Source organism: Poecilia formosa, unplaced genomic scaffold (assembly GCF_000485575.1).
Source record: "Poecilia formosa unplaced genomic scaffold, Poecilia_formosa-5.1.2 Scaffold68, whole genome shotgun sequence".
NCBI classification, from domain to species: Eukaryota; Metazoa; Chordata; class Actinopteri; order Cyprinodontiformes; family Poeciliidae; genus Poecilia; species Poecilia formosa.
The window spans coordinates 2080007-2142381 of NW_006800007.1; the positions used below are offsets into that span (position 1 = coordinate 2080007).

At 38.4% G+C, this 62375-nt stretch overlaps 1 long non-coding RNA gene across 3 annotated transcripts; it reads right to left on the reverse strand.

Annotated features, from left to right (window-relative positions):
- Positions 1-32366: 32366 nt before the first annotated feature.
- On the reverse strand, positions 32367-60676 carry LOC107836585 (uncharacterized). Of its 3 annotated transcripts, XR_001662507.1 has the most exons (5): positions 60589-60676; positions 56319-56421; positions 45446-45464; positions 42347-42609; positions 32367-33266 (listed from the first exon to the last, which is right to left on the reverse strand). It is a non-coding gene; the product is annotated as an uncharacterized LOC107836585 (long non-coding RNA). The 3 variants fall into 3 exon arrangements; XR_001662506.1 differs by lacking the exon at positions 45446-45464; XR_001662508.1 differs by lacking the exons at positions 42347-42609; positions 45446-45464.
- Between the last annotated feature and the right edge of the window lie 1699 nt (positions 60677-62375).

Sequence of the window (62375 nt, forward strand, 5' to 3'; positions counted from 1 at the left end):
TTATTCGATTTTTATTTTGAAACGGAGAAAAAGTATGGGGGAAGAGAAAAAGGGTGGGTCAGTCAGTCATCCAAGGAAACGCACAGATGGGAGCAAGTTGCCATGGATTCAGGGTAGCTACGGCTGGTGGTGCCGATGGGAGGCTGGCAGCTGGTTGCCTAACAGCAGCAGATGGAGCAACGTAGGTTTCCAAGAACACAGACACCGTCCCTCGCCTACGTGGGTCATCATTCCTGACATCATTATTCCATCAAAACACATTTACAGTAACTACTACTTCACTGGTAGCGATGACTTTGCTGTAACCCTTTCATGCGGCAGCATTTCCACTACCATGACAAAAAGCAGTGATGTAATCTGTCTGACAGTAGAGACTGAACTGTTAGATTAACAAGAGGCAAAGAAATTATTTCAGAATAAGCAATTTTATTTATTTTCTTTCTTATGCCAATGTGGATACATTTAAAATAAATATTTTGTTCGATAAAATCATCTCCTGTTTCTACAGAGCTGTAGGTTGGCAGTTTTATTTTTTGTCTTACTCAAATTAAAGTTGACTGAAAAATCGTATCCATCCTTCGTTCTCAAATAAAGCAGAGAAGTTTTCCTGTGTGCATCTTTTTACTTGGTGTTATATTAAAGTTGAAAAAAGGAGGAAGCAGAGGAGGCAGCTGAAAACAGCAAAACCCACGACTGTGAACTTTAATAACTACGAAGAACCGTGCTTTCGCAGAGATGTCCAGGAGGAGATATTAAGACACACAAAAGCATTCCCATCGTCCCCAATCTACCATAAAGTTTGCCAGGTGGCATTAAATGAGAAAAAGGTGTAAACTCCACAGATACTGTATTACGTGGGTTGGAAACAAGCAAAGAAAAAAAAACATAAAAGAATATCACACATTGGGTTATTTGGATGATTTGCTGTGGAAGGCACAATTAGAGTCCAGCATAATGAAACTGTTTCTAATTAAAATATGTCTCTTTGCAAAAATGAGGAACACCAGCTGGTGACAGAACTGATTTAATCTCACGGATGTAAAAACATGGAGGTACACTGCAGGTGAGTAAAGCTTGAACTGCATCTGATTCCAGACATGTAGTCCGTTTAATTTTTTTTTTTTTTAAATTATGAGCTTTATTGAATTTTCTCTGACTTGCAGGTTAAAAATGTAAAGTATTTGGCTATTCAAAACTGGACTGAATTATTATACATTCATTATATCTTTAAAAAAATATTTGTAATTTATTGAACTTCCAATTTATTTGTGAGAACAAACAAAACAAAAAAAGGACTGTGATGAAAACAATAGGTACTTCATTTAATCTGTTGGTTTCTTGACACTGACCTGCTTCTTAGACATTATTTACAAGTTAATAATAGTTAAGATTATGTTTATATCTTATTAATTGTATTAATACATTTTATACAGTGCAATTCCTAACCTAAGGCTGTGTTTTCAATTAATTGAAGATCTATATAATAAAGTTTTTTCAGAATGTGTTTTGTCAGATGAGTGCCCAGGGCGTCATTTATGCAAGAGCCACCCCAGTTGCAAACTAAGAAACTGGTGCAAAACATTCTCTAGAAATCAGATGCCCTAACACAACTCCTTCATAAAAGGATGAAGATGATGTAAAGAATGAAATAGACAATATTTGTAGCATTAATTACAAAAAACAAAAAGTTTTCTTCCTGCGTTCTCCTCCCTGCCTCGGTCGACCTCCCACAGATGAGTGAACAGCTTGACTGGATGGGGACCCCAATTTATTCACTAGCTACCCTGCTAGCACACCAACACTTTGTCCCTTATTGCACTTTTCTGAATGAACCTCTAACAGAAAATTCAGCTCGCGAGAATGCGTCTTCTGAAGCACCACATGGTGGCTCATTTAATTGTTGCATCCGCTTCCCTGTTCCACTCAGTCACACCTCTCATCCATCTTGCTCTTCCATTGCTAACCAGGAGGAATCGGAGCAACTCTGGAATTACATCCCATTAGGATAATTCGTTTCCCATGGCAGGCAAAATGAGAATGTATCAGTGTTATTAATAATGTGGTAGCTGGGTCCAAAAACGGCTCTTCGATGACAGAGATGGAGGAGGTCAGTCAGATTAAGCTGAGAATCTCTCCACAGGGCTTAAGCTGCCAATGGCAATGCTGAACTGCACTTTAACACGGGGAAGATAATGAGTTGGTCTATGCAAAACTTGCACATTTTTTTACAGAGCATGTGTAATGCTGTGTAGTATTGTGTGAACTCGATGTATTGATTCACTTCCAGGGATGCAGCAGGCAATTCATCATTTCAAAAGAACGCTATGCACTTCCCAAACAACGATAAATCATTCTCTGTAATTGCCTTCAGCACAATGTGTTAAACAGTTGAACAGCAGCTCACATAATATATCTGTAAATATTGAGTCATGCTGGTTTTCATGACAGAGGGGGAAATACTGTCAGTTTTCTGATTTTGCTTGGTGATTACATCTCGCCATTTCATCATCCTCTTGTGGGCAGATTTATTAAAGAACATAATCTCTGACTGGATAATGGGACTTTTGTGCCAATATTCTGCTGCTACCTGGATTTAATGAAAAGTGACCCTTCAACTGGTCAGGGAAAGCCATTTTTCATGACTGCCTATTAGCAATGTTTTTTCCAGGTGAGAGGTTTTCTTTTCTTTCTCTCTTTTCAGACGTGTTGGGGTAGCTGCCTTTGTAATGGCCAGAATAAGGTTTAATAATGAACAGCTGAAAGTTCTCTAATGTTTATAAAAAGTTGACTTCATCCATGAGAATATATTGTAGTGGCCAAAGGATCCTGCCTAATGCTTTTATATTGTGTAAACCCGCTTATCCACGTAGGCCCAGAAAGGCCAGAGCCCATCTTCATCAGTCAATGGGCAAGAGGCAAAGCAATTTGGACAGAAATTACATTCATGTACCAGTTGACAGACTGGTCCAAGTTCATCCTGCACAGATACTGCAAGTCCATCTGCACTGACACAACACCAAGTCCAAGTTTCACTTTGAACTAACCATTTGTTTAATTAATTATTTTAACTAAAAATATACTCACTGTCACAAAATGGTTTGACTCATTTACTCCATGCAGTTAAAAATGTGAAGACTTGAAACATAATTTTTAAAATGAGACTGTACAGATCATTGTATTTTATGTCAAATATTTATAGAACAAGCACAAAATAATGGAAAATAAAATAGCAGGAAAGTGTTTGATAAACTTTAATCACTTCTGTATAAACAGAGTAAGGAATATTGACAGTTGCACTAAAAGCATTGAGAAACTCAAATGTATGAATGTTTAATCACAGAGTCAACCACTTTGTGGTTTGTGCACTTTTATTTCTGAAAGGCCTGAAAAACATCGACATAAATGGCTGGCATGAAATTTACTACTGACACATATGTAAAACAACACTTTTATGACTTGCGTGTATAACTGGGTAAGAAAAGGATATGCAAACTGCAAAAATGTCATTTTATTAGTTTCCTGAGTGCATGTTATATCATAGCTACAATGAAAATTTGCAAGGTCCTAACATAGGGGAAAACCGGCATTCATTTTGAAATTAATCTTTTAAAAAAAACTTTTAGTTCAAAATGTGTTCTCTGATTTTAATAAAAAATTTTCTTAGGGTCGTTAAGTTTAGAGGATTCAGCTCCTGCATGGTATCTAGCTTTTACAACTTGGGATGACAACTCCCAACTGAATGACAACATTTCTGCAAGAGAAAATAGAGTCATCAGCTTTGGTTCATAGGTCATCAGCCATAATTGGGAAAACAGGCAGTAAAATAATGGGTTTACAACAGAGCTCGCTATCTGACCTGTTCAGCAGTTGGGTCATAAGAAAGGTCATTTCCATCTTGCCTCTCTGTGCCCTTCCCTTCAGTCTGAGTTTCAGCTCTTGCCCTCTGCCTGCAGGCCTGGGTTCCCTCTTATTAGGAGTAATAGATTTAGAAACTCCTCTAACCTCTAGCTCCTCTCTTTCATTAATACAAAAAAACAAGATAAAGTAACTGGTTGGAATGGTTTTATTTATGTATAGTGTAACCTAGCGTTTCTCAACATGGTCGGTACCTGGCGTGTGTTTAGAGGATGAGGAGGAGGGGCCAATACTAGACTAAACTTTGAAATACTTACAAAAAACGGTGGTCTGCTACTTTAATAACATGCATGGCTCTGAAACTGTACTGATTGTTCTTCTTCTCTTTAGTTTCTGTCAGCTTCTTGTGGCAGAGCTCCATGCTGCCTATGACTATATCGATTATAAAAATGTTTTGACCACATGGCATTTACTATGTAAAATCTGGAAAATGAATGGTCTCTTTCGTTGTATTAACCGTAGAATAATTAATTTCTCTTAATGGGTTAATTTCTCTGAGAGAAACATCATCATTGTTATTGCAGTAGTTACTCATTTATAATAGCGATATTTTGTTGGTGGACTTCCTCTGACAGCATCCAGATGAACGTTAAAACCCTTTTCAGTACAAGCTGCTTTGTTGACACGATTACAATGCAGATTTGTCAAAGCATATGAACACAAAGCTATAATAAAACAAGAGATTTTTTACACTCAGACACCTAAGAACCAATACCATAAACCGGTGTAACATCAGCTTCATGTCAGAATCATGATATTTAAGAGTCTTTAACCCTTTGATCTATCATGGCCAAAAGGCTAAAGGTAACAGTTCATTATCCCCAGATTATGTTGTTAAGATTGGTGACAGGTTTAGTACAAATCAAAAATAGGAAAATGAGTGTCTAAACCATTGACAGTGATATTAGTCTAACAATTCCTGACTTTTGTCATCTTGAAGCGTTTGTGTACTTACAGTAGCCATGCAGGTTTTGGAAACTTGTCAGAATGTGTGTATGTGTATTTGTATTTCTGGCCATCAGGGCCGTCTTCCACCTCTAATGGTTTAATGGGCACCCTGTGGTGCCTCTCAAGCCCCCCGGAGTGAGACACACTTTGAGAGTGAGGGTGCACAAAGGCGCAGCCATGTCCCTGGAGAGGAGTGTCTTTGTGGCAAGGGGCCACCACTCCACTGACTGTTGCTGGCCTCATGGTGATTACCCTTTCCAGGGGGTCTTCATTGTGAGCAATGAAACCCAGAACTTCACTTTTACATCTCCCCTGCTGCGCCACGACAGGGGGCTGAAACATACCTCTGTCTATCATACCATTTTGGCACAACAGCCTGTTATTCCTGACAAACTGCCCCATATTTTCATAACACAACAAAGCCTCCAAACCCGATCCATTTGTATGTGTATCTAACATGTATCGTGTCCTTTCGGAAAACAAAAACTTACATTTGAAAGAGCCCTGAATGAGAAAGTGTAACGGTTACATCCGGCAAACATCTGCGAATCTATCAAAGGCTCTCAATTTTTATGACCCACTTATAAGCAAATGCATGTTTTACATGTCGAGCACTTTTTAAAAATATGCTGGCACACAGTTACACCATCCAGATCCACTCCCACACGTTCTGCCCACCGACTTCTGTCTTCAACACCAAACAATGTGTACAACGTTAATTATGTGCAGTGTTCTTTAACAACGCACTCAAAGGGACGTGAACGTTCAAGAAGAAAAACACCTGATCAAAAGTTTGTCTTCAAGGTCGAGGGCAACGCAGACAAGCTGCTTGTTAGGTCACACTGTTGGTTCCAGTCACTCGCAGATAGTTTGACGCCTACCTTTGAATCTTGCTGTCATGGAGACTGTAGCTGCTTCCTCACATATCTTTTCAAGCGTGCTCAACTTTATCTTGAAGATATCAGCTAAGTTCCACAGGGACTATAAATAGATGCTTCTTGGTTTGTGCTACACTTCTGCTTCATATTAGATGAAAACAAACCCACGCTCCATCATTATACGCATGTCTTAATCCTCAGGAATAAAGTAAATATATGATGACTTGAACTTAGTGATTCAATATGATAATCCTGTAAAGAAAAGGAATAGAAATGTATTCTATTTTGTATGAGATTAATAATATAAGGTGCTCTTTGGTCAGTGTCTTGTATCTGCATTAAAATAATGACACTTGCTATATTCTTAGTTTTTACTTTTTAAAGGAATAACAACATGCAATGATCAACCTCAACTTAAAAAATTTGGGCCAGAATTAACACAAATTTCAGCAGAAATGATCTGCATGAAGACGTTATTCAACAAACAGCATCAGAGAAATGTGGGAATAGAAAGATGCTAAAGTGACGTTCTGTCCAGAAGGGTGTGGTTCTTAGTACGATCGCCCCGCAGAGAGGACGGTCGTGCTTTTGGATCCTGGTTGGGACCCTTCTGTGCTGACCTCTGTACTCCAGGCTCCCCCCTAAATTTGTAAGTCATCTATTTTAGCTCAACTGAAGCTATTAAGTCACACATGGACATGACTGTGCAGACAAATGCTTGTTGGTTTTGCATCTATCTGTGTTAACCCAATGACAGACTGTCAACCTGTCCAGAGCGGTTCTTGTCTCCCAACCCTTAACTGCAGGGTGAATTTAAAGATTTATTGAAGAGAATAATGGATGCTGTAGGAGAAGAGGAATGGAGTATTTTTAATGGAATCATCTGGGGAGACTTGCTGCTGGAAGCTTGAGAGATTTAGCCTGAGAGTGGGGGGCTGGCCTCAGGAAACTGGGGCACCGAGCTGATTAAGGACCCCCAGACACCACATAGAGTAAAGAAGAAGAAATATGTCCACAGGATGAGGGAGAAGATGAGAGAAGATAAGGAGAAATAGGACTGAAACAGGTAGAGATGAGGGAGTAGGAGGCGAATGATCGGGGCAGAGAGGGACTTTTAAGAAGATGACAGAGTTGAACTGAGCAGAGTGTGAACTGATTGATGCATTGCTCTACTCCCACACCTAAATAAAACTTATTTTGCCAGATACAGAAAAAGACGAGGTGATCTATAATGTCAGTTTCTCAAAGCAGTGTTCACACACAGCATTTTTAAGAGAACAATAACATTTAATTAATAAATAAGCACCAAGTCTTTTGGTGCTTATTTATCTTTTTATATTTATTCCAGCGATTCTTGAGAATAGGGACAAAATGGGTTTTAATTTTCCAATATATATATATTTTTTAATTATTTCTCAACCTCATGTATGCAAATATGACAAATAATGTTTAGGAAATGTAAAAATGCTAAGGTCCAGGCTCCCAGTTGCAAAATTTTTTTTTAAATTACATTTTTAATCGACCTGACCCAGAACCTTGTCCTCACCATCTGACAAAAATAAATATAAAATGATTTTTAAAATACCTTATTAGTGATATTTTTACTCATTTTACAGACAAATGCTTCTCAAGAAACAAAATAAATATTATTTAAAACAAAATACAAGAAAAAGTCCATCTGATGGAGTTGTCAGTGCATGACGGAGTTGACACAGAACTGAAGGTGGTGACAAACTGGTGCGTAAAATGAAAAACCTGATACATGTGAAGTAATGCAATTTATGTAAAATACAGAAAAAATGAATTAATTGCACATTTAAGTGAGATTTGACAACAATTTCACTGAAAGAGTCAAAAAAACTCTGATGGAGTTGACATCTGATGGTGTTGACAAAAAGCCAAACTACCTCAATGTATATGATGTTATTCTGAAGGAGGCCATATTGTAGCTCATCAGGTCCATGAAATCTTTACATTATACCAAAATTAAGCTTTTCTTTCACAAAATGTCATCAAAGTTTTGAAAATTGTCAGTTATGTAGTTGACATATCATGGTTGTGACGAGCAACTTAGGAATAAAACAGAAGAAAAAACTAAAGAATAACTTAAGCTAACCAGAGCTAACTAGCCCTCTTAGCAAAGGAAGAGGAAAAGACGACGTCATGGGGTCCTCAGAAGTTCTGGTGCCCCCCAATAATGCCTGATTTTTTTACATTCTTTTCATTTCTGACGGTGTTGACAAAAACTAGGGACAAATTTCAACGGAGTTGGAAAATATCTAAAAATTATTTTTAATTGAATTTATTGATACTTTTATAATTATTTATATGACTACTTATACTTAATTGTCATAATATATAATTTTAGTATTTCTTTATTTGTTTTAAACTATTATAATGTGTTGAGTTCTACTCTGGGAAAGGGATTTTACAGGCATCATCCACCGACTACAATGTTTAAAATAAAAAAAAAATATTCAGCAAACACAAGAAAAATATACATTGTTGTGCTCACATGACCCAAGTTAGTTTAATCAGATATTTGAAAAAAAATTATATTTTGTGTATATTTTATTCAAAGTTGGTGCTTTATCCATAGGACCTGTTTTGTCCCTATTCTCAAGAATCACTGATTCCACATTAGTCCATGAATCTCTAATTGTGTGTTAAGGCGCCAACAAACGTTGTCTGCTGTAGATTTGTCGTTTGGAAGGTATGACGTGGATTTGGATTTGGGCATGGATTTGTTCCTGCTTGTCGGGAAGGATGCACTTTCTATGGTTTTTCACCATAATCAATATGCTTTTAGGACAGTGTCTGGGAACAACGGTACTTTAATGGCCTGCTTAATGTGCAGTGTTTCTGAGAAAACTGAAATGACAATGGCCACTCATCGCTTTTATCATTCATCCTTGTTCCGGCCGTTTGGGTTCTGCCCTTGCAACTCTGCAGAAAATGTATTCTATTACATTATAAATAATCAAGCCATAATAAGATATTTTCTTAGCTCTCAAAATATTGTGTAACATTTAGGATCCTTGGTAATATGATTAGTACTTACATTGTTAAAACCATCTGATGTAAAATCTAAACAGATTTGAAAAGCGGGTTTGTAGATCAAACACAAATTCAAAAATACTTTATTAATTTTATTCATTCAGCATATAATAAGAGAAGAAGAAAGAACAACAAAACATGGTTCTTTGAACACAAATTAACACTGCTGTTAAATAATGATTAAACAGTAGTGCTGCTGTTTTGAACACTTACGTTGTGGATATAAAAATAAAACTTTTGGCTACTGCTGATATAAAAAATAAGGGGTTTCCTCCTTTTCAAGTCAGCATGAACAGAAATGGGAAACTGCATGTAAACAAGCTTGAATGTAGAAGATTCAAAAGAATCAAAATGTAAATCACTCATGGTCGTTCTGATCTTGTAATTATGATTTTTAAAACATCAAGCTGTCAGTCAACCAATGGAATCAGAAAATCTATCATAATCCACCAGTTTTCTCTTCATTTTAAATCCATTCTTATTCTGAAATCTCACCAATAAATTTCACATTTATACCTAAAAGACTTTACGGTTAAACATTTTAAAAAGCAAGCTGAAGGCATATCATGAAATGTATGCTGTCAACTTTTAACCTTTGCAGCTTTACAGATCACATTGATCATGTCTCAAAAGGAGAGCTTTTAGGCTGCCCAAAAAACAGAAAAGTCATACTTCCCCTGAAAATTAGGTTTTAACAGATTCATCAAAGTCTTTGCTTACATAATTTTAGTCTTTAATTTCCCAGTTCTATTATCCTTAATGTTGTGTTTATTATGCAAAGTCATAATATCCATTAATGGCAGACACTTTATATGAGTTTGGACATAAAACTATTTTATGGAATATATTAAATGTTAACTGGTAATTCATGTCAAGATACTGTATCCAAATTTTATGACTAGGTTTCTTTGTATTAGTCTTAGTTTCAAGTTTCATTTAATCAGTGCATGTGAGGCATCAACAGCCACATGTTCTGTGAGTCTTCAAAAATCTGCACTATATCAATGTTCCATCGAAAACAAAAAAGCAAATTGAAAATGCCACTGACAGTGTCTCACTTGGTAAACTATTTACTGTTGTAATAAAGGCAAGTTTGATTGTCTTCATTGCTGCACGATTTTTAAGATATATGAAAAACTCTCTTCATATTAAAATATTCCTGAAAAATAAAAAAAACACATCTCTGCTCTGATCTGGTTGCAGATTACAGTCACATTCCTCTTAAGAGGATTGCTGTTGCTGCTTATGTTTATTGGTGCTGCCGAAAAAGCTTCAACAGGAAGCAGTTAGCTGTGACAGAGACAAAGTAGTTCATTTCCCAACAACCCTTTCCTTTTCAATTAAAATGTTCAGCACTCAGCTGGGATTCTGCTCCAAGGCAGGAAATGTTTAGGAAAACATTTTAAAGCATCTCCCCAGGTAATGTCTAACTATGGGCTTGTTTAGTGGCAACATTTTGACAGGGGATTTTTCTGAGTGCGTCCACATTATTACTGACTTTCCTTATATCCCCCAATCGAGCTCTTTGCTATATTTGAAGTTTGCCACCTAAGACCTTGTCAGCTTAGTGTCCCATATGCCTTTTTATAATGAAGAGCAAAACCTTTTATTTATTTCTGGATATTTTTGTGGTCATTAAGTCAATTTACTGTACAGCTCAAAATCATGGATTTCCAATATTCTTCTAATAATAAGAGTCATACAGAAATAATAATATAACTTTCTATTTACTATGGGTTTTGTGCTTGGTGAATAACTTGGATGCAGTAAAAGGTATTTGAAAGATCCTCCTGTCAGTGTGTTACAAAAGTATTCATGCACCTTTATTTTTGTTTCCAATTGTTCACATTACTACCACAACCTGCAATGTATTTTATTGGGATTGTATATGATAGATCAACACAAAGTATTTCATAATTCTGAAGGGTATCACAATATAAAGTTTTTTAGATTTGTTTTACAAATAAAAATCTGAAACAAAAAAGAAATCTCTATTCCCCACCCTCTGACACCCGTAAATAAAATCCAGTTTAACCGTTTGCTCTTGTGTTTTAAATAGAAAAGTAGGAGTCCACCTGATTATCACTTAATACAATTTTAAATACAAATGTTCTGCCAAGGCCCCAAATGTTTGTTGGAAAACTTTATTGAAGAAAATACAACCAGTACCATAGTCCTGCAAGGACCAGATGTTCTTGTTCATTTATTTCATGCTCTCAGCTCCTACTCTGTCCTTTATCCTCATTCTTCTCTTTTTTCTGTCTTTATCTTTCCTCCTTGTTGTCTCTTAACCTATGCTGTCCAATGTAATACCATCCATGAAGTTTCTTCTGTTGGACCACCTCTTCATTCCCCTGGCCTCTGAGTGAAGCTCAATCTTCCGATCCATCATACTCCCTTTCGCTCTTCTCTTTAAATAAATCAGTGAACTCAGATTGTTGTGGTGTGGTCACTGCTAGTGAAGTGGATGCATAAGCATATTTATGTACTGTGCACTTACACAAAATGTTTGTGTGTGCGTAGGCATATGTGAAAGAATGAATTTTATTCAGTGTGAGCTCCATTATGCTCCCGTATTGGCAGGCAGAGCACAAATCTGATGCGTTATGTAATTTTGGATGGGATCCCACTGTAGAGCCAAGCAGTATTTCTGAGACAGCAAGGTATGTTTCTGCCTTCAAGAGAACCGCAATGAACTATTCATGGCACTTGCATTACAGCTGGAGCAATTCGACGAGCGTTTCCAACTCTTTTTTTTAACAGCTGTGCAAATTTGGCATCATGGCACAAATCAGAAGGGATTAAAATCACTTTTTCAGTGTGTGTGTGTGCTGCTGTGTGACCACAGAAAGCTGTGTGCTCACAAGTTACAGAAAGACATTTTGACAACACAGGAAATAAAGAAAATTAATAAGAAATTCAGGATTTTGAACCTCACGTCAAACTGAAACCACTTTTATCAACCAGTGAGTTTCTAACTTATTTTGACAATTTGCAACAAATTACAAAGAAAATAAAAATATATAGATATAACAATTCCTACTGCTGGACTACTGCATGCTTGAAGATCAGAAATTAAATAACGTTATTTGGCCTGGGACTCATTCCTAAGACAATAATTCATGTGATCAGGAGCTTGAACCTTTGACTCTGTGACAAATTCACACACAGAGAAAGAGGAAATTAAAATGGTAGGGCTAATCTATCGTTAATGGGCTATCACAGGTTTCCTGTAGCTTTAACAGCACTCTTTGTCCCTGAAGCCAGATAAGGAAGCAGACAAGAGGGGAACAATAAGGTAAAAAACAAAAAAAATAACACTGTTAGTGTGCACTAATCGTGACCTTAGAATCTGTTTTGCCGTCCCAAGCTGAAAAATGTGCAACTAAAGTAATATGTTGAAATGTCTAAGATGTTTAGGACATTGTACCACTGTGGTGTAAAAAAGAAATGTGTGCAGTATTAGGAGCTGAAGCTACTTAACTGTAGTGATTATGGCCAAGACTGTTTTCTGTTTGCAGTTTCAACGGCATTTACTGGCAGCCTGTAAAAGTCATAAAAATGCATTTATCTTTATTTCAGCGGCATAATTTCAAAGTGAAATTTGTTGACATGCCAAAAGGATAATTCAGCCTTTTGATTCAGGTGTTTTGGAGCAGGAATAAAACAAAAAGTTACAGGACCAGGGCACATTAGCACTAAAATTGCAAGTCCTGATATAGAATGTAATCACTAATTATTCCTTTTTGCACAATTTCTTTATATTGCTCGTTGCACTGGGTGTGCTTCTTATCTATTCACACCAGCCCACAAGTTTCCAATACGATTTAATATTAAAGACTGATGACCGTGGAAGAATGTTGATTTTGATATATTTTAAGCAATGCATTAGTCACATGGGTACCAATAATTCAGCACTTGGTGAATGTAAGAGTTCTCAGTCCAACACTTATAAGAACAGGAGTTTCTTAAAGGCACAGAACCCAATTTAGAGGTGTCACATTGCCAAGACAAATTTCTTTTAAGTTATGCTTGATGTACATCAATTTTACTACAACTGAAGGTAACAGTTACTTGATTCTGCTATAAAATGGCACAATGTGCTACAAATATAATACTTCCCCTTTAAATAGAATCTTAGATCTTTTGTGAAGCAAACACTTTATATACTGATTAACTGATGAGTTTAAAGTTTATTTTTGTCAAGCAATTCACATGAGTGCATTGCATGCTATTTTGAACACATACTGGATGATAGAAGTCACTTTGTGCATTTTTAAAAAAATTAGTTTCACCAGAACATTTGTTAAAAGTTAGGCAAGTGTCCGTTTCTTACACAGATTAACACATAATTACAGCTGAAGCAAGAAACTCACACTGTGTTCCAGTAACACTCATGACAGTACGCCAGGTCCATGGGCTCATCTCTTCACAGAGCATTCTGTGCAGTGAAACAGAATGACGCCACAGAACAGAACTCTCCATGTTATTATTGCACACTGATTCCAATTATTTCATTACAGCTATTTTTATTTGTGATTTTACCATTATTAAAAAATCAGGTGCATGCAGCTCAGAGGTTTTCATTTCTTTGACATACAAAATAATTGTCTGAAGCATATACAGCAGATTTTCTTTTCAGATATTACTTTTCTGCAACCATTCTGCTTTTGCATTCTTAAAGGAGTTGAAACTTTGTTCCAAGAACTAACATTTTCTTTTCTGCAAACATCATGAAACGAGCTGCATAAAATAAAAAATGCAGACTCTGTAGGAGGTAATTAAAATTTGATTACGCTAAAAAGTAGGATTTTGTTTCACTTTTTATTTGTTTTGAATTTGAACAATTAATTGTTCTTTGCATTTCAAATAACAAAATTATAATAAAGTAAAAATAATAATAAAAAAAACATTTAAACTGCTTTTCTTACTGTTGAATCTCAGTTTATGATGTCAGACATCTTACTGAGCTCAGCATGAGCAGCAATTTTATTATTAATAAAAGTGGAAGGAGGTCTAAAGATTTCATGGTAAAAACTGTAAAGCTTTCACTGCTGAGCACTAAAAATAGCCTTGTGTCCTGTAAATATATTCATACTACTTGAACTTTCCCACATTTGTCATGATATAGCTACAAACCTCAGTGGATTTTGTCACGATTTATAGCAGGAGAGACCAAAACAAGGTGCATTAGAGTGAAGCAGAACAATCATATGGTTTATTTCACAAAGAAAATGATTGAAAGGAGTGTTGCTATGGAAAAAAAAAACAAAAAAAAAACAACCAGCTACCTTTATGTCTGCTAGTTAGAAAACACTTGAGTGCGACTTAATTTAAGTGTGAATCCAGCTGTTCGGTAAAGGCTTCAGTTGAGAGACAGGCTGTTATTAGAATGACAACCTGTCCAGGGAGATCACCGCCTCTCACCTATGACTGCTGGAGATGGACACCAGGTCCCCAGTGAGATTCAGATGGGCGAGTGCAGAAGAAACAACTCATGAAGACCAAGAAACGCAGCCAGGAATGATGTTATAGAGACATTAAGGTAGGTTTGGTGCATAAAACAGTAGAGAATCAGACTAATATTAACATGTGCTCTCCATTGAAAATGACTGAAGTGGCAAAAAAAAATATATATATATATTTAGAGGAGCAAAGTTGATGGTGAAATAGACCAAAATACTTCTAGGTTGTTTGCTACCTTGACTTGGTCTGTCATATAAAATCCCAAAATATAATACAATCAGTTAAATAAAAATCTGCAGAAGTACAAAGAATATGTTGTTTATTAGGACATCATTTATTTTGCAGCTTTGCAGAAAAAGCTTTCTCCCCCTGGTAAATTAGTGCAGGCATACTTATAATGTTGTTCTCATAAACACAATATAATTTGATCATTTAAGACCAGCTAGCTTCACATTAGTTAATATGAAGGTAACTAAGTTCTCAATGGTAACCTGCAGCGCTACTATAGCCAACTTTTGTATTACTATACGTAACTTCCACCTCACAGGTCACATATTTGGTTTCATGCAGGCAACACCATGTGTCGTATGATGAAATGATGAAGGAGGGGAGCAGAAACGAGGGGCAAAGAGGTCAGCTGCAGTTAGTGCAGCAGAGTACTGTGCATTATGTGTCAGAAACCGTGCGAAGCTGCAGCAGACCTGCCTGGGTTACGTAATGGATGAGCCTGGTCTGTGAAGCCTCTGCTGTTATCATTAATTCATGCCACCCAGGACAACAGGCACAGCAGCTAAGAAGCCACAGTGGGAGACACTGAGAAGGAGGCTGACCCTGTGGGAGGATCAGGCAGCACATGATGGAGGGAAAGAGAGCAGACTGGAAGTCTGAAACTTGGGTGAGGTCAGTTTTTTTTCCAACTTGTACACTTTCTCAAAAAGTGAACTTTTCTAAAAGTTTTAATAGCTGACTATATGATTTAAACGATTTCAACCATTAAACAGGTGCCATTCTCTTTATGCCTACAAAAAGAAATGATGTGGATGAGCTTAACCACTTTTGTTCTTTTGTCAGTGTGTCAAACCCCACCAACGTGTTCAATGTTCTGTGGAAAACTTAATTTTCTGCCTCTGTTCCAAGATTTTAATGGGTAAAAAGGTTTGAGAATTTAAGAACATTGTTTCATTTTGAATAATGAACTGTTTTGTAAATCTTGTTTTTCCTTGTCCTATTCAAAAAAGAACAATTTGTTATAAAGTATACCTCAGCTCTTATCACAAACAGTTAAGGTTTGCTTCATCTGTCAGCTTTCATCAAAAAGTCCTTCAGCCAAAGCAGGAACTGTAGTTACAGATTTACAGGTGGGAATTTATGATGCAGGAGTTCACACTGGAGCCTTTTGAGTTCTTCGGGGAACACCAAAGAACTCAGATATACCATCTCTTGTCTCTCTTTCCATCTCCACCAAATTGCTGTAAAAGGTCTTTTGTTACAACAGTCTATGCATCAGGTGGAGCGTGAAGTTCTAGTCTCTTCTTCCTCCAGATTGATACTTCCTTTCTTTCTGCTGCATTGCTCCCTCCTTGTGATTTACTCCCCCAGTCATGCTATGCTTGGCTTTAACCCTGTCCTAACCTTTGACAGCACTTAACCCCTAAACCTCCCTTCTCCCAAGAGGACACACCATGATTACGAGACACAGATATGCCCATAAACCAGACTCCTGGGGGAGCTGATGTGTCATAAACTCTGGTTCAAGTACAAAGGCACGAGAGAGGTATCTTCTTTCGGTTAGAACAGAAATATGTACAGGGAATTTTTCTCCCTTGTATGCACTCACCAGACACTGATATGTTCAGTTGTTTATTGATGCAAATATTGAAAAATCCAATCAAGTTAGAGTTACTGATGTCATTCAGTCATAAAAATGAGGTGCTGATGTTCAAACTGAGTCTCAGAATAGGTTACAAATTATGACACCAGATGAGAGTGTCTAAATATGTTAGAAACTGATAACTTTATGAGATCTCTTTTGTTAGGGAAAGATCAGAGAAAGTGAAAACAGTTCAAAGCCACCTTTTAATCACAGAGGTCAGAGGAGAATGAGTGGACTAGTCTGAGTTGATAGAAAGTCAAATAACTACACCCTGGGTATGTAAACATACAACAGGTAGAATCATGAAGCAGATGGACCGCAGCGCAGTAAGACAACACCAGTTGCTACTCATACAAACAGAAACCTAGCGAATAGTTCTCATAAGCTTACCAAAATTTAACAATAACAGATTGAAAAATAGTTGACACTGTGAATACAAGGCATAGAAGGAGTAAGTCTGGCATCACAGCAACATTCAGATGGTAGAACCAGAATTTGGCGCAAACAACGTAAAAACAAACACAGCTCAGTTAAGGCTGGTGCTGTAATGATTAGAGGATTATTTTCTAGGTAGGTGTACAATGCTGGCATGCCAATGTAGCTAAAAATCTCTGGGGAAAGTTCCAACACGTTGTGAATGCATACCACGAAGAATGAAAACAACTCTAAAGGCAAAAGGCAGCGCAACCTACCTAATGAAGTAACTTTACCTCAAAAAAGTCACTTCATTTTACTTCAAAAACAGTAATTCTTGAAATCAGATATAAGCAAAAAATATGTCAAATTTTTTCAGCTTGGGACATTGTATTTGCAGCTACTCTTAAATGTTAATACAGGTACATTCCCCTCCGCATGCAAAGCTGCTACATCCTAAACGCAATAAGGAGTGAAATAATAGATCCTTCCTCCCAGGAAATGTTAGACTAACCATAACGGCTCCCAACAAACTCAACAAGTCTTTATATGCTGGCTGTTATTAGCACAATTTTGCTCATCTTGAATAAAACTGCAACTGTTATTTGCACAATTGTTGTGTTTAGTTTTTATACATTGTATGTTGTCTTATGATACACACATTTTAAAGAGAAATGATTCTGCTAAGTTTCACATTCCTTTGATCAAAGTATGCTACTTCTGACAACTGAACAGTATGTTTAAGTTGTCATTAATGTAAAGTACCTTTTTCTTAATTTTGATTGTTTCATTTGATGTATTTTAATACTTTTTCATCTTTGTGTGGCTCAATGTTGCTGCTACACCTGGATTCCCCACTGTGGGACAATAAGGAACATTTCTATTCCGTAACTAAAAGTCTTATTTTTACACAAACTGGAGGATCACATTTCATGTTTTTCTTGTAATTCAAAGTGTATTCAGATTTTCTCCTCAAACACTCAATTCAAACTTATCAATGAAATAACGATTACTATAAGATTTACAATTTTCTGTACATTACTGATTTGGGGCTATGAAGACACTCCAAATAACACAAAAACTGCAGATTTCAACTTTAAGTTCTCATGGACCGTTTTTGTCATATTTTTTCACATAGCATTTATTGCTCTTCTAAAAAGCCTTTACAAGTCAACCAGATTTTCTTTTGTCTCTGATCAATTGCACAGTCAGTATTATCCAATAATCTCAGAGAGCTGGGATGGAGAGCCTGCTCCTTTTTGTCTTCTCACATATTCTTTGTTATATAATCAGAGCATGGCTTATCTGTGGAGAGATCTGGAGGCTGACAACTTCAGACTTCAAGTTGCCAAAATCATGTTTTATATAAACCTTAGAACTTCTGAGCACTTCTGAAATCAATCTTCACATTTTAAATGAGATTGATTATCTTGATATATTAAGAATATTCCTCGTATGTGTGGGCGTGTGCCACGTTAGGATCAAACTCCGGTTTTTGACAGCTCATTAATAAGAGCTGAACAGCGTGGATGTTTCCTAGATCAGGGAGAAAAGAAGTGGGTAGAGGCAATATGTCAAGACATGAACCACAGGGGGACGTTTCGCCCTTCCATAGCTGAAAAGTGTGAATCATCCTGTGAATGATTTTGTAGGAAGTGTGTGCAAAACTGCAGGTTTACAGAGACAACAAATGTGCTGCAGAATGTTGTGTCACATAGAATCACTAGTAACACAGGAACATAATTACCATAAGGTGAAGAGAAATGATCCTCCTAGTGTCCCAGGTTGCTTACTTAGAAGAGGTTGAAATAGGAATGGCTGGTGGTTCAGTTCCCAGTATTAGCAGTTCACTTAATGAAGAGGATTTGACGAAAGCTGCAAACTCTAATCTCCCTCGCATGTTTACAGTGTATAACATAAAGCAATGGTGCCTGAACCTGTAAACTTCCAAACCAGGAGAAATAATGTTAGGGATGTTTATATAAAAGATGGATGGACTAAACTCAGGAGTTTCTGTGAGGTTTTCTATCTCCCACAGTGTGCAAACTACATAAATCCAGAGTAAGACCTTTTTGTTCCAAATTGATTCAATTGATTAAAGTGCAATCGTAAGTAATCTGTAGACATCCCACTTCTACTGTTGAAGTTTTCATGCAAACCAGTTAGATAAAATGCTAATACCAGCATCTATTTTCTCTGTTTCTATAAATTATTGATAACTCAGTTTGTAGCCTTCTTTGTGGCCGAACCTACAATGCTGAGAACCGGTCACATGACAGCCAGACATGAAGTCTCCCTTTAACTGTGCTGTTGTCGAAAAAAGTAAAAGCCCTTCAACTGCTGGTGAAAAATTTTACTTTTTTAGATTGAAAATAAAAATACATGTAAGCACTTTTGACACAGCTTTGAATGCTATCAAAATGTAATCAAATGGCTCCCTGGTAATATAGAGCGATAGAACAGGTCCAATTAAAAGTACATTTCAGTAAATTGGAACATGTGTTCCGATGAGGCTCATTTGTCAAATTATAAGTACCTTAAAATAATAACCTTCAGGCATTGCACCCACATTTCTGTGTTAAAAGTGTTTTTCTTGCTCTGATGTAATATTTTCATCTTATGTGCTACATTTTCATTAACTTTTAGTGGAAAATCATCATATTTAACAGAAATGAAGGCTTGAAAACACTAGTCTCTGTGTAATTTCTCTAAATAATTTGTTGCTGAGTTAGTGAAATAATTACTTTTTTCAATTCATTGACATGGAACTGTACAGTATGTCTGAGGAGATAATGTAATAGAGAAAGGAACAAACATGTGTGATGGCTAAAGTAAAGTGTTGCACAAATGGGGCAAATTTATTTGACTGTTTTAAAAAGAAACACACAGAAACTTTAAAATACTTTAAATTTAAGTGGATTAGTAACATACGACTGTGTGTTGAAATTAAGTAGATTTTTTTTTGTCTGTTTTAACCCAGCAATCACTCATTCAACCACATTACTTTAGCTCTTCATCGAAGTCCTGAGGATTTTTAATCCTTACTTTTTAAGGGTACCATCCAGCCACAGTCTGTATGAGCACTTTAACAGTCAGACTCTTAGCTAGCCCTCACAAGTGGAAATGTTCCCCATGGAGTTATAGCCTATCATGCAGATCCATTTCACACTGAGCAGTCATTACCCAGCCAGTGTGATAAGATACAAGAGCAAGTAAAGGCTCTTTAGGACTAAATGGCCTCAGGGATCCAAGTTTCAACTCTCAATAATATTAGACTCTGTTCAGCTCAAGTGCTGAGATACTGAGGGAAACGACAACTGAAACACACTGCTCCTTTTTTGGTAGTGTGTCTACAACAAAGGCCTTGAAACTCTTTAAACAATATCTTGAAGCGTGTCTTCATGGGCGTTGATCAGATGCTGTTGGAGTGAAATGACAGGGGGACAGAAGTGTGCATGGTGACTCTCCCAGGAGACTTCTGTCAAAGCATGCTTGGTCTTATTATATGAGCTTAGAAAAAACCTCTTTGAAAAGTGTTTGTACAGCAAAAAACAAGGTTTGGATATAAATACATCAACTGGAAAAGGTTGGAATTAATTACATACGTTCTGTTTTTCTCTATTGTATTTGATGTACAATGCTGCCATCTGCTGACAAAAGTAACAGATTCATGTTGCGACATCGACCCACCCACCCATCCATCCATCTGTGCATCTTTTCTGTTCAGACTTAATCCTATTCAGGATGGTACTGCCATCTACAAACATATTCTTTACTTAAAACCAAAGTGAATACATTTTTGATTACTAAACCTTTCTTAAAGTTGCATAATATCAACACTCTGTAACCACACCTTACTGAGTTTTACCTCCAGAACTGCTTTATTGTTTCAAAGCATAAATTCAACAATTTGCTGGGACATCCATGGTGAGATGTTCTAGTGGATTCAGGCTATTGGAAAACAGTGAACTTATGATTATGTTCAAGACACCAGGAACTATTTCAGCTTTGTGACATGAAGCATCATCTGGCTGGAGGCAGCCAGTCAGATGGTGGATCCACTTTGGTTATAAGAGGATTTTACATGGTCAGCAACAATATCCAGATAGGCTGTTTAAACAATGCTTAGTTAATACTAAGAGCCGAAGGTGTGCCAAAAATATTATCAACTACACTTTTACACAATTATCATTAGCTGTTCTTGCACAGTAAGATGGATCTATATTTTGAATTTGAAAAAATTGAGACAATACTATGTAGAAATGAAAGTGACACTCTTCAGACTTTAAAACTTTTCAAATCTACCGTCCCATTTTGGTGAGCCTGTAGTTTTGTTTCAACTTTTGATGTGTTGTACATTCAGGGAAGATATTCTGAATAATCTTTTGCTTTAGCAAAGGGTTTCTTGAGTTACTGTCCTTTTACAATATATGTTATATCCTCCTTGTTGAATGACTACAACTTACTTTGAACAGGAATTAGTGAGGTTACTTTGTTATGCCTTCAAAAAGACTAAATGATTTCACCATGTATAAAGAAACAAGAGCACATAACTCTGATGCCAGTCTCTTTCCACTGACAGTCTTTTCTTTCAATCAGTTATTTTACTTGTTTTCAAGTTTCCAGCATTTGTCCAACCTGCTGCAACCATACTCTCCATCTTGTTCCCTTAAGTCAGCTGACCAAATGCTGCGAAATAGCAAAGGAAATTGGACACTGATTGTCCAGTTTATTCAGATTTGACTTGTGCTACATTAGTGCTTTGAGGAATGTTATTTTTATCTCTGTTCCCTGTTTTATCTGTTGAGAAGCACTTTAGTTCCCCATTTGATGTTTTTCAAACGCTGCATCATTAAATAAATATGGCCGGGTAATCTCAAACATCTCAAACAAATCTCCTCAACAAGGCATTTTTATCCACTAAGATGCTGCTTGCTGAATCTTTTCTTATATTCAGACCCTCCTCTGTAAGCCAAAGGGGTGATTGTCAATTTGGTTCTGGCAAAACATTGAAATTCCTTTTCTTCCTCATTGCGGTGTTCACATTGAACCGTAGCAGGTCACCCTCACCAAATCTAACTTTCTAAATACAGAGAGTCATTGCCATGTGATTGGTTCAGTCTCTATTTATGTTAATAAGCCATGAAACAAATGCAATAAAGTCAGTGAGTGTATCCACCCTTCTATGATAACAGTGATAACATGTATATTGCAGTGTTGTATAAAAGAGTAACATATTCATAGTCTAATTTCACCTGCAGAAACATCTTCACAGGGAGATGTGGGGGTTAGTGAACACGCTTGTCGTGCATCATTTAGATAAAAAAACAAACAGGAAGACACATTTTCTTTCCAACCTGTCTTCCTGGGTCAGGTAAACACTTTCAAGCTGTGATTAGGTTTGCATGCCAAGTGAAGTCTGATGTGTTTAAGCACAGCACCTCACTGGTTGTCTTTGAACGCTGCAAGCTAAAAATACAGTTTGTAAATTTGGTGCCACCCCATGACGCCTCGTCTCCTTTCCTCTCCTCCACCCCTCTAACCTCCTAGTGTGCTTCACTAACCTTATTTTCCTGCACTCCCCAGTGAGAACTAAATTCCCCATTAGATGCCAGCTTGGCTCAGGGATGAGTACAAAACCCGAACTCTCTTTGATGTAGCAAACGCGATGCAGCTAAGGGTGTGCGACACACCCAAGCAGCCGCATGACAGTAAGGTCTTTGCTTCTTCCATATAGGAGCTCAAGGCCGCAGACACATGCTGGGGGCGAGACAGGCTGTCTAATCCGGTCGTTCCCCAAAGGTCATCTTCACAGGGTCAACAAGAGGAGAGGTTAGTAGATTCAGATGAAACACAGCTCTTAGACATTTGACAGTTTGTAAGCAGACTGGATTTTGTGTCAAGATTAGTCCTGTCTTAGACAGAATGCTGTTCTGGATGGACTTCAGTGAAGTGTGGGGGTGCGAGTTAGAGGGGAGGGGGCACAGTGGTGTACAAGAAAGATCAGCTTTACTGTCCCGCCTCTTATCGGCTCTTACGAGCCCACATTAAATTAAATGAGCACAGGACCGGCTCCCGGGATGTGTGAAAACCCTGAGAGATTACACAGAGGCAATTAATAGGAGTAGCTGAGATTACTAAAAGCTTGTATGTGTGTGTGTCTGCCTCTGTGTTTGTATGAGTGACCCCCAACCTCACGGGGGGTCCAAAAGGTCAACAGCCGGACATACACCCCCCACGGGCCAGGCCCCCTGCTGGGCAATGTCTCGCCAAAGTCTCTTTTTGAGAGGTTTTTGGCTGTTCAGTATCTTTGCTTCTTCAACCAAACTAGCACAAATAAGATCCTCTGAACAGCATTACCAGAGTTTTTCACTCAGTTCATACATGCTTTCATAACATGCCATAGTGACTATAGCATTGCGCTGCTTTCTGGTATTCTTAAGAGCAAAGGTCCACTAGACTTCATACAAAACTCAGTGACAAATAAGGATGAGATCAGAGTCCCAATCCCAACACCTTTAGGCAAACTTATTTTTCTGCTTTGCTTTTTACTTGAGGGTCTGCAAACCATCCAGACCCCTTAAGGATTCTGAAAAGGCTGTTTTAATATGTGCATTGCCCCACATTGCACACATTTCAATGTATTTCATTTGGATATGATGTAATAGCTCAATACAAGGTGATGTGAAGTTAAAGGAAAATTCACTATTTAAACAAATAAAAATCTGAAAAGTGTGGCACCCCGATGTGTTTAGGAATACACTGTAAAATCACCCTTTACTAGCAATTACACCTGCATGTCCTTTGGGCTGTGTCTGTCAGTTTCACATATCTAGAGACACATTTCTTTTTTTTTTTTTCCTTTTTTGTATTTGCAAAAGTCGCTCATGCTCAGTAAGATTAGAAGGAGAATATCTGTGATTTTAAAGTCTTACCACAGATTCCCATTTGGATTTAGATCCAGACTTGAACTAAGCTATTCTAGCATATGAATGTGCTTTGATCTAAATCGCTATACTGCAGCTCCTGCTGCTATTTTTTGGGGTTCCTTCATGAAGGTGGACCTCAGGCCCAGTCTAATTTCTTCTAAGGTTCATTCTGTTATTCCCGACCCTGTTGGCTGTGTTCCTCCGCCACATAATGCTGTTTGTTCTCGGAGAGCTTCACACCATATATGTTCTTATAATGTCAATTAAATCAAATTACACAACATTAGACTCCATCTACTTAATATGCAACTTCTGAAGGCAATTGGTTGGGCTGGATTTTATTTAGGGGTATCAGAGTAAAGGATGCTGCGACTTCTTAATTCTCCCTGCTGGAGTAGTTACCCAAATATTTGTAAATGCAACAATTAGATACATAGAAAGTAACACCATCATAATTTATAAATGGCATTAAGGGAGTCATATTATAAAACCTGAGCTGGGGTCATATTTAAACTTCAATAGTTTGCAAATAAATCAACGAGTTTTCGGTGTTCTTCCAAAAGTTCCTTGTGAATAATGTACAAAACTTTACCCACATCTCGCCAACCCTCCAAAGTGTATAATATTTGTAATGCTAAGCAGTCAGTGTGTCTCAAAATAAAAATATGCTGAGTGAATAACTCAATTTTGGGTTGGCTTTGCAGACAAATGTGTATTAGAGTTTAAATCCTCTGGGGTTTTCTTTTCACAAATAAAATATTTCATTTTCTTATTTGTACATTTCATATAATACCACCGTGAATTATTTGTCTGCTAATAATTTATAACTTATCTGCATTTCTTAACACATGTTGTGAGCAAACTTTCATCACAACAAAAGAGAGGGTTATTTATAATTGAAACATGAGAAAACTATTGACAGCTTCAGACTGGCTGCAATGATTCTGACAGGAAACCGTCTTACATCACTCATTTACTGTCCCAGGGAGGAAATTCTTCATAAAGCCTCACCAGATGAGTAAATACAGAAGTTACAAAGTAATTCAAATGAAAACAAGCACACACTTAGAGAGGCAACTGCAATGACACAGGAAGCCCCATAATGACGACTATTTAATTCTGTCTGAATCCAGATGCAGTGGAAGTGTTCACAGATCTCGGGGAAGGAAGACAGGCAGTGAATAGTGAGATGGCTACACTTTCATGTCATCCTTTCCACACTGCGATCCGACATTTCATCAGCTGTGCCCTCGAAACACTCCTTTCACCTTAGATCTTCTCTGTGTGTGCACCCATGTCAGAAGTGTTGCACCAACGCTCCCTCTTGTGGACAAAACCGATCTTGCAAAAAGTGGAGTTTGACCTGCTCGGAAAATTGTAGGACATTCAATATCGCTCTAAAGGAAGTTTATATTTCCAAAGAAAGATTAAAAAAAAATTTAAAAAAATGACAAAAAGAAGGGATTGTTTGAAGAACTAGTAAACTTTTTTAAAAACCTGGAAGCATGTGGATATTTATATTTTAGAAGAACAGAAAATAACTTTTGTAAAAATGTATATTTAGATTTTCCAGTTAGCTTCCCTGTAAGAAAAAAAATAAGATGCTTAACATCTTAGGAAGGCCAGCCCAGCGCTCTCTGCTCACCAGGGTCCATCCTTAATTACATAATGAGATGAATTAATTGACTCCATTAATCCAGGTGACCATCTGTTGGCCTATCTCTGTCCAGACAGTGTCCTATGACAGTGTAAGCTAGTCCTCACTCAACCTTTCGTGCCAAGCATCATGGCTAATCCATTAGCGTGATGTAGACCTGTCAGAAAGTCCTTTAAATGAAATTTGCAGTCCTTTTATTTCCCCCAAGTCTTTTGGTTGATTCGAAGAAAAGCGAAGGGGTAAAAATGTGCAAAAGCTCATTTTGACACAAGTGACAGAAAAACAGAAAAAGAGCGGCTGACGACACATACGTTCTCCCCCCATACAAATTTCCCTTGCAGCTCAGCTGTCACATGGTAAAAAGCGGGGAACAAAGCAGAAACTTTGTGTCATGTCATTTCTGAACAGACAAAGAAGTAAATTTTTTTATTCTTTCTGGAAGCTCTTTATTTCTCTGCCTGTTTTCTCCTTCTCTCACTCCAGGGGCGTCATTCCTGCCACGCAGTGTTCGATAGGTGCGGCTTAGAGCTCTGCACACATGCTCCACAAGCATGGAACAAAGACCTGTCTCCACCCTCTCACCACCCTTTCAGTTTGAAATCAACGACATTACGTCTCACCAACATCGATGCACCAAATTTCAGCAAAACCGTTCCTTTTCGGTGGCAAATTAAGTCTAAATATTGTATTTTGTCAGATATTTTCAGCCTGCAGACCCAGATGTCCGTTGGTGTTAAAACAAGACAAAGCAGGCTGAAGTAGTTATTTGAAGTGGCAACATGCCAAAAACAGTTTCATGCTTGTCCCCAATGATATTAGTCCTCAGAGAAAGAATTAATGAGGACTTGGTGTAAATATAACTCACTTCCTGTTTACTCTCAGCAGAAGACACTTAAGCCTGTCTCGAGCGAGCGTGATAATGTCCCAGGATGAATGCAAAACACTTGTTACAAATATACTGTGGTTGCATTTCAATTTAAATGTCACAATAGCGTGTTTATATGTGATAATTTCAGCATAATCTTGAATAAAAAAGAATATATTAAAAACCGAGATGTCTATATTAGAGACCAAATCACCAGTTTGTCAGACCGAAGGGAAATTTGAGATGGGGGGGAAGCATTTATAAAACTTGTCCAGCAGAGGGCAACATCCTGCCTCACAGAGGATCTTCACAACTGACCCCAGGTGTCAGAGTCAGTATGAGGCAATAACACTAATAGTTACCTTAAAATAAAACTGATAACCTGAAATAATAATAAAAAAAAAATACAATGGCTACTATTTTTCTCAATGGGCTACAGGCCATTCATTTTCCCTGTGGAATACCCATGTTTCATTATTTTTTGCTTCAAGAGATAATAAAAGATTTAGAATCCTTGTAATTTTATGGTTTACATTGTCAGTTCAATGGTTGATAAATTAAGGCACAAAAACCCCCAAACCAGAATGCATGCCTACGCTGTGTTGAGCATCATTTCTTTCTCTTTATGCACTAAATAAATCCTTTTCTTTTAAAAGAAAAGAGCCATAATGAGCAGGAGGCATATAAAACTCTAAAGAAGGGGGGAGAATAGAGAAGCAATGAGATGAGACGGAGGAAGTGCTTGGGAGAGAAGAAGAGAGGCTTCATGCTTTGTGCCAGATCTGTGGAACAGGCAGCGGGAAATGGGAATCAGTGCTCCTGTAGTCTTAGCCCCATTTGAAACAGATGCTGTTTATAACCCAAAACCTTAATGGGGAGCTCTCTGGTCTTATGCTGGCCTATGATCACGTTCCAGCCTAGCGCCAGTGCCCATCTTTTTTTTTTTCCTTGTATAGGGAGAAATGCCACAGGAAAAATATTATATCTCTTCTCCTCCCCTTCGTGTACCAGAGGCAACTCCTCTGTGAAGCCCTAGATTTAACCAATCACACCCAGTTCTCTGTGCACACTTCAAATACCCCCCACCCCTTCTCCTGATTTTAGCTTACACTAAAAGGAGCCCTCATCTTCCCCCTGACCACACAGCAATATGACCAAAAGACATGCTTATTATTTTATGGACTGTGATCTCTATGCACATGTAAAAGCATAAACTAGAAGTATGGGTTTTCAGGTAACACGTGATTTCTTCAGATATCTGCACCAGTTTCCCTGGAAATGTATTTCAAATGAAGGCATCAGGCATGTTTACCAGGTTGTATGAGTGTGATACAGTTGTCAATATCATGTGCACATATGCCCAGAGTGTTTTGCATAAAACTAATTCCTTTTTTTTTCTCTTACTTTAGCGCTTCCCCACAAACCAATTCAAGGTTTATTTTGAATCCACAAACCTTTTAATCTGCCTCTTCCTGGTGAGTGCACAAGATCAAAGGAAGAGCCGACCACGTCTCATCATGCAAGAAATAACATAATATCTATTCCATTACTGGGAAACACTGCAAAGATTATGACAGATGATTACTCATCTATATGCCACCTCAAGCAGAGAATTAACCATTATTTAGTTTTTGCCCACTGGTCACTGTAGCAAATTTCAATTTCAGATTATTTCTATGAGGTGCACCCAAATGAATGAATCAAACGTAGCTCAGCGAAGCTTTAATATGTGGAGTTTTTCTACCCTGGCTAATTTTTGCAGTAATTATAATGCAATGATGGTGGTTAGACATTTGGATTGTGTCTGTAGACTAACATTGGTTTGCAAAAGAATTCATTCACTAGAACTTTTTATAGTTTCATAGTCATAACTCAAATTTGTTATGAATTTGGAGGGATTTTCTTTTGTGATAAACCAATATAAAGTAACAATATAAAGTAGCTTTTAATTGTTAACTGGCAGGAAATTTTTTTATATAGTTTTGAAAATTGTTTCCAATAAAATAAAAATCTGAAAAGTGTTCCATGTATTTCCAGTACTCTTTACTTTGACAGTCCTCGATAAAATCCAGTACAACCAAGTGCCATCACAAGTCACATAATTAATAAAGTCCAGCCGTATACTTTACTATTAATATGCATAAACATAAAAAAGCATGGTGGTGGCAGCATCATTATTTCAGCAGACCAGAGCGATTATGAGAGTTTAGAGGTTAAAGGTTGGAGCTAAATACTCATCAAATAAAACCTTTTGAAGCTTGTAAAAGAGTTAATTTATATTCAAACAGCTAAAGCTGCAGAGGAATAGTCTGAATCAATGCATACCCAGGTGTTAGAATTGGCCCAGTATTAGATGCATACTTATAATTTGTCTTAATAATTTTCCTTCCATGTCACAATTATGCACTACTTTGTCTTGGTCCAATACCAAAAATCTCAATAAAGTTCATTGATCTGTGTGGTGGTAAGGTGTCAAAATGTAACTTGAATGGCTGTGAATATTTTTGCAAGGTATTGTATAATAAGACACTTAAGGTTTATAACCTCCAAACTGTGTCTGGGCTCCAAACACACATTAGGATGCAAACGTGGTTTGAGCACCTTAGCACATAAATGCTCTCAGCACAACCCCAGGGCACATACAGTCTGATTTAAAGCTAACACTTTGGGAGAATTATGGACTCAGTCCTTAGATCTAACATGCAAACATTTCCCATCCTAAAAAAAAGAGAGTTAACTCTGTTTCTATCGTTACTTTTAGAGAGGAGAGAGTCTTTTGAGTGGAGAAGCTTGAAATCTTTCGGGGCTTTATTAAAGACGGAGGGAGTCTGTGCTGCAGAGGGTTTACTTGCCTGGAATTGGGAAATAAAAGGAGCTAAACAATATCTCACTGTTAGGCGTATTCCCTGTGACAGAAAAGGAGCCGAAGACAACCATCAAACTGTAGAGACATTGATGTAAACTTTGCTCTGTAAAGTCTCTAAAAAAAACTCCTGTGTCACTGTTGTTGTGTTTGTGAGGAGGGTGAGGTATTTTAAGGTTGTTTGTCTGCTTGTGTAGAGCTGCAGCGGTGCTCAAACTGTGTGATTACCTTGCTATAGTAAATGTCAGCGCTGAGAATTCCTAGTCTCCAAATGCTCACTGATCCAACCTGTTTATTCTACCTTTTTTTTTTGTCTGTGTGTGTGTGTGTGTGTGTGTGTGTGTTCCAGAGAGTTCTATAACCTCTAAAAAGCTGTGCCTATCAAACATTTTTAACGCCCCTCTCCCCATAATTTACAATATAATTGACTGTTTTTGCCCGTGCATTAGCCTGAGATCACAAGCCCCGGAGGTTCAGACATCTCCTTTTGCTGCACAGATCAAATGGAGCCAACTAACCAACACATTGAACTGCCTCACACAGAAAATTGGGCTGCATAAATATGGATTTTAATGATTGCCCAGTATTTATCTTTCCTTTCCACTCGTCTTTTTGATGTCGCCGTACTTTTGGACAAAAATGATAGTAACGTCTTTATTGCGGTATGACAAGAAAGACACTGCGTGGTAACTCTTTTTCACCAAAAAACAAAAGAATGTGTTGTTTTGCTGGAATCCTGTCTTCAATTAGTTATGCAAATACAGTGTAGGAGTGACCCCATGAAAGAAAAGCAAAAGAAAGAATCTGCAACCAAGGGCTGTGATTGACTTCTCTCATGGACCGGGAACACAGACAAAGACTCAAAAGGGGGTCCAAGTGGGAAAGGACTGAAAAATGTGCCCAGCAAGCTCCTTCAGTATTTTCCAGCTGTCTTTTGTGGCCACAGCCACGTTTCTTGAATTGTCAGTGACTCTTCGGCACCATCTATATACATCAGTCACAGGGGCTGTCTTATTTATTTTGTCTATTGTCCCCCCTCTTTCTCTTTGTTTTTGTCTCTTTTCTTACTGTCAGGTATTTAAGCAGCATGCCTGTTTTATGCAGCCTGTTGAATGGTCTTGATGGACTGGAGACTCAATGGACAGCATGTGACCCATCTGACCAAATCTCCTTCATGCACCGCCTCTCTTTGTTGTTTTGTTTTTGTTTGTCTGTGAGAGCAGAGGGGGGAAAATACCACTTCATTGAGAAGGAGGCAACTAACTTGCTTCATTGAGACGTTGGGAAGTTCATTAGGCACAGTCAAACAAGCCATAAATATTATCATTTGACCTTTGCAATCTGAAACTGGAAGGAAGATATTAAGTTTGGCTACAAAGCAAATGAACAATAATCTACTAAGCGCAAATAAACAAAAGGATGTATTGTTCAACCGAGAGAAGATTACAAAAAACTTAAGTAGGCTTGGAATCAGGAACAAGTGTTGATGACTTCTATCATTTACCTCTGAATCAGGGTGTGGGAATGACTTCATACCATGTTTTAGTTTCAAGATGCAAAATGTGTGAACTTTAAAGCTGATGCCCTTCTTCATCAGGTTAATGCTAAGGTAATTAGACCTGCAGTTCTGACCTTCTTGTCTGAAACACAGGAGTTATACTGGGATGTTTTGACTCTTCCAGTTTGTACAAACGAATTAAGCTCAATGCTTTCCTAAGAGAGTCCACCAAGCCTCGGTGTCCTGCCTGTAGGCTGTGAACATCCCCTCCTCACTCTCAGCGTGTTGATTATCTTGTCACTTGGTTTGACAGCAGCTTTTTGCACCTCAGTGTTAGTAGAACCAAATAGCAATGGGATTAAAAAAAGTTGGTACCAAAGGGTTTATAGACTAATAATTACAAGACTGTAAGGTTGAGTATGTTGGTGATTTTATATACCTATTGTACAACATACTGTCCTTGCAGTTCTTTAGTATGCAGCGGACCCTACCTATTTGCGATTCAGTACTTGCAGATTTATCTCTGGAATACAATTCCAAATTATTTGTGGATTTCTTCAAAGCATTTTCAGAATATAGCTATGAAAATCTGGAATATATAATCCTACTTGACATGCTACTGACTGGTGCTTGCAAAACAACCAATTTGAGAACATTATTTCCCTTGATGCTTATTGGCTCTACCCCCAAGAGAGGAAATAAAGACTACCTTTTAGAGTAGTGCTAAGATGGTTCCCACTGTGCTTATTAATGCATACTAAGGTATATTTGATGTTTAGACTGTTAAAACAGGCAGTTTTAGGTGTTTTAAAGGGGGTCTTAAGTATTTCCAGATTGAACTATTCACAGGCTGCTGTGGTTCCGAATCCCCATGAATACGAGGGGTGCACTGTAACATTGCAGTGTGATGATGTAAAACAAACTCAAAAAGGTTATCAATCAGGCCATGAACTGGTTCAAACCAGAATTCAGTACAGCTATTAAATAACTTTGGCAACAGCAGAAGACTTAAACTAAAACCAGCAATAAACAACTAGTATAAGAAATCTGTTCTTCCTGTCCTGCAAATATTTAACATGGGTAAGCAACGACTTGTTTTCTTTTTACACACCTCGACAAACTAATCCGTAAGGCCAGTGATGTGGAGCTTGACTCTCTGATGGCAGTGTCGACAGAGGAGCTCAAAGCTGCAAGCAGTTTTGGGTAATGTCTCCCACCCACTCCACAACANTAATAATAATAATAATAATAATAATAATAATAATAATAATAATAATAATAATAATAATAATAATAATAATTTTTTAATGCTTTTATAATCAACGTAGAAGAATTTCCCCCCCTGATGATCAATAAACTATTCTTAATCTGATTAAAAAATGTTGCTTTGAGAGTTTTACATGACTGGCAGCCATATTGGATTTTGAGGACTGGGTTAGTAAGAAAGGATCCAACGGTTCCAGCTGGAATTCTTACCTACGGGTTAATATTATGTTAATTTTCACAACTTAGATCTAAGAAACTTTACATGAAAAAAAAAGTACAACAGCAAATAAATAATCATTTAAAACACACACACACACACACACAAAATACTGAAAAGGTTTAATACACTTTTTATGATGTCACAGTAAGGTGATGAAGTATAAAAGTCACTCTTAGTGAGAGAGTAAAATCAGTGCTTCTGGACCAGACTGACTGCTAAAGAAAAGTCTCTGGTTTGGATGGGATTCACAGAGCAGATCAGTAGAGAAAAACAAAGTATCTACAAAAAGTGTACAATAAATTGTTTCTGTCTTCTTTCATGCTCCAGTGCACATGTAGACTCAGTGAAGAACAACTTATCTACAAACAGGAAAAGTTTAATAAACTTTAGCCACTGTTTTAAAGAACAAGAAAGTTTTTTTTTACTTTAGCAGAACAAGACAGTTGACTTGACTTCGAGTGCATCTATTTGTTTGCCATTTAAGGGAAACCACGGCCTAGTATTTTGTTTGTTTTTCATTAAATCTGCAAAGGCAATGCATCATGGGTGTTTAAGGAATAAAAAGAACGCTACCCCCAGAAGCTCAGCCTTTTTTCCTAAATTTGCGTGACCTGGGCAGGATGAAGCTTTTGCTGAGTTTCCCCACACAAAGGCCTCTGGGAATTCACAGCCGCAGTGCCACAATTGAGTCCCCAACACCCACCCCTCAAAATCTTGAGGTCCCCCTACAATTCTGCACCACTTCCTGTAATCATCCCCATATGTGGTGGTGGCATTTGGTCTCCTCCACCATGGCACACGTCATTAGGCTGAGCTTTAAGCAGGTCTACCTTGCTCCAGGCCATAGGGGAAACTTTCTTGATGCAGGTGGGGGGTAGATGAGTTGGTTGAGGTTGGGGGGTGGGTTAATGAAGCACCGGCTGAATCATACCACCTAGAGAGGTTTTGACTTGCTGAGGCAGCAGCAGCCTACACATTGGCCAGCAGCAGGTCTTGTCCAGCGCTGATGCTGAGCTCACGTGACGAGAGTGTCTGTAGGAGGGTTGGATGGCAAAGGTCGAGCCAGTGAAAGGTGTAAATCCCAGAAGGGGACCGGCCTAAAGGTCAGTCAGTCATGGCGATTAGTGGAGCCATCGACAAGATGCAAGAGAGTCGGGGGTGGCACAGAAAGCCTCCCACTGTCTTCTGCATTCGAGAACAGACACCATTGTTTAAAAAAAAAGCCACCTTAATGACATGTGTGATTTATATTTCAGGACAATAGGTGGAACTTCCTCAAAGAGAAAGAAACACTTAAGCAACCATATGAATAACATGCACCGTCTGTGCTGTTGTTGACTGAATGTTGTAAGTTTGTGCACGTCCGCTCTGATGGTTGTTGTTTCTTCAAATGTGTGTCCTGTTATCAGACAGCCCTCTGCAGAAATGAAAGAAAAGGTGGAATTTCTCAGTAAGATGTGACAGTTTAATTGCGCATGACTCAATAAATACACAAATATGAAGTCTCTCTAAAAAGATTGGTAATGTTGTTGCCCCTATTACAATTTCCAAAAGGCAAATGTGACAATTTATAATGAAAGAAATTCAAAATGTTTTTTTTTTTCTTTCATAAAACATACCAAAACAATGGTTACTTTGGAGGTGACTCTGGCTTAGTGGGGACTGTTGTCATCTTGCAATTTCCTTTCATTTGAAACAAAAAATCAGAGATATGAATCAGGCTTCTTTGGCAACTACATGTAGTTAGTGTTACATAGAACACTATGTAACACACTGAACCCCAAATTGCCTACCAGTCTGCATGTCAGTGCAATTTGTGCGCATGTGTAATTGTAGCTGGATAAATCTTGCTGTACTGTAGAGGTACAGCAAGATTTATCGTACTGGATTAGCTAGTGATCAGTTAAGACAATTACTGATCACAGCTGTATTTGGAGAGTTCTAGACTTTGCTTCTCAATGTACTTTACAAGACATGCAGGTGGAACTCATATGCAGTCATAGAAAACACGATTCAGTCTAGCTTATGTTCAAATTACATTATTTAATTCCAGGAAAGTGCCACCATAGACACAGATTTAGATCAGTTTACCTTCAGTCCATTTCAATATACAATAAGATTCAGGCTTTCTATCAAACAGGTTAACCTTGTTTTACAGTTTGCTGATTCTACTCATCTATCACAGAGCTTTAAAGAAAAATACTTATATGTTGCTGAAGCACTGTTATTCAATCTCTTCATAAATAAGGTTAAAGATGCATCAATACGTTCCAAAAAAATTTCAAAAAGAAAAAGAAATATTACTAGACTTTCAACAGACAGAATTTTATTGAATACACTAAATGTAAAATGAAAGGAATGCACATGAATACAGAAATGTGCTTGTATTAACAAGCTAATCTAAGCCATCAACTAGTGCATGTAAATTTGCATTTTGTGGACATTATTTAAATTTATTTGGATCATAAAAATGTGACTGTTTTGCATTAGTGGAGATCTTTCTCAGGATTTTCCCAGACATCCATCAGCAAAATGGATTTTTTATTTGTAATGGCTATTTCAGTCATTTTTGTGAATGACTCAGAATCACAATATTTATGCAAAGTTCACATTTTTGATCAGTTTTAATAAGTAAGTAAGTTTTTGTGATGTCTGAGCCATTACTTAGAAAATACTTAAATTAACTCAGTTTTCAAATGATTTTAGTCTTTTAAAAGATTTCTGGAAATTTTATTCGCACCATGTGCAATACCTGCTGCAGCCCAAATTCTTAAAAGTTATTTAGCTGAGTTAGGTCTTCACTTTTGTCACCTCAGCATCTGTAAGATCTCGTGCTTCATTTTATACCCACCCTGTGACCTCATTCACCCCTCAACAAGTTAACTATTTCCCCCTCTCACCCTGGGTCCAAAGTAAGAGAAGACTAGTGGTGCGCCACTTAAAACGAGCCGGCCGAAATGGAGGCGTAGCCATCACCTCCCCACATTCACAAATGCCCCCTTAAATGGGGAGAAGTCAAAGACAGGAATTCTAATCACTTGCCTTCCCCTCCTTTTTTGTTGAGGGAGATAAATAAGGAATAGAACACAATTTGAACCGAGTCCAAAGGCAGGGGAGGCACTGAGAGTATTGTTGGATGATCTCCACTTAGCGGAGGCAGGGGCTGAAAAGGCTGCTGTCTTGTTAGTTGGTGTGTAATGAACAACTTTCACAAGCCAGTTGGTCAATGGGAATCACAGTGTTCCATTTCTGTGCTCTTACAAATTCACATTAAAATTGGCTGGCACACTGTGGGCCTGGCTTTAAGCAAATAATAACTGAAAGAATGAATGAATGCTAATATCTTCATAAACAATTCATTGGTGGTGAGTTTGTGTCGTGTTGGTCACCAGAGAGTTGAGTCTTATCTTTCATGTAGCTGGTTAAAACAGAGCAAGTGGGGGCGTACAGCGGCTGAAAAGGACCGCCTCTGTTTTGTAATCGCTCTCTCTCTATCTTTTCGTATGACCAGACCTTTCATTCCATCCTTTTCACCACAAAAGAAAACGAAGAAAAAAAAGTTTGTCAGTTCTCTGTTCCTTTTGTTGTGTGCTTTCTTCTCTGTGCTCTTTCTACTTTTATCCTAATCCCAGCCATGCATGAGCGATCAGTTGTGTCCTGTTGTTTCACTGTTCTGCTGGTTCTCAATCAGTAGGGTTCCTGCTTTGTTCCTTTTTTTTTTTTTTTTTGCCAAACACAGAAAAGGTAAAGGGAAGAACGAGTAATGAAATCTAGGCCTTTGTATGCCTCATCGGGATTTTTAGATATAGTACTGACTGTAATTAAGTCAGATTGTTGTGATGTTGATCTCTGCTGCTCTCACCATTGGTCTTTGGAGAGTTAAAGAAAGCCAGCATCAAAGCTTATATCTTGAGTCCAGCAATCAAAGATTCTACCTTGTTTTGATGTTTGAATTTAATAAATAAGGTTGATAAATATCAGAACTTGTGGAAAACCACTTCCTCACACCCTGACATGCCCGTTTTCATCTACAGAGAGGAACGAGCATCTTGAAATCTATCTGAAATCAAAAACAGAGAAGTCATTCTTAATAACACAAACTCTAAATATTCTTCTTTTTGTATGAAGTATGTTGCAGGTATTTGGTGATTAATTCCTTCATATATTTTTTGCTATTCCACCTTTAGCTTTTTCAGCAGATGCATTCTATGACTTCTGACGTTACTAAAGTATGGAGGGGGTTTAAAACTTACATTAAGATAGCTGCAACTACTTTAAATCGTAAGCAGTGAGGTGTCCTTTAGAATAGAATAGAATAGAAATATTATTTATTCTCCCACAGTGGGAAAATTCAGGTGTACAAACAACAAACTAAAGATAAGTGGAAACGTGTATTCACACAAAGGTAAAGAATATAAAAACAAGAATAAGAGACTGTATGATAAGGGTAAATTTACAATATAAAACAATCATAGTAAACACACATTAGAAGACATGCAACTCAGTAGAGCTACTTAAAGAGTTGCTTAAAGATTTGCATTTATCTTTGTGCAAGACAAACAAAAACCGTTTAACAAGAAGTGAAAAAAAATTGCAAACAACAGCAATGTCCAAATAACAGCAGGTATGTAAACACTTATTGAGTTTGTTGAAAGCAGTGATGAGAGGAAGGATCTGCGGTGATGCTCCTTTGTGCACCTAAGATGCAGCAGTCTGCACTGAAGGAACTCTCTGCATAGGGGAGGGGTGGGAAATCCCAGCCGGTGTCCTGCAACTCTTAGATGTGTCCCTGGTCCAACACACTTCAATCAAGTAGCTGAATCACCTCTAAGTGCAGTCAAGTTCTCCAGAGTCCTGCTAATGACCTCATTGTTTGACCCAGGTGTGTTGAAGTAGACACATCTTAAAGTAGCAGGACACCAGCCCTCGATGCCTGGAGCTGCCCACCTCTAGTATAGGGTCTCCGACATTCTCCAACAGTGAAATTTTAGTTAAAGTTCTTGTCTCGCTCCACCTGTGCTGGGCCGAGGGGGCCTTCCTGGTGAGCTTATCTTATTTTGAGATAACTTGTTTACAGTTTCACCACAGTTTTCTTTCTGTTTTTTCCTTTGGAGCAGTCACATACTTATATGTCGCTGCAAATATGTCTGCAATGATTCCTAGTTGCACTGTTTGCAGCTACACTATGATACAAAAGTAAAGAGTCTTATGCCTTTAACAGGTGTGGAAAACATGCACCAAAGTGAGACGAGATTATTCCGTCAATTAGATTAATTTCTCCCCATTACAATTCAGCAGCAAAGAAATCAAGATGATTGTAGCATCTAATGTAAAGGGAACCACTGAAGAACCTGCATATCTGATCTTTTACTTTGTCAATAACAAGCCGATGGGGAAAAAAATCCAAAAGTTTACTTTATGCTTGGACTACAACCCAACACAAGAAAAGAAACTCTGCCTGCTGGAAAGAGTTAATAGCACCTCTGGGAGCTGGTCACTTTAGAGTTTAATGGATTCACCAATCCATTAAACCCTTTTCTCAATCCTGACCATTTTATCCACCTTTAAATATTTTCTCCACCATTAAAAGAACTTATGAGCAACTAATCAAAATATAGAAAATACCAGCCCAATTTCAAATTAAATTATATTTGTATCTTTGTTCTGTGTCTGTAGCAGTGAAGTTACAGTGGAGTTGAGTTGCTAAATATGCTAGTATCCATTCAGGATTCTATTTCATCAACCTGTGGAAGGTGAAGGTCCAGCTATGATTACAGAGTCTCTTTTATTAAAGGATCAAGGCTTATATACCTGCATATTCTAATCCCTAATCTCTTTTCCAGACACTCTTTGTTTATGTGTAAGAATGCTGGTCCAAAAATTTCATGCATAAGTGACAAAAGCATACATTTTTAAATATTTAGCTTCATCAAAAATAATGTTGAAGGCTCACTAAGTTTGCCCTACTTTCAGCTTCTTTCAGTGCTTTATATAAATATATTCATATACACACTTTACTTTTATAAAATCACGGTGTGCTTTTCATAAAGTCTCTACTCAAGTAATAAACTTGGTGTGAACATGCACTCTACTGTTCATGTGAGCTCTTTGAATCCATTAGTTATTAATTATATATCAATCCACATTTTCCATATTAGTGAACAAATTCTACCTGTCCCACCTTTAACACATCAAAAAATGTATAGATGGAAATTCAGGATGCTTAACGATATCTGAAAAAAAAAATTATAATTACACCCTACGGAGAAATAAAATCCAATTTTCTCTCCCCGACCTGCAAATTTACAGACTTATTTACTGACTGCCTTTTCAGATTTTATTTTAAATGTTTTTACTCATTTACACAATTAAATTCTGTAATTATTTCTGATCAACTTTGTGTTTTTTAGTTAATCTGAGCTAATCCCTTTAACCTAATCATTTGCATTGCATTTTTGCAGGAACTGCAAATATTCTAGCTTCCTTTAAGTTCTGAGGTGCTCAGTTTCTGATGCCCGTTTCCAAAATAGACGTGTAACATGGAGTGCCACATCACCATGCAGTGCAGGAGGAATTACAGACCTTTAGAACATTTTGTTGTAGGGACTACTGCTGATTGCTGTTGCTGAGGTGATTGTTATTAGCATGATCACAGCATTATATCCTCCATATGGCCTCAGTGGGGACAGAGGCCGAAGCCCGTTCAAAGGGACAGTCATTGTTACAGGCTGATCTCTAATCTCTGTGGTTGTCTGCCCTAATTAAAAGTCTCGTGGTGGTGTTGGGTGCCTGGGCCTCTTCACTGCAGGAAATTATGATCGCAAATGTCTTCCTATCGAGTCCTGCGCTTGGCACTACAAAGTGACGCGGGCCGCCATTACCTGAATGGGCTGGAATCAGAGCAGACAGCCGCATCATCCCGGCTCTTAGTCTATCAGGGCCGTGCACAAGTGGCCATTGTTGACGCCAAAAATGGGATTAAGGAGGGTCTTCAAGGGAATTGATTTTCATGTGAGAACAATGGAGGGGCGCAGAACACTGGGGCCTGGGACTGAATCACACAGCCAAAGAGTTTTATAAAAAAAAAAAAAAGAAAGAAAGAAGGGGTGCGCCGTGAGCACTGAGATTAAAGCAATCAGGCTCTTTACCCCCACTCTTTCTGGATTGGATAGCCCTCCTCCCCTCTGCCTCCCTCTTTATGCCCTCATCCGCCCTGCACAGTAATTTTAACACAAATAATGACTATGAACAAAAGCCCATGAAGAATATTAACAAAACAAAGAAACAAAATTTGCTTTTAACCAAATTTTCCTGTTTGCTTTTACCCAACTAAGGACCAGGAGCAACTCCCTGGGTTGAAGTTTGTGCAGAATATATGAGCAGATTCTGGACACTTTGTCCAGTGCAACTAGCCCGGCCAAAGGCTCATCTGTGTATGAGGAGAGGCGACATGATTCTTTGGCGGGGAACAGAGTTGGGGGGAACATGATGCGTCACTGAGAGGGGATCAGGGGTTACGGATGAAAGAGATGGCCGCCTTGTCCTCTGTCTTTGGCTGACTGCATGCAGCTGTGAGCGCCATTGTGGACATGCTCATTTGCATACGTTTGGCAGGAGCACCAGGAGGCAGAACAGGCCAAGAGGAGTGGCCCCCCGTTTAAAATGGAGGCAAAAGGGCAGGCAAGTAAACACCCAGTGCTTGCAGATACATACCCATGCATTATCTCGACTACAGTACACACAATGGCAGTGGCCAAAGGAGGAAAAATAGGCCTGTTAGTCCAAAATCAACATGTAAATGCAAACAGGAGTCAGAACGTGTGCAAGTTGTGTTTCGGTGGATGATGGGCCATGACACCCTGATGTCATAATGACAGACATCACGACTGACAACTGAAGGAGTGTGCTGTGTGGGGCTCTTGGCCAGCGGCAGAGGGGTGTGTCCCGCCCTGACTAGAGACAGGTTTATTGGGTCTGATGAGCGCTAAGCTCCTGTGCCTAACCACAATGGAGCCTGTGATCTCCCTTTGTGGCTCATTGGGAAGCACTGGTGCGCTCTGCAGCCCCCGCTCTGTCATTAGACAGATTGTGAACAGGCTGCACAAGGCCCAGCCAGGGATGACGGAGCCACCAGCCACTTCATTAGGGGCATTATGAAGAGAACTGAAGCTTTCTTCTGCCCGCCTGTGTCCAGAATTCACAGGTCTGTTTAATCACATAATTCTCCTCAAGTGCCCCGAGGAGGCTGCAGCACAGCAAGGGCCCTTTAGACCCATGACAACTTGGAGAGATTAATTATATTCATCTTTTGGAATATCTGCAGAATAAGAGGGAGTTTGATATTGGCTCATTTTTATTTTTTTTTCTCACGTCTTTTTCCAACTAGGTCTTTGATGTCCTCCTGTTATTGTTGGGGGACGTCTGTGCAACCCTCTGCTGCCGGAGCTTTGATATGCTCCGGCAAGGGTTAGGGGTGAGCGTCCAAAGGTCTAGGGCCAGGACGTCCTAACTTCTGTCTTGGAGAGGAATGACCCCTGGACCTGAGGGTTGGTCAGAGAGCCTCCAAATTCCGCCTCCCTTTGATGCACGTCTCTTTCACAGCAGTTAATTAGCCAGGGTGGCTAAACGTTTAGCCTGGGTGTGAAAGAGTCTGGGATGAGCATGTGTGTCCAAGACATTGCCTGCTTTTTTTGTGTGTCACAAGGTCTTTTGAAACAATGTGGTACTTGGACAACTTGTTTGCATAGCATGGTGGCTGAATGCAGCGGCCTATTCATGAGAAGTCTTTCAGAAAGAAGAGTTTTCCGAAGGCCTTTCTGGCACTGAAGGGAAGTCCTTGACATTTCACTCATTTCATCTAATCAACTACACAATTTCGCTCTTTTTCTCAGTCTTTGTTTGTTACAGGAGTCTGCGCTAAGGAGGAGGGAAATCGAATACCCTCTTATCTCTTAAGCGGCAGTTATTGCAGTCAGTAAAAATTTTCAAGTCACTGAATCATATCTTTCCTTCATCTTCGCTGTCTTTTGGAGCATTAATATGAATTTCTCAGGAAATAGCTTTCATCAGGAGGAGCCAGAGTTTCATGCAGGATCCAATTTTTCTCTTCTTTCTTTTCTTATAAGGAGTCGTGAGCCAGATTGGTAGCCTCAGCTGTAACATGCTGGATTCATCACTGCTTATATATCAAGTCTTTCCTGCTGCACGTAAGGAATAATAATTTCTCAGTGTGACGGTTTGAAAGAGCAAAGAGAGCCTGTTTGTTCAATTCTGGAGAGGCAGTGAAACTCCCCTTTACTGTCTGGCCTTCAGCGCCGGGGCCTAAAATAACAAGGTGTTGCAACTGAACAGCAATTGGGTTGAATTTAGACCAGACTCTACTTTCAATAAATATGCCCGCTCTTTTCACAGCAGCACAGGTCAACACAGTTAGCTGTAAGATGCTCCTCAATCTATAAGGCAACCTTCAATCATTTGCAAATCGAGCAACATCAAATAATATTTCATCTCAGGTAGCCGGTGGCTCAGATAGAGCAAGCAGGGAGCCAGGTTTAGTCTGGTTGACATTGCAAACATATTGATCTTCTATTGAACGCGCAGCCAGTCCAGACAGTTTCCAACCCCAGGGACCCGAAAACCAAATTATTCTCTCATTTTTGGCTAACTGCTTTCTTTACAAAACTGTATAAGCTTTTTGGAAAGACAAAGTTTAAAGTAAAATACTAACTCCAATCCTGTGCATCTCTTTATTTCCGTTCTGTTATCTTGTCAGCTTTGCAGCCATCTCACCGCAGTGCCTTATAGGGATTCAGATGCATCAGTTGCCATTGCAAACTATGATCTCAAAGACATGTTCCAAAACAAGGCCCTTTTGTCTTAACAGGCATGAGAGGATTTTAGGAGATTTACACCCTGCTTGTGATTTAAACATCAAGGCTTAACCTATTTCTTTATGAATAAGCAGTTGCAGGGGAGTTGCAGCTCTCCCTGGATAACTTGATGATTCATTCATTTGTGGATACATGCAAAGGAATCGCTTTAAAGCTTTTGTTACTTGAATATGTATCTCATGAGTATAGCGTGTTTCTTGTTTAAGATAATGTATTTTGGCCAGTGTAAACGGGAAGAGGAATCTGTAATCTCAGTGTCATCACATCTGCTGTTTTAAAAGGGACATTTTCCAAGTTGTTAATTACACATTTGCAAAAGGAACAAAGCATTCCTATTCCCCATTGAATCATAAGCTAAGCTAAACACCATCATTTATCCAGTATGTTGAATTTGTTTGGAAGCTACTGTAAGCTACTGTTATTCTGCTTTTCAACTGCCATCAAGTTGATGTCTGTAGAGTAGGGATGACATTTTCTTGACTTGCTCCTTACAACATTTTGTATCGCTCTGAATGGAGTCAAGAATGAGGATCCAACGCTTGCTCTCCAAACAATTTTGAAGACTCCACATCGTGTGTTATCCAATGATTGCCGCAGCATCCGGTACCTCTTCACATGCTTTTCTGTTTGCAGATTGCGTGCCGTTTGCTTTGTAGTCAGGACAGGTTTCGGGAGCCCTCTTCTGCTCGGCCACCTGCCGCTGTGGATCGATCAGCTCTCCGGCACCTCAACCCAACGCCCCCACAATGCAGCACCCACCTCCAGAAACCCACTCTGTCCTTGGCTACATCACGCAGACCAACAGGGGGCTGGCTTTTTCTTCTTTTTTCTTTGCTGAGAGACGTGGGGCACATCCATACGATGTCAAGGCTGCAGAAAAGATAGTGTTAGCTGCCTGAGCTCACATCTGTTTGGCCACATGCAACAAATAACTAAAAATGGCAGGTGTGTGTGTGCATATCAGAGATATATAAGATGATAGCATTTCAACTTTTTACACATTTTGTTACAACACAATTATAAAATGTGTATTTTCTTGATCTTTATTAGATGGTCTAACATCTGGAGAGGCAGCAAATAACGCACACAGTAGTGCAATATTTTTTAAATCAAAAAAGGATGCATGGCATGTTTTCTTATCAAAATATAGAAACTGTGAAATAGATTTGTTTCAGTTTTCTGTTCTCTAATATGCATAAATAAAATCCAGCACCATCAAGGTGTCTTAAAAATGTATTCATTGTAATCCAGTAGTCAGAAATTTCCTTACCGTTTCAATCATGATGGTTCTGTATAACATAAAACCTCCAACATGTTTTTTTTTTTCTCAGAGAACATCAGTTAAAAACAGCACCATGAAGAACAAGGAGCATAACAAACTTATTAGGTTTAAAGCAGAAATGGATTTTAAAAAAAGTGGCAATTTTTGACACAACTGAAAACCTACAAAACACATGAAAGTCCAGACAAGAATATCATCTATCAGAGAACCTGCTAAGAGCCTCATGGTCACCCTGGAGGAGCTGCAGAGATCCACGGCTTAGTAGTAAAGATGTGCCACAGGGCCAGCCTGAGGTATAGGTGAACTTTATGACTGCCTGGGGCCCTCGCTTGTCCAGGGCCCCCAAGAGGAATTGAATTAACACAGGACAAGCTGACAAATACCCCAGTTGTAAACTTAAATGTAGAATGAAAGGGAGAAAAAGGATCAACTACAGACAAAATAAACAGGAGGTCAGCGGTGCTGTAGTGGATGGAGGGATTAACTAGAGGTGGGCCCCGAAGAAAACTCTGCTTAAGGTCTGTCACCACTCTGATCCGGCTACATTATGTCAACAGAACAAATACTTGTCGTGATCTTCAAAAATTTGGCCTTTATAGAAAAGTAGCAAGAAGTAAAGATTTGTCGAAATAAAGCCATCAGAATTCATGTTTGCAGTTTGCCACAAATCCTTTATGGCACACAGCAAACATGTGCACATATAAGACCAGAACATTAATTTTTAGCTAAGTACATACAAAATCTTTATTCTGGTAGAAAACTGGCACCCTGTGCTGTCCTGAATACAACATCGCCACTATGAAACATGGTGGTGGGAGCATCATGCTGCAGGATTGTTTTCCTTCAGCAGTGACAGAGAAGATGGAGAAATTTAATGAGAAAACCTAGAAGAAGCTGCAAAAGAGTTAAGACTGGGATGGAGGTTTATCTCATGCTTTTCAAACCGCATGTTCTTTTCCTTCGGCTTCACAGTTATGTATAACTTTGTGTTGCACTATCACACAAAATCCCTGTAATAAACACTGAAATTAAAGTTAAAGAAAACACTGTATTTTGAAAAAGTTTGGCAAGTTTTCTGTAGTAAAAATAATTCAGCTGTTTCTTTGTTTTACCTTTACTAAAAGAAATGCTGTCAGTATTTTATATCCCCATAATAAATTAGGGGGAAATGCTGCAATAGAGAATTATATTTTCTATACATACAGAACATTTGAACTTTAAGTGTATTAATTATGCACTGGTCGAGACTGGAGCGTCTAAAGGAAACATTTAGAAAAAGGTCACTAGCATATGTACAGGGTAAAGATATGCTTGTATTTAATTAAGACCAGGATAGTTAAACACATGCTGAGACACTAATGAATACCAGCCTAAAAGAAGCACAGGTTAAACTGCTACACTGCAGCCAAGAAGGGTGCTTTTCCTACTCAACTTTTTATGAAAGAAAATCCTTCCACTTGTCAGCCTCATAGTGGATCATTGGTTTTGACAAAAACAAACCGGGATTGGAGGAGGAGTGGAAGTTGTGCCAGACCCTTACAAGGGACTCCCTGCTGCATATCCAGAAGAGAGAAGTTTTCTATTATCAAGGACTCTCCCTTAATGATGAAAGTAAACAACATGAACAGGAGTGTTTAATATTTCATAGGCCACCCACAGGTGTGGAGACGTGCAGGGAATACATACATCTATATGGCAAAGCGAGGCTGATTAAGATGGAGGCCACTGTCCCAGCTGCGGTGTGCCGGGTCTCCTGTGAACATGTGTGTATGTGTATAAAGTCTTGGACATATTTGCTGCCTCAGTCTTTTTATTTTCCTCCTCACCCACCCTCTCTCTTTCACCCTCTCTCTGTGGTGATATATGGAACATATGGGAAATTATTGTGGGGTTATAAAGGGCTGCTGACTTCAACAGACATGCAATAAATTACACTGTTTGTGTAGGGGTGGAAAAACACAAGCTCTTTAGGAACACTTAGTGCAGATTTCCTGTACACACTCAACTCTCCCTCTTTCTGTCTTCCTCCTCCCCCTCGTCTTTTTTTTTCTCTAACACCTCCTCTTACCCTTTAGCCAGTTCCCTCAGTCTCTCTCTGACTTCCTCTCACCATTGTAACACAGACCACAGCACAATCTCATTCTGTTCTCCTAGTTGGTGGTAACACAGTGGGATATATCCACACAATTACTCACATAAAACTCGCAAAGCCTGGAAAATATTTTAATAGTTTCCGCACCCCCTCAGTGGCTACGAGCTGCATGTGCAGAGCTTGGTGAGCACCACCAACATTATTGGTGCAATTAAATGTGAAACACAAGAGAGGAACATGGGGGAGTGGGAGCACAAAATGGCTGTAAACAAGGAAAATGACACTTGACAAGTTGTAATTTATGGACGTCGTTTCAAAGGCAAGAGACTCACCGTTCCGACACAGGCAGAGCTGCAAGAGTGAGGCACAAGGAAGCAGGCATTAGAGGAGCTATTCACAGAATGTTAGCGCATCAAAGCTACACAGACACAAAAAAAGGGAAAAGAGAAAGCTGTGACTTCAAAGTGGAAGCATGATGAGCAACACAGAGAGAAACCAAGAGAGAGACAGGAAGTGTGTGTATGTGTGTGTGTCATGAGAGAGAGGATGATGGTATCCAAAGCAAGCTCTGAATGGGGAACTGAGGTAAAGGGGGGTTTGAGAAGGCCCCTGGATACAGATGAGCACGCCTCGTCTCAAAGAACCCAAAATCAAACTTATACACAAATTTATGCACACGTACACACACACACGTACACGCACACACACACTGTCTGTCTGGGGAAGGCACACCACTAAACAGAATAAAGTAAAAGTTGAGCTCACACACCCCAGGCCTATCTGGAAACAAATCAGCGTCACCATTTACGTGTTTACTCTCTTCAGAGAATAAGGACAAAACTGCACCAATAACATTCAGCAAAACTAAATAAATAAAACTACATAAATGGAGGGTGTTCTCATCCAAGCAAAATAAGAACCTCAAGTTTATTCTAAGGCCAGATGAGTGATTTCATAAAAACATTTTTTCTTTGACCAAGTGTAATGCTCTTCTAATGAACATAATCTCCTATTAAAATATGAGCAGATAAGTTTTTTTTATTTTTTTTTATTAAGATTTTACACCAAAATACTAAATTTTAACAATATGGGCATTAATACAGTGTCTTTTTGACAATGTAATAGTAAAATGTTAATGCCTCCAGGTTTATGTAATGAACAAACAGAGATCTACTAATATTTATTGGGCTTGACCTTATGGGCTGTTGTGTTAATTACACATTCAGTTTTTGCTTGGACAAAGTTAGAGCTGAACATGCATGCTCAGTATTTTTCCAGTGTCCTGTACTGATAACATGGTAACAGAGATTAGTTTCTTTCTTTGGGGAGTTTTGGATCCTAAAACCGGATCTAATAAACAGTAAACATCCATCTTTGGAGCTTAGTCTTTAAAAAAAACAAGCATGTTAGTCATTCAATTACTTTTAATGGCATTTTTAAGTGGCTGTCTGGTATTAAACTAAAAAACCTTGGTGTTATTTTTGACCAGGATATCTCAATAAAATGCCATTTTAAACAGGTGTCTCGGTTCTCCTCATTTCACCTATGAAGTATTGCAAAAGGAGTCACACTAAGAAACTAGTTCATGCATTTTTTTTTTACTTCAAAGCAGGACTACTGTGAGTTCTTGCACTCAGCAAGTCCTAAAAATGCAGTTATGCCTTCAGCTTATCCAGAACGCTGCAGCGAGAGTTCTGGTGAAAATTAAAATTAATAATCAAGCTTCATCATATATTAGAGATCTGATTGCTCTATATGTTTCCAACAGAGCACTTCGCTCTCAGACTGCAGGTTTACTGGCGGTTCCTACAGTTTCTAAAAGTAGAGTGGGAGGCAGATCCTTTAGTTATTGGGCTCCTCTCCTGTGGAGACAGATCGCAGTTTATTTTTTCTAACTGGTTCAGAGCTTTTCTGCCTCTCTGTCCTCCATACATGAAGCCAATAAAAGGGCACTACTGCCATTAATTATCTACTTTTTCTTTAGCATAGAAAATATTCCTAGATGAGTGTTTTTGTGTTTCGCTTGTTTGCAAGCTCTGTCTTCTAAATCCTCAGCCAGTGGCAGATGGCTACCTACACTGAGCCAAGTTCTGGTTCTGCTGGAGTTTTCTACCTGTGAATGGGGAGGTTTTCTTACAGCTTTCGCTACATATATGCTTAGGATTGCTGCAAAGTCAACAACTCAGTGCAAACTGTGTCCACATGCTTGTGAATGCTGCAAGTCAGTGTCTTGATGCGATCTCTGTTGTTTCAGAGGAAGACATTTTTACAAGTTTGAATAGAAAACTGAACTTGACAGCATTGTTTGATAACTGGGATCAAATTGGAATATGAAAGATTTAAATTGACTTTGAATCTTTCTGTATGATCAATTGAATGGACTTTCTACTATGTTTCTAAAAATATCAGTTTTATGCTATTAAATGTTTTACAAATTGTTGACAGTAACTGTAAATTGAAATTTAACAGAAGAATATGGTAAAGATTGTAACCAAAAAGGCAAACAATGGTTTTCAGACAATGTTCGTCTCCTCAGTTATCTGTTTCACCTTATATTTAAAGTTTGATGAAAACAGATGAGATAAACAAAAGCAGATTCAGGAAGTAAACATAAAAACATCTTCTTTGTTGTGTTTTTAAGAGCAGAGTGAGAAAGTGCAAAATTAACCTACGTGTCATTGTTTTTCAGACTTTCAGTTTACTTTTCAGAACAAGTTTAATTTCACCAGCCACTTTCAGGCTTAATTACTGCCACATCTGTATATTCAAGAAATCACTTCAATAAGGTTTTCTTGCTCAAAAACCACTGAATTTGACTTACGTAAAAACATTTACGCACAGAAAAGTGTGACAAAATTCCTCCACAATGAAGAAAGCTTATTGCCAGTGTTTGCAAATACTTGTTGGCAGTTGCTTCCAAAAGGTGGCACAACGTTTTATTGGCTTCAAAGAGCAATTACGTTTCCACATATGGACACATGTTGTTATTGATAACTTTTCCTAAACAATATTTCCGTGTCATATTCCTTCCATTTCTTTATGGTGCATTTAGCTGATCTTCAGGGGGCGTTCAGAACCTCAGACATTTTTTTTTATCCATTTTTCGACATACTTTTCAAAAATCTTTTCTCTGATTTGCTTTGCTTGAAGTGTTTTCTTTGTCTCTGCTGTGATGGCAGCCAGGAATGCTGATTAGCCAGTGGGTGGACCTTTCAGACACAGGTGTCTTTATACTGCAATCAGTTGAGACACACCCACTGCACTCAGATGATTTCCATTCCCCTCATTGTGACACTATTAGCACCAATTTGCAGAATCTGTTTAACTGGATCCCGATTGTCATTATTTTTGTAAAAACAATAGCAAAAAATATAAAAAATAAAGTTTTGTCAAAAATTTGTTGATCATGAGTGATTGGGAAAAGCAATAAAAGGTGTAAAACATCCAAGGGAATTAATACTTTTATATGAAGTCATGAGTTTTTTTAATAACTGAAAACAGCAGCTCTTAATCTTAGTAAAGTTGCCTTGAAGTTCAAGGCAATAAAGATTTAATATTTTGGACTTTATGTAAACCTATTAGTGGTTTTGGTGAATTTTCCAGGTTTTATTTTCCGGTGGGGCCTTTCTGGGTGGATATGCATATTCTCTCCATACAGGCACAAATTTCCTGCGGACACACCAGTTTTCTGCCATAGTCCACAAGATAAGGTATGTTAGATTCACTGGCCTTTCTAAATGGCCCTTAAGGGGAAGTGCATGCTGGTTTGTCCCAGTGTTGGCCCTGCCAGCATCTTGGCTGATTGTAATAAAACCTTCAGTCTCTTAATAACCCTAAACATGCTTAAAAAGGTAAATAACATCATTCAAGACCCATGGATAATTATTTAACTAATATGTTGCAAATAGACTGATATAGCATAAACTAGGAATACAAACCAGATATCTTGTGAACAAAAAGGAGGAGGACATTGCACCAGACAGGAGAGTCTAATTAGATGTTTGAGTATTTTCAGCATGTCGAAGATCCAATTTAAAAACTTGGACATAATACTAAAAATGACTACAGAAACTGACTGCCTCAGAAGACTCTTCTTCTAGAGGCAAAAACTCTAACGTGATGCTTCTTTTATATCACCAGTCAATTTTTTTTTTTCACCAAGGACAATAACTGCAGTCACACAATTTCTGTTTCCAGTAATTATGGTGGAAAATTCAGAGATGACAAAAGGAAAACCACACAAAAAAGACCGAGAATGCTGTAAGTGTGGCATTTTATAAAACATTAAAGACAAAAACATGCTCAACAATTAACTGAATTATCTTCACACAAATGTCTGACATCAATGATAGCGTTGTAGGTATATTTCTAAATTTGGACAGGAAATTACTTGTGAGTAAAATTAAACAACTCTTGTAGTTTTTGTTTGATTGTTTTTTTTGTTTTTTTTTTTACCTCTCACTTAAAAAAATTTGTTCTCCAGTCCAATTCATCTGGGAAGCTGGATGAGATTCAGGAGGTTTGATAATAAAAATCATTCATACAACAAAAATCTTTCTCAAAATAATTCACATCTCTCAAAGTGTGTGTGAACTCCCAGTTTGCTGCTGTTATATTTTGTTGCATAAAAGCCACCTGAACTTTCCAACCTGAGACAAAACAGGAGTTCGTGCCAATCTTATTCTTACTGAAATAGTTCAAAAGTCATCATAAGGATCAATACTGAATATATGTTTTATGTTAATAACTATAATTAGCTATGTTAGGGAGTTTTATAAGGAGTTTTATTTTTGATAGGTTGAACTATTGTAGGTAAAATCTCACCTCTGTGAAACTGTCCAACATCACAGAGGAAGACTTCTTGGTGTCTAACATCAAACTCCCTTTAACACCCCGTCTGTTTCTGATTGGTTGAGCTGCTTTGTTGATCCGGTCCAGGTTGAGTTGTAAGTGAAAGAGCAGGAGGGAGAGAAGCCGTTCTAAAGTAGCATTTGTTTTACAAAAAGAGATTTGCATCATATGCTCCATGTTTGATTATGAGTGAAGCTCTGCAGGAGTTTGTTTCTCACATCTCAAAAATGTACTAAGGCCTTTGGCAACTTTTTGAGCGCTGTTACGGTCCGCGCAGGACACACAACATAAGGAGTCCAGACCAAATTACATAAAACAAAAGGTTTTATTCAATCCGAGGCTAGACATAGAGGTACTGGGCAATCGTGGCAAAATAAACAAAAGTGTGGGAGCATTCACGAACCAGCCAGCAGTTGACAAGCGCATCCAGCGCATTCACTGGAGAATACAAGTGTCCAAACTGTTAGGATTTTAGGTTGTTTTAGAGTTTCATTTGATTCCAGATTCATATGTATTCTGTGTTAGCTATTTATTTGGATTAGATCGGTCTTGTTCCTGTTTTTCTTTAGTTCAGTCCTGACTTAGTGACTCTAGTTTATTATATTTATTTCTTGTGTCTAGTTATTATTAGTTACTCAAGTTTATGTTTAGTTTTGCTTTACTGTTAGATTCACTTCCCAGTCCTCATATGGACTCTCCCTCACCCTCTGTGTCACTTTCTCTCTTTCTCTTCCTCTTTCCTCAGTCTGCCTTCTGCTCTCACTTCTCGGCTCACTTCCTGCTGGTTCTTCTCGTTATATCCCAATTTTTTTTTTCTGTTGGTTCCTTTCCCTTCTTTTCCCTAGAATTTAAAGTTTTTGTTCTTCTCTGACTTCCTTGGTTTTCCTGTGATTTTGTAAGTATTTTGCTCCTCGTTTTTTCATTAACTCACCAAAATCTACTCAACATCTCTGCCTGCTGCATTTGGGTCCATCAACACAACCAACACAAGTTTCTGTTTTGTACTGCTGGTTGAATAAACTTCCTAGATAGGCCACAATTTGCCAGTCTCTTCTAGCAGAGTCAAAAATGGAGGTAAACTTTGTATTTTGCATCAGTTGTTCAACAGCATCAAGGATAACATGGTCCTGTGCTTTCCACGTCTTGGAAAGCACAGGAAATGTTTGAAAATGATCCCGGTGGAATAATGATCGCCTAATACGCCTAATCAGCTGAAAAGCAGATTAATATGACACAAGACTGATTAGCTTGTTAACTTCTGCCACTCTGAGAATTTATTTACTTTGTCAAAAAGCTCACTGTGATATGAGCTTTTTTTCTACTAGAGGTAAGTATGTAATTACTGATAATAACATCACAGAACCTCATTTCACAAAATCTGAGTTTAATGATGCTGATGTGTTCTTATAACAAAATCAGACTTCCACATTTCCAGTTTAGAACATCCCCAAGAATCCTGACTACCTTCATATTGAATTCATGGCAAATATTTTCAAAACAACACAAACGTTTTAGATTAACAGCAGACATTATCTGCAAAAGGATAAAGGTGCCTGGTAACTATAAGGATAATAACCTGGAAATAGTTTTTGATGACTGAATAATAGATTGTCAAATTTATTACAGCTGGTGGGAATGCCTGCTGAAGCACATGTATATATGGTTACTTTATTAATTGTGTGAAAATTCAGTAGATGATGGCTGCAGTGCTGCATAAAGATGGCTGGAAATCTCCCCTGTCTAATTAATACTTTGCTAACTGACTTGTCATTAAGTCTTTAATTTACCATCTGAGATTTTTAAAAACTGGAGTTTATGTGTTGGATAATTCAGGCTCCTGAACTGACATTAAATTATTGGAAGATGAAAACTTGTCACTTAGTGAGTACAAGTTAAACAAAAATATTACAGTTTTTATTTTTATACATGCAAAAATCTCAATCCACAAAGATCTTCTGTGTAACATGATGGATGATTACAGAAGATTTTTTGCTGTCATAAGGAGAAAGTTAGATTTTTTTGGTGTTTTAGTTGAAATGTGAAAACACTAAAGTATATTTCTGAATCCCAGATAACTCAGTGTTGGAGTAAGGTAAAATGCATACAAACTGTGGGGTGTTTTTTGTTTTTTTAGGTTGTGAAAAGTTAAGGACATGATTGCAACATGAATGCAGACCAGGTCATGCTGTAAAACTCAAATCCATGTCATCTTCAGCTCATATATTTACAGTTTTTGTTGTATTTTTTTTCTTTTTTTACAAAATACTTGGTTCTGTCATTATAAAGCAAATATACTCCGGAGTTTCACAAAAACATTAAACTAATTTCTCTTGACTTTCTAACTAGATGTGTTTTTACAGTATTTCATACTAAAGAATGTATTTACTTTGCCAGTTGAATTGTGAAAAACAAAAATGAAAAAAAAAATGAAGGTTTTAGGTTTAGGTTGCTATGTATAGTTACTATCTCTGCTTTTCTGTAAGTTTTGCCTCATTTGTGGGACACTACAGGGCCTTACTTTGTTTAAAGTTTCATAAATAATACCACAATCCAACAATTTTACAAAATAAGTGAGTAGTTAGTTACTTTTCCAATCTGTTACTGTTAGATTGTTACCATATTTATCTGTTTCTTTTGTTGTCACTAAACAAAACAAACAAACAAAGAAACCCCTGATGTATTCATGCTGTTTGTTTCTCTCCTACTTCTTGGAAGGTAGCTGAGTGCTAGTGGAAGGTATCCAATCCCACGGCTCTGTCAGTGCATATGTGTGGCTGCGCTCGCGAGATGGTGAACAGAACAGCCTTTACTCTGTGAAAGTAAATGCATTATTCTGAATCCATGGGTAATGCAGACAAAAATGGCATCTTAACAGACATGCAGCTCGGTGGAAAGAGTTTAAATATGAAGAAGCACTTTAAGACACAAAGCTACACAATGGTTGCCAGTTCAAACGGAGATGTCAGCGCTACAGCTGGCGTCTCCAAAACAATGGACACCCTTTAGTTCAGCTAAAGCTGTCGGTCCGGGGGAGATTGTGGAGTTTGTTTCCGGACACATGGTGGAGGAAATGCTACATCTGAAAGGAGGAATGCATCATGTCATGGCTCTAAAATAAATAAACCCTCTCACTACTTATCACTGACAAATGAACGTTAACTGCTGATCATTCAAAAGACTTAAATCTGTTTTTCTCAGTATTCCATACATAGTTTTCTATGCAAGTTGTTGTTTAGAGTTGTAAATAGGCTGTTAGAATGAGAGCTTTTCAGGATGTGCTGCAAAGGAAAAAGAAGACTGACAGTCCTGTACTGACTGCTGTTGGTCTGTAATGCTTAGAAATATGTTGACATTTCTGAAATAAACTTTCCCGTCTGCAAATAGACTTTATAAATAATTTTCCAGTTGCACAAAAAAAGTGCCTTAAGAAAAAAAAAAAATGTGTCTACATTTTCTGGGATCATCTTTAAACTCTTCAAAAGACTAATTGATTCCTTTAAACTTCAAATATTTAATATTTTCATTACGTAATCACGACCACAGCCCCTTTTCAGAAGAACATTCGCTCTTTCATCTGCTTTTTAAGAATTACATTTAAAACCAAATGAGAAAAAGTGTTTAGTGATTATGCTTCAAAGCTGGACCTGCCAAAAGCGCAGGACAGTGAAAATAGTTTAATTTTAGCAATGAGTTCACTTAAAAGAACCACGTCTTTCAAATGTGATACACAGATTTGAGCACAGGACCAAGGAAATTGGAGGAAATTAACAAACATGCAACTCTTCACAGCAGATGCTCGGGGTTCTTTGCAATGAAACTACACAAGTTAAATTTGCAATGTTGTTATCCTGTAATTTGCAAAATGACAAAATGCTAGTCTGATGCACTAAGCACCTTCAATTGCAGCTCATTAACTCAGTCAGGGGGAACCATTTTACAGGCATGGAGAAAAACTATTAGAATACTTCTATTAAATGGAAGAATAAATATCCGGTTGAAGCACAATGTGTCTTCATTTTGGCCCAAATGTGATATATGCCGTTGCCATGGTAATGTGGCGATTGCTACAGCCCTCCTCCCAGCTGTTGGTGGGTTTTGTGTGCAGGAGGGCGAGGGTAAAAAGAAAGAGGGAGACTGTGTGTTTGTGTGCGTGCACACATGCATTGATGCCGCCTCCGTGCTGTGTTCCCCTTTCAGCCCTCAGAATAGTGTCTCTACTAATCCGTGAAAGTTGCGGTGCTCTGAACTAGTGGCCAAGGCTTTTCCCACTGAACCAAGGCCCAGGGTCCGCGCTCGACTTCACACTTGATTGGTCCCTCCTGCGGCAGACCTCTCCTCCCCACTAGGCGTGGGCCAGTCCCCCTCGCCGGTCTCCCCCGGCACTGCCGAGTCGCCTCTCCCCACCTTAATTACCAGTGCTTGAGTCGCGGCCTCACCAACAAACCATTAAAGTCTGGCCAGCCTAACCTTACAAGCCCTCACACATCCAACGCTTAGCACCTTCACGGAGACAAGCTGAAGATCAGCCCCAACTCCACCAACCAAGCACCTGTTTGTGCCTGCGACGCCCCGCAGCACTCTGGACTCGCCTGCTGTTGGTGCAGGTGCTGTTGTCCTGCTCCTCCTGCAGTGGAGGTGATGTGTTTATTTGACCTGCATTGAGAAGATGAGACGGGCCTATCTCCTTGTTCTGTTCTATGAAAAGAACTCTGAGTTCTTTGATAAATGACCCCTTCAAACCCACACTGAGCTCTGGGAAAAACCTGAGTTGATGTGTAAACCACTCGGAACTGACCCTGCACTTCCTGTTTCAAACTTTGTACATGTTTTCAGAAAGTGACATGAATGTGGAGCTGTGATCCTATTCCACAGTGTAAATTTAGAACTAGAATAAGCCAATTTTCTATTTTGGTGTGCCTACTAAGTTTAAGACTGCTGCAGAAATAGTCAGACCATATGGGAGTGAGCAGGTGAAATGCAATGACCTGGCAAATGGTCCAGAAACTGATGAGAGTCGAGTACACGTCAGAAGGCACTGGGTGTGCTGGCACAAACTTTACCCAGGATGTGGATCAGACAAACACCCAGCACTCGTTAGTTTATTGCTCTCTTATTAGGAACATTTTTTGCCTTGCACGGATTGGCAGAGTCCCGCTAGCCACCCTCTTCACATGGCCCAGGCTCTGTCAGGACTGATCAAAAGACGTTTCTTCACATCTCCAGACGCCAGGGAAAAAAGGAGAAGAAAAGAGGGAGAGAAGAAAAGAGCCAGAAGGGGGCATACTGCTCTCTCTTTACTCTGGTGTTTTGGTGAATGAGGACTTTTCACAATACCCTCTCCTTTCTCTTTTTTTTCTTTTTTCATTCTTTCACTGGCAAAAAAAGAGAGAAAGAAATAGCATTTCCCAACGCGTTTGCGCCAAATTGTTCTTGCCATATCAAAAACAATTATCCTCAGGTTAAGAATGTGCCTGCAGAATTACAACCGATCCAGGGGGAGAAAGCAGTCTTCACAAATTTGACTGGCTTCCAGGCAGCCAAGACCCCCTCGAAGTGGTAATGAAAAGTGTAACTTTAGCCTCCCAGCTGTACGTCTCAATCCATAATCCTTCCCCAAAAACCTCACCGTAGAGCCGCCTACCACTCCCATGGCGTTCCCAGCCTTTGCCGGGCTGGGCCTGCACTGATTTATGTGGCAGTCCTGAGTCATACTCTCAACCTGAAAAGGATTTGCTCTCCTATATTTACAGGGGTAGTCAGGCCGGCTCTCTTGAAATACAGAAAGCCCTGTCTCCGGGCCTCAGTCCCCACGGTTTTTTCCCCTTCTCTGCCTCAGTAACAAGGACATCTGGGACCTTACAAGAATCAGCCGAGTCTCCAGTGTTTTTATGATGGAGTCTTTCTGCAGAGGAGAGGTGAGTTTCTCTGTGTGTATTGCCTTAATTTGTGCCAGAGGTATCTGCAACAGATTACAGTAGCAGGGTCAGGCCTAAGCTCAGCACTATCCGGTCATTTGGCCTGCAACTTAACAACAGACCCAGAAACCTGAAAAAAACAAGCGGAGCATGTTCTTGTCGTAAAACTGTGTTTATTGATATTTACTTGCTCATCGCCAATTAGTTATAAATATGTTTTTTTTTTTTTTTTTAAACAAGTACAATACAATTTTGGTAAACCAGTTGTTCTGTGAAACAGATAATTGAAGTAATTTCTAGTCAATAATTCTAAAAAATTCAGAAGAAGCATGAAAATCTGAACATGAGATTAAGGATTTTCAGACTTTTTACAAACGTAAGCAGATATCTCTGACTTTTTTTTTTTTTCTCCAAAAAAGGCACAGCTAGCACTACTTACCCTTAAAGCTTGACTAAAGTTCTGGTTAAACTGGAGTGTTGACATGTTGGTAGCGCTATGATTGTAGATGGTGGTGGTCCACTCTGCCGCCGCGGATCCATCCCTGTAGAACAAACAAGCCAAGGTGACCTCTAGACTCCTGGGTTTGTACATCCTGTGGTCAGCTGTCTACGTAGTGTGATGGAGAGCACAGCGGGTGGTTGAAGCAGCCTCTAAGAAAGGGATAACTTCATCTCATTTATATATATCAGTGCACACGTGTGTGCGCATGCAGGATGTGAATGCACATGAATGTATTGTATGTGTGTGCCTTTGTGTGACAGCCAGGTGGTTAATGCTAAGCACCATTTGGCACCTTCTGTGCAGGAAAATGAAAGCATCAATGCTTTCGACATGCACAGCGCATGCCTGAAATGATCCACGTTTTTGCACCTGATATGTTGGTTAAAGGCCCAAATTAAGAGCTTTTGCCCCGGCAAAATTTCAGATGAAATTGCTCCTACCATCTCCTGACAAGAATCTCAAAGAAATGCGTCATGGCCTGAGAACGACGTCTCAGGCAATGTAAACGCAGACAAAATGGCTGCTGTTGCTAAGCTAACACAGGGGAAGGAAGATGGAGCTGATGCTCACGCTGCTGCACAAAAACATCAAACGAGAGGTTAACTCTTTATGACTTTCGAGCAAGAAGCATGCCGAGGTGTTAAATTTTGCCCATTTTGTCCAGTTTGTGTTGGCAGCTAACTGTTACTGTCGTCTACAGTATTCCACGTGTGCGGCAACGTGACTGACCCATAGAGCCTTGCAAGTCAAGGCTACGCCAGAACTCAGCGCTCACGTAATTTAGCTTTCCCAGCATGACGTAGTTTACAAATTTGCACAATGTAGGGAACAATAGAGTAAATAAAATAACGGCACACTCTTCAAATGACTTTAGTTTTCGGAAAAGAGTGACTACATAAATATTTTCCGCTCAGATTCTAAGTTTTGAGACGAGCAAATGTGACAGCCTCATACGTAAGTCTGTTTGAGTCTTTTCAGTTAAAAGCCTTCCAAGTTCGACACGAGGAAGCCTTTGGAATTTCTTTTTTATCCTTCGATTCTTTCAGTGCAATGGACTAACTTTGGAAAATCATGTAAGAGATAGTTTTCTTTGAGATTCAAAGGGTAAGATTGGTAAGTTTTTTTTTCTTCCCCCAGCAAAGTTTCCCCGCTGATCAGTTTTTTTAAGTTGCGTTGAAGTGAATACATTCCGCATGTTTTACAGTAATAACGTAGTTGAGAATGTAAAAACGCAAAAAAAAAGAAAAAGATGGAATAATAATGCATCAAAATGCAGTGTTATTTTATCTTTTTTGAATAAAACAGAATAATTTTACTTTTTAAATACCCGCCTTTTTTACGTAAATGTTCAAATCCAATTTTCCATTAAACATTTTATTAAATACTAAATTTGCTTAAATAAAACAACTGATCTGAACTCTATTTTCATCAAAAAGAAAATATTTATTGTTAAGACTTTGACCACAGTTGACCTACTGATGTAAATACAATTCAAAAGATTGTTAAGGAATAAAACATTTGTGTTGTCGGGATATCTAACAGTCCTGATGAGTAGGAGGGACACTGCTGACAGTTCAATGTCCTCTCTACAGACAAACATACAAAAAACAGATGGCGGCCTTTCATTTCCGAAACTAAGAGAAGTTTCACACTTGGAGACTTGGAGTGTCTTAGAAACACATTTGATTTGAGTCAGAGGCTTTGATCAAAAACTGGGATTCTTATTTATCATTGCATATTATTTGATTAGGATGAGAGCTTTTTATTCCAGACAATGTCCCTTGAAGAAACAAAAAAAAGGACTTGAAATAAGGGAATCTCGCCAATTAGATACAACCTTGAAAGAGCGCTCTGACGGATTTCCGTGTCTTTTGAAGCTGCACACGAAGTTCTGCAAATGTTAAAAACAATGGAAAAGAAATACAAAGAGACGCATTACCAGATGGCTTTTGCAACAAACAGCTAAACTAACAAAAAAGTACGAAGGAAGTAATTACTTTTTCATTGTTTTAGCTTATTCTGTTTGTCTGACATAAGCTAAAAACTTTAATAATTCTCAAACAAGTCGCTGTGCTGTGTTGAATTTTAGATCAGAAACATATTGTCCTTTTGCTATTCTTTTAATAAATCATATTCACTCGCTCAAGGATATTTTTAAAAGAATAATTTTTACGATAAAATTTAGACATCCTTCATTTTTATTTATTACAAAAATATAGCTTCTTACATGTTTTATAAAAAAGAACATAAAATATGTATTTTTTTCAATTGTTGCTTTACATTTATTCGTAGCCATTTTCAAAAGAAATGACATTTTATTTTTTTATTTTCAAATTGGCAAAAATGCGGTTAAATTACAGCAATAACCACAAATTAATTATTTTTGCACTACTTTAATTTCACAGTAGTAATAATAAATACAGCGACGCTGTACGTTCTTTTTTTTTTTAATAAGAGATGTTTTAAATTTATCGGCATTTTAAAAATCTACCGGAAGAATTTTTTTTTTCTTCCGATATAATCTTTATATATATTCGAAATTTAGATTTTCTAAAAACTCAATCAAAAAAACAATGCAAGAAAAAAAAAAAAGCAATTATTATATCCCCGGCACCTTGATACGGTAAGCCGTTTAGTGGTTCGGGTTTTTAATTTGCCACGTTTTTCCCGATCGCAAACTTTTATTTTTTCGTATGCTGCTTAATTTAGTTTTCTTTGAAAAAGTTATTTTATTGATTTTCTGAAGTAACAAACCTACATATACCTATGATGATGATGATGATGAAGATGAAAGTGATGGAAAGGACTGTGATCTCAGCACAGTGTCTCTTTAAGGACATGCATTAAAAAAAAAAAAAGTGAGGAACCCTCTTATATAACAGACCTCATTTTCCTTCTGTTGAGTTAAAGTTATTCACCTAAAAGTTCTGGTAACATATCTATTTGTATGTACCTTAATTTAGCCCAGCCATAATTCTGGTGTACAAAAGACACATGTCAGAGTCACACCGCTGATGAGAAATAAATAGGAAAAGGGGTTCTGTGGATGTTCTTCAAAGGAGCTCCAATTTCACACCGTCAAATAAAAGCACCCTTATAGGCACATGAGTGATAATCCTGCTTTTTGGACTTAAAGCTTTTTCTTTGACATAGTTACATTTCAGTCATTCTGATATATTTATTAATATTATTTTGGGTGAAGATTTAAAGAATGTGGACGATGTGTTTTTGTGGCTCAAAGAGAATAGTTTCTTTTTCCCACATTCAGGTATATTTAGAGGACTTCTTGCATTATAGTAAATCTGATAATTTACTATGTGGCACATCTCAGCTTTCTGACCTTAACAGTGCTTTGCATACCTCTAGGTTGCTGCCATAGGCACAAGACACAAACACATGATGTAGGACACATTTGCATGTTGCTGCATATGTCGACTGGAAAGCCTTTGATAGAAGTCTGAAGTCAAGTGTGTAACTGATGGAGGAGAAAAAAACTTTAGAAGATGCTGAGAGTATCCGAAACTTTCTCTTTCTTCTTGAATGATAAATCCATCTAGTTTTAAGCCTTTAGAATACAATTATATTACCAAGTAGTATTATTTCTTGTTTTAAATTTACTCAGTTACACTTGATGTTCTCATAATTAAGACTTGACCTGCATTATGTAACCAGGAAGTTGACTGCCAACATCCTGCAGCTTGTTTTCTGTGACATCTCATTGATGCGTCTGTATTAGTTTCCACGCACTCCTGACATGCACTCTGTAGTAGCAGAAGTGACAGCCCTTATCCCTCCTTTGTGCCCCCCTTCATACTGAGACTCGGATTTTAGGGACGGACAGCTCAGGACAGGACAACTGCATCAATGCTGACTGAGCCTGAGCTACGTTTGCAGCAGAAGGCCACACTCTGCTGAAACTTTCTTGGACTCGACAGTTTGTGCTTGAGAGAAACAGCTGATCCTTCTTATGCTACACAACTCTAGTTTTTGGCTTAGCAAAAGTGAGCAGAGTTACCTGTGGAGTGTGTAAAGTCTCGACCAGATTACAACGTTCAGAGTCCATGAACCAAAATCCCTATTTAGCGTTTTAAACGTTCCTAAATGTGGCAGATATGCAACAAAATCACCGCAGTTTCAAAGTATTTGGTTAAATAATGAAAGAACATGATAATAAAAAATTCACACATTGTAAATAAGATGCTATTACCGTCAAAATATGTAGGCCAGATTCTTTACAGCAAACAGAGAAGTTTCCTCCCAGGCAGCACCAGGAGGTGCTGTAAAGCAGTTAGCCTTTGATAGTACAGCAGCAGCAAAAACAAACATGGCTGACGATGGGGCCGCGGCCGACGGTGGAGCAGGCTGGTTCAGAGAGTCGATGTGAGATTAAGACTTGAATTTTTCGAGCCCGGAGCGTCAATATCAAACAAGATCCCCCTCCATGCCCAGTTACCTGGGGCTCGGAAAGGAAATGCACCCTGCCATGGTCTCGGCTCCCAGATTCTAAGGCTCGTTGAAAAAAGTAGAGCGCCGATGTTAGCATGGTGGCTATGAAGCGTTGAGCAATGCGTAGCACCCTGCAATGCGACATGCTGTAATCAATGCGAAGGTGGGTCTTTTTCTAAGTAGGCAATCTGAAAATGACTAGGCACCTATGCTGTTCAGTTTATGTCTGTATTTTTGCAAATTATAACTTTATGTGAAAAATGCCCACTTTAGTTAATTCTGTTTTTGCTTGAAAGGAGAAAAAAAAAAGTGCAGCACTATCTCTTCAGGCAGGCAGCTCAAAGAAGTTTCAAACCATTTCATTGCATCCATCTGCTCAACTAATTGCTACAAACTTTGGCTTTTAGGTGACAGCATGTGAAAAGAATGGGTTTTGTTCTGAAATAGCGAATTGATTGAGGCAGGAAACGGTCCCTTGAGTCTCAGATTAGGTTGTGCAGAAAGTGTTAAACTAAAAGACAAAGTGAGGCGACCTGGTCCTCCTTCGTCCTCATCTGAAGTGCTAAACCTCACCCTGACTTTGTAACGCCTTGGCTTGTGAGTCACAACTGTGAAGATATAATGTTATTTAAACCCAATCTGTCACCAAATGGAGCGAAAGAAAAAAAATGCTTGCCAAGTGCACAAATCTAACATTACCACTTATGAGACACACACTCCCACGCAGACGGACACGCACACAATTCCCTATCTGTCATTACACGGGCGAAATCAGCAATTAATCATAAAAAAAGGGAATTTATGGAGTTGTCATTATCACGATCACTTCCACAGGTCAGGTTAGGGATAATTGACAGAAGCATCAACACGTATTATGACACAATTATGTAAAATAATTAGTTTCAAATGGTAATAAAGAAAAATCTAAAAATATTTTGTTAATTTGATAACATACTGTAATGAATAATTTCCCGCTGATAGATATTATGCCATCCCTCTTGGGTCTTAGCTGTTGCCTCAGCGCGTGACCCATTTCGCCTTTTAAACGAACCAGAAAGATTGCTAATTTTGACAGCTCAATTCGCGGGTAACCAACCCTTAACAAGTCTGCCACCCTCTGCAGCAATATTGAAATTCCAAGTGACAGACAAGAAGCGACGGCATGGCGGTGCCCTGATGGTGCCCAGGTGGTGCTTGTGGTTTCTGAAAATGCATGCTGCCACATGTCCACGATGGACGGATGGCCACGATCCACAGAAAAGTTACTTTTGACATTTTTGACTACCATATTGGCAGTGGGACAATCACAGACTCCGTTTCCTTAAGTGAAACTAGCAAAGCGACAGAGTGGAAAAATATTCTCTGGTGAAAGATCTGAAGTTCTCGAATAAACATGTTTATTACATGATTATGACTGATAATAATTAAAATTCACAGAAGTTTGAATTTATGTGGTAAAGGCACTTGAAAGTGCGACGTCTTTTTATCAAAAAATTTGTCAAATAAAAAAAAAAAAAATAAGAATTTGCTACAGCTGTCACTGATATT